Genomic DNA, 72,089 nt, shown 5'->3' with positions numbered 1-72,089 from the left:
AATTCGCGCCGTCAATCGTTCCCTGAGCATACTAGCTCCTTTGTGCCAGTGTTTGCAGAGTGGATCAAACCGTGTGTTTGATTAAATACTTAGTCGCTCTCGCCTAATCTAGTAGCGTTAAGATGGGTGCTCGTAGCGCTTATCGGATCCCCATTGTTTGCTCGTGCCGATCGGCCGTTTTGTAAGGATTTGACTTGGACAGGCAGCCCAGCAGCTATAAAGGGATTTTATCTGCGTTCGGAGTTACCTTCTGTTTGAAAACGGAACAGGTGGCGCGATGACTGTTCCTTTTTCCTTCTTTCGGGCGCGATTCCTACCAACGAATACATCTCCGGCTTTTCATACACTGTGATCTGCCTATTTTTATTCATTATCTCTCATTTAATCTCAATTGGAGACGCGCAAGATACGGCGTATATATTAGTCGATGTCAGATTTTTACCCTCGTGTACAATTAAGTCGGTGGAGAACGATTGCGCCGCTGGTGGGACACAGAGCGGGATGTAAACGCGACAATCGAGGATCATGACCTCCCGATGAACGTCCGGGGAAAAAAACCGTACGTGTGGGGCGTACAGCTGATTGCGGCAACCATAAATTCACTTAATGTCTTCATATGGCGTCGATCGGAATCGGGGAAGGGTTGGAGTCGCTGCAGGGACAAATGCCTACCATTCTCTCTTCCGCACTCTCTGTCTCTCTTTCACATTAAATCCATGAGGGTGGCATAATGCGGCTCACGATCCGCCGGCTCGATATCGAAAGAGGGATAAACAAGAGATTTTTGCAGCCATTTGGCGGTACGTACTTGATGGATTGCGAGGAAATGCAATCGTAGATAATAGATTTAAATGAAATTTAATTATTGGTTACAATAATGTTTTCTACTTTTAAACCGTTATATTTACGCTAATATTATACGAGGCATGAGCAAACGTTATTTATAAAAAAAGAACGTTATTAAAAAACTTTTTACGAGATTAGTTGTAAAAATATATTATATGATATATTCAATTGTTCGATCCTAATTTTTTAGCAACTTTTAAATTCAAATTCATAAACTTATTACATTTTTTTATAATAATACGATTAATACATATTCTGCTAAAGACCAAACTGAAGCATCGCGAAATCCACATAAGCATCCTTCAACCTCGGGATAAATCGGCAAAACGAAGGACCAGATAGCAACGGTGTAAAAACGAGGAGCGTGAAAGGGGCGCGAGGGAAGTGCAAGCGATTCGTCACAGATATTATTTGAAGGGGCTCCCTCGTGGAGCAGGGGCACAATACAAGTCAACACGGCTGTCTGCGTAATGAAGTAGTTTCTGGAGGGTCGGGTCCCACCTAACATAGCGAAGACGAGGCCAGAGGGGAGCCAGTAATTGGGGGGTAGGCCACTCTACCCGCAACCCCCAGGGGGACGACGAAAACCCCTAACATATGCTCTTCACGGTTCTTTCTTTCTCTGTCCCCCTGTGTGTGTTTCTCTTTCTCCCGCTTTCTTTCTTTCTCTTTATCTTCGGGCTCCTTTTTTATCGAAACGAGCAATTTGATCCGCGTGTAATAGATAATAAACCTATATCCTGGAGTTACGTTATCATAATTCGCAGTTACTTATTTTCAAAAGTTCAAGAAAATTATTCTTCTTTTTTTTTTTTAAATTTTAGTATTCGTATTATATCGACTGATCCAGATTTTCGAGCCGTTATCTAATCAATTCTCTGCATCGATATCTTTGATAAAAATTCTGAGACATAAATTGTCTTTGAATTACGTTAAAAAATGTATTAAATTTTGATAAATATTTGAACTACATTAAATATACATATATATAATTCACTAAATGTAAACATATATTTATTTGATACAAGAATCATTGATTTAATGTACCATTTTTTATTAAATAAATATTTAGACAAAAAGAGAGAGAATTAATAATATTCCAAAAATATTAAATTTAAGAAGTGTCAAGAGCTAATAAATACAAGCAATTAAAATATTGTGGATTTTCATATTTTTGGTAAATTCTTGATTTATTTTTGTTAGACAATTCCGTGCAGAAAACCACCTAACAATAATTCTGATACTTTTTCCTCAGACAATCGCTTCTACTTGGCGAAACCAATCGCGACGCCGGATAAATGTCGCTGTCGCACTCACCTGTCAGATTCACGTGACCGCCGGCGGCGGCTTTTCCACGGCGGGGATGAATACGTCGCCCCCACCTACATTTTTCACGTCGTATTTCCACGTGACTTCCATGTGCTCGTTAGCGTCGGCTTTGAGTGAAATCGAGAGCGTTCGACGTCACCATGGCGGAAGGAGAGAAAGAGAGAACGTGAGAAGAGGCGCGAGGAAAGAAAAGAGAGGCGTAGACGGGAGTTGAACCGCGTCGGCGAAGTTCCTCTCTAATTGGGGTGCGACGGCGACTGACGCTCGGGGATGAAATCCCTGGCTACCGTCCTCTTCAAGTACCGACCCTCTTCTTCGTGACCGATTGCATGCTTCGCTCTATAGGATTTTCGATTGAAGACACGCTCGCAAAAAAGCGGACTAACTCTTGAAGTTAAAAGAGAAAAAGAGAGAGAAAGAGAGAGAAAAGAAAAATAAATAGAAATGCTTTGGTATATTTTTTATTACACTCGAAATATTTGAAATTTCTGCTTTCTAAAATATAATTTTTATTACAAAACCCTTGTTTATGCTTGTTAAAACCTGAAAATATTAATATACACTACCGTTTATAAATTCAGGGACGCGCTTGCAATTTTTTCGTAGTTTACATAAATTTATGTGAAAATTGATGTCTTTTTCTATGTTCTTGTTTTTTTTAAGTGCTCTATCTGGATAAAACATCATTGGACAAAATTTAATAGACATTTTAAAACAGATTTTTAAGCTTTAAAATGCTGGTCTGTTAAATTTTCGATGATGTTCCATTCTAGGTAGAACGTTTCAACAAAATAATCAAAATATTCAATAAAAATATCAATTTTCGATTTAGGAGCAAAATATCATAAAGACGAAATTCGAACGCCAATTTAAAACTCTAGTTCTCCTTTAAAGTTGTATCTTTATATATATATCTATGGAACATGATTGCCCCTTTTAAAAATATGATTATTTTATATTTTGGATTTAAAAAAAATTATTTCATAGAATTTAATTTTTTCAGAAATTGTAAATTTATTGGTATAAGCTGCAGAACTTTGAACAAAATGGTCGACGAAATTCAAAATAGTTCGGCAGTTCAATATCAACTCATTTTATTCCTAGCCCTCATCCCATTTCGCGGTATTTTAAACATATACAAAAATCATTCGCCATTGCAACGGTGAATATTTAGCATAAATAGCGGAAGCGATCGCATTAGATCCACGCGTTAACCTCGGCAAAGCGTGAATGTTTCGTGCGTGTTTCTCCCCTTCCTCTCTCCCCATAATACGCATCAGGTTCAGGTTTATTGCGTTTTGTGTTATGTTAAGCTTTCGGCGTACACAAAAGGTGCGCCGACGGTTAATGCGGGGTGACGTGTGTTTATAAATACGTGACTGCCGACGTCGAAGGGTCGTTCGACAGCGTGTTTCACCACCAAGTCGTCTATATAATTGCCGCCCCATAAATCACCACGAGAATGTTATCGCAGATAGAAACAAATATTGAATATTGATAATTGGAAAGATCGCGGACTACAGATAATTAGTTAAATAAAAAATGTTATGAGAACCTTATATCGTTTGTCACACACGCGCCATTTTATATGCCCATAAAGTAAATTTATCGTTTCACTACAACGGCAACTCCGCGCATCTCTCCTTCCACCCCCGACGCATCTAAGCTTTTCCGCCATTTTCCTCCCGCAGTTTGTTATGTTGCAGAAGTCTCCTTTTATCCCGAGAAACTCGACACAGCCTGTCGAGCCCTCCGCTTTGTCAGAATAGCCTCTTTCCCCACCCCTACCCTCCCCCGATTTCCTCCCCAGCGCAACCCTCGCAACTCTCTCACTCGTCCGGTTTCTACCCCGTTTCCACCGGTTCTCGTTCTATTCCCCTCTTCCCTTCCTCTCTCTTCCCCTTTTTCCATCCTCTCCATCCGTCGAAGCTAACCTTCCTTACGAAGAGTGAAATTACCTTCGTTACGCGAAACTCGGCTCGCCCCAGCCCCTGTATCGAACTCGCCCTCTCTTTTTATTTTTAGTGCCTCTTCCCTTTTACTCTTGCCCTCGCCTTCTTTTTCTTTCTCCGAAGCGCCATATATAGAATACATATTGCTCCGAGAAAAGTAAAAGAAATAAATGTGTATACATACAAAATAAAAAATATAATTTAAAATTGAGAAGTGCTTACAATTTTTAATAAATATGTATTAAAAAAAATTGTATATATATACACACATATATATAAAATAGATATACATCTGCCTATTATAACATGTAAAACATTTTTATAGCATTTTAGATATCTATTTTATATAGATAGCAGTATATCTATAATCTACATGTTTTAAAAAAGAGATGTTTAAAATATCTAAAAAAATATGTATGCTATGTATTTATTTAAAAAGAAATTATATAAATATGTATAAGTATATATAGATATATGATACAGTTATAGGCGTTAAGAGAAGGATCTTATTGCGTGATTTTTGCTACCTCCTCCGACCAGCCCTTGGGGATGATGCTACGAAAGTAATGGTTCCTTCAGAGACCAAGCAACCCGAGTCGCTACGTGACGCTCGGGATTTATGGTCAGTCGTGACGACGACTTTTTATTATTTTCTGTCCAGTGCTGTGTGTCGAGCACACGCGTGCGCGGGCGCAGCGAGAAGGGAGGAAAGTGGAAGCGAGGCTGTCGAGCGATTGGGGAGACGATAAGCGGGAGATACCGGGAGGTTATTCCACTTCGCCGGAGAGAAGTAAATTAGACAACACTTAGATTGTGTATCGCGATATTAAGGAGGAGTATACTAAACAGAGATCACTTTGAGATTTCTATAGTTCCCAGAATCCGACATTCGAGAGTTCCACTTTCTTTCTCGAACCCTCTAATATCTATCGCCACCGAGAGACATTGCAACAAAAGGATTCTGCCTTACGGGTTCCGGTTTCGTCGCGCACCTGGGACACGAGGGGTCCCGACTCACGATGAGGATTATTATCTTCGTCAAGATAAATGGAGTTTATTGATGAACGATCAATCGTGCGCCGAGGGGAATCATCACGTCATTGTCGGACGAAAGTACCTTGTCAAATCTGTTACACAGAGATTCGCTACTCGCATTAGGGAGGAGCAGGCGGACGGCAGGCGATCTAACGATGGCCGCTTTCTATCCCATTCAAATTAGTTTGATCTTAATTTTGCTTAGGCTTCAAAGAGATATACATTTTTTAATTACTACAATTTCTCTGATATAATAAAAAATGTTTTTAAAAAATATATTTTATCAAAGAAAGTAGGTATACATAAAAACTGAGTAGATTCTTTGCGTTTATAAAACATTAAACTATGTACTCTTCTTCAAATATTTTTATAGAGTGACATCTCACTCAAACGAGTAAAAATTTGCATCAGTCGATGGAAAATACTGTCATTTGGAATACAGTGACATTGCAATTTTCATAAGATTTAATTTTTGTCTCCAACCGTGGAGTAAATGTTTTATTCGTTTAAAGTGAAATATTTTAATCAAGATGACCATAAATGAAAGATTAGGAGTTTTAACTAAAAAAATACTTAAACTTATATACATAGAGTCTTATTAACATTTATCTCCGAAAAAAGCGTTATCGACATTTCTATGTTCTCTAAATTTCTTGGAGTAAAATTTACTCTAAGAAATTTAGAGAGTATAACATCGTCGATTTAACAAAACATAATATCGAGACGATCCGTGTGACTAGCTTTCTGATCTTTTCTTGCTTGGCGTATGTACTGTTTTGTTAGATTAACGTAGAGCATATTAGTTAGATTTGTTCTTTATTATAATTAAGAGTGAAAATATTCTTTTACTGTTCGACGCAGAGGGCAAGAATTTATTCTGTATAAATGAAAAGTCATTCCAAGGTGAGTGGTCCCACAATCATTCTGTTTTTTAAGAAAAATTTTACTTCATAGAAAGTAAAAGACTTTTTATCTATTTAAAGATTTTTTAATATATATTTATTGTATAAACTATACAGCGTATATTTATATAACGGGAAAAGGAATCTTATTTATATATGAGAAGAAGATTATACGCTAAATCAATTTAATATTCTCGTCTGTATATCATTGTGAGTCACGTCAATAACCGCTATAGATTAAAAGCCTGATTCTCAAGCACATGCACCGATTCGCCGTTATTCATACCTCACACCCCGTTTCGTTCGTCTTCGAGCTCTGTCGCGATGTCGCTCGGGGGAATCGCGACGACACCGGCTGTAACAAATGATTAGTCACGGACGTCCAGACGGAAGGTCTCCTTTTCGTCCTCCGTTTACTCTCGAACGGCGTCTTTTGAAAATATCTCGGATTCCGCAGCACGCCCTGCCTTCCTTTCCTCCACGCGTCATTAGCGTCCCTAAGGACAGGAGACGTTGCAGGAAAGAGGCTGGGTGAGGCCACGAGGAGCCAACGGGGAACCAACGGGGTTCACACCCCCGCAGACGTATCACGTGTCACCCACGCAATGAGCTGGCGCCAGGATCATCACGCGGTAATCCGTTTCGGGCCCTTTGTGGCGGCCGGCAAAAATGCTCGATCAGGGCACACGTGCTACCGAGGTCACTTCCACGACGTTAACCCTCCTGTGATCGAGCAGGCGTGACACGAATGGATAACGTAGAGAGAAAAGGAGTTGAATTATTTGATACAAATTTTGGACCGATGAGAACAAATTTAATTATAACAGAAACTTTATACTCGCGCGCGCGCGATCAAAGCAGATCTTAATGCTTAAATATTTCTATGCAATATTTGTGAGCAAACCAAATCGAATTGGTCCGGGAAAATCGGAGGAGATTTAAATTCTGGTTGAGGCAATAAGATGTTTTGCAATAAAATTATTCGTAGAGATTTGATTCTGTCTAATATTTTATATTCTTATAAGGATACTTATTAACATCCAAACAATTATTACATTGCTTATCAATGTAATAAGTGATACTATTCTAGTTTGGCTTATAAATGCGATTCAAAATCGAAAAAGATTTTAACACACAGTTTACAGAATCAGATATGTATATGAATTCACACAGAAATATTTAAATACTAAGATTTACTTTGGCCGAATATAAAGATTCCTTTTATTTAAGTAGATTAAATTATCTAACATTTTTCATATTTATCATATTTATCGTCAATTTTGTTATATGATAGAATGCCAAAATTCAATGTGATTCTTCAACGAAATATCGTAATACATATAGTTGAAATCACGCTAGTTTTTCTTTCGAGTAGATAACGTTGAAGCAGAGAGAATTTCCGAGAAAAAGCCTGTCGCTGAATATCTCACGAGCACTTCAAATATCTTGTTATCATCGACAATAACAATCCGCGTCAATTTTGTCATGGAATATACCTACCAAGTTTGCGAATATTTTCCATTATATATCAAATACAATGAGCCAACCAATTCAATACGAAATAATTTATTTTTCTATGAATATTCTCGTCATGCTTCTCGACATCGCAATATTTCAGCTAACAATCAATTTGAATAAATATTCTAACTCAAGTGAGAAAAAAATTTTTAAGAAGTAAAATAGCTTTTAAAGACCGTTGATTTGACTCGTAAGTATTGTTTGAAAACGTTTTAAATAAATTTACCGAGTAGAGCGTTACAATGATATATTTGTTTTGCAACCTTGAAAGAGTGTAAAAAGTTATACATACAATTATAAAAATATAAACATAAATTATATTATTTAAATGAATAATATGATTTATGTTTATATTTTAATAATTTGTAAAATTTAAAGTATAAATATGGTAAATAGAGTAAATATAAAATTTATAAAACTTGACGTACAGTTGGCGAATTAACAATAAGTAATGCGAGTATAAAATATCACGTAAAATATTTTATTTCATAGTCTTACTTTCTCTTTTGTTATAAATCGTGCGACTGGATATCACTTTTTGCCACACGTATAGGAAAAAGTAAAATTTCCTCGCGTTTGTTTCTGCGAATAGTTGGATCACTGATTCACCGAAATTTCGCAAGTTCCCGAGCGTGGAGAAATGAGCGGAAAATTCGCAAAAGGCGCGCATCACGGCAGCGGATCTCGGTAGTGGAGTAAAAAAGGAGGAAGACACGACGGTGGCTCGTCCAGCATTTTATGAATAATGATCGCAAGAAACGCTCGCCGGCGAGCGAGGCGTACGGTGGGCGTTCCTCGCTTTTTTACGTTTTACTTTTATGAGTCCATTCGGTTTTACTCGGCGGTGGAGGCATTATACGTCCGGCGGGCATCAAGTGAACCGTCACGACGCCGATACGCGATCTAACGATTTCCTGCGACGAAATGTATCTGCATTACATCGAGCGAATGGCACGCAGACTCCACGTCGAAGAAATAAATGGACCAAATGAATATTAGTAATGAAAAAACCTTACAAGCTAGCGATATAAATATAACTTGTTTCTTTATTTATCAATTTTTTACACGTCGCATCCTGAGATCTTGAAATTCTTAGATATTTAATTCCAGCGACTCAACTTACTTTATTTTTGAATTTACAGAACTTCGTATTCCCGAATTCCAGACATTCTTATTTATACCCAAGTGTTCATATATTTTTTTCAGATCTATTTTCTTAACTCTCCGGAATTATTATAATATTAAAGTTGGTAGTACGGTGTTTATCGACGTTGGTAAAACTCTGATTTAATTTACGTTAATTGAAAAATATTAATTAAAATTTCATAAAAATGACATAACTCATACAAGAAAGAATCCTAAATAGATTTAATAAGATTAATCCAAATTTGCAGACATAAAGAAAATTGAATTATTTGACTAAGAGATTTTAATTCTTTTAAAACCAACAATCATATATCCTAACGTGATTGCGGATTTTTATAAAAGTCTTGTTACACAGCGGCTATATTTTCTATCCCGATTCCGTGGAAGCGCCAACCCGCTGCGCTCCCGTTTTCACCTCGCCGAATCCCGTCTTTCATGCTACGTCCGCTAAAATCACACCTCTCGCAAAGTGGCCCTCCCTCGAGAGAAGCACCTAGCAGGTACTCGTGTATCATATTTACGACAGCCTTGACCTCCGGCTGATCGGAAATAGGTTTTAGTAACTCCGTTGGAGCGCGAAGCGTTATCCTCGCACACGTGATCCGATGTTCGCGATACGCGCCAGTCTTCCCACCCTCCTGCCTCTCGTTCGGATCCCGGATTTATGTGTGGCCCCGTGATCGGACGAATAACGATCTGTAAAGAGGTTTGTAAAATTGGCGGGTAGCGAGAACCCCGTGGCGTGCCCCCCTCGATGAGATCGTCGATGTGGCTCACGCCTCGGTTAAAACTTTGTTGGGGTCCTGATAGATCTGTCTTGCCATTTCATCCTCTCCCAGCTGTAAAATATATGCTCTCTGTACTGTGCAATCCTATTCGATTCTTTAAATCGACGCGAGATTTTAATTTTTCACACGCTAAATTAAAAACTTTTTATACCTTATGACATTGTTAAAGAAACAGATACATTATCATTAAACCAATTATTAGAAGATACATACTTTTTTTAAAGGTCTAAATGGATCTTAAATGCTTGTATAATTCTATATGAATTTATATACATGTGTTGTAATGGAGGGCTTTTTCTGTTATTAATGTTTGCGAGTATTAGGGATGTCAACGAAATCGCGTGTGGTCCGCTATATACATACATAGATACGTGACGCAATATTTCTCTTCGGCTCGAAACTTTCAAAAGTTCTTCTTATCCTTCTGGTCCTACTTGTGTTCTTCCTTTCGTGCTTCTCGCACTCCTCATTCTTCACGACGAGATACGTTCCTCGAGATATGATCGATGATGTCGTGCTACGGACCAGACGACATGAAAGTAGCTACTAACTTCCCTCGTCGCCATTTTCGATCTGCTTATCATCTTCTTTGAAGAAATATCTTCTTTGTTATATTCGGTAAATGCAAGTAGAAGATATCTTTTCTCAACGTGTCGATATTAACTTTGTTAGAGCAATAAAGTATAATATAACATTTATTATTAGATACCTATTTAATATTAATAATTATTAACGTAATTTTTATAAATTATCAAATAAATCTGTAAGAATTAATACACGAAAGCTCTTTATTCTAGTTTACGAACCGAAGCATGATTTATACCCTTACTTTTAATTATCTCTAAAAAACTGATAAATTTTAGATTTTAATTCAAAAAGTCATATGTACATTTTGAATACAATTGAGTGTGCTACACGTTACATATATTTAAAAATCATCCCTTATCTTCGCGGAGTAAAAATGCGAAGAGAATGGCGATGCACATCGGAGCAACAAAGTAGTCAAGTTTTGCTCGGCCGGTCGAACATTTTTCGTGTCGAGCCGGTTTCTCTGCACACCTACACGGCGTCGCGTGGGCCCCGAGACAATCGCCACCTACGGGTCCATTCTTTCGTCCAACGGCGCGTGCTTGTATAAACGCTATCGGAGATTTACGGTTTTCCTGAGTTACGGCCAATTAATTAAACCGAAAAGAGGGAGGCGGAGCGCTAACGGTCCGGCTGTGAGCACTTTCGAAACTTCACCTTGCGCTCCTAGAGATTAACGTTTCGACCCGAAGCGTGATCGATGATAGCATTCGTTCCCGATGGAACCGACCCGAAAAACATATATTCGCCGCAGAATTCTATTCGCGAGGTGATTCGAGTCGATGCGGAGATTCTTCTTCGATAATTATGTCCACATTAATCGAGCGAAATTCGGCGAGAATATTCGAAACGTCGTAAATTAGTAGCATTCAATTAATTTCGAAGATCAGGATGAAACTGAAATATTTTGAGACGGGATAGTGCAGTTCCGTTTCTAGAGGGAAATATTCTTGACGCTTCCTGTAGCTGTATCTCGTACAAGTAGTCCTCGGAAAGGCGGGTGACTCCTCATTCACGCGACTAATCACACGCAACACGCGTTCTCGAGGGGGCGTGAAGGGGCACCGTGCCACTGATGATCACCTTGGGGGCGACGTGGCGCCGTGCTGGGTGGTCCGACACGAAAGCGCACTCCTCTCGGCTTCCCGAATGGAACGCACGGCGTCGTTTTCACGCGTTCTCTCCTCCTTTCCCTCTCGTTGTCGGATTTCAGAAGTAGGCGCGACGTAGGGAGCGATGTCGCGCAAGCACCGAGGAAGCGCGAAGGTCCGGTGACGACCTAATGAGGAACAACCCGGGCGCGGTCCCGTGCCATCTGGTTACCAGCTTCCTCAGGAGACCGACGACGCGTCGCGCTCCTCCTCACCCTGCTCACGGGAAATTGATGTAGCCCGAGAATTAATGATATACTCGGTCGCTTCCAGGAAGAGGAAAACACGAGGTTTCGATCGAGGCGGGTCTAAAACGACCCGTCTCTCTCGTGAACATTGAGTTTCGGTATCGACGGAGCACCGCCGCGTCTCATCTCCGTTCATGCGTGTAATTTTACATCTGAAATTTATATAGTGTTACATTTTTAGTTACAACCACTGTCTAAATATAATGTAAAATAATTTACTCAACTATATGTGCGTTAATTTTCCTCTGATTACGAATGCGAAACTTTCCTTTCCACGCACATACCTTAATAATATGTGGAAACGACATTCAGATTTCAATTATCTGGACTTCATAAATCTATGCATGACTGAATATCTGTAATTTGCATAAAAATTTACATAATCTGCATTCCACGTTATTTCACGACAGAAATAATCACGTAAACGACTCCAGTAAGTAGAACTTTTGCAGGAATTTTAATAGCGATATGTATTTGAAGATGGAAGCGATTAGATCAGTAATTAAACAAATTAATAACCGAGACGGGAAGACGGATGCAATTCGTGTTTCAACAACCGTTCGCAATAATTTTCTCCTCGAAGGACGTCGTCGCGTGAGTCGATCGACGAGCAAATCGCGTTACGAATGCGCTCGTGCGTATTGCATATATGCTCGCGTGTAACAAGTTTCATGATGATTTACGCACCACGAGCCCTCAGAACTAATCTGTATTTGTTTATTCATCGGAACAACGAGGGAAGACCACGAAACGTATACACAAGCGTACCCCCTCTCTCCTTCTCTCCTTCTCTCACTCTCTCTCTCTCTCTCTCTTTCTGGTCCTCTCGTTGGGATCGTCGTCGGTGATTTAGGGTTTCGGGTTTCGATGCACTTCGCCGATCCGCACTGTTTACCATTTGCCTGGATTTATTGCCTCCCCGAAGGAGATAGCGAGCAAATGAGCGAGAGGGCAATCGAATTTTACACTCCAATATCCCATAGAAATCTATTTCCTTCTTCCTCCCCCTCGGTTAAAAGATTCCCGAATTTTTCGACTCAAACTAATTTCTTAAGATATTCCACGTAGGTTTTAAATCCGACCAACATTGGTTTCTAACATTTGCAGTTAGACTTCTTTTACGTGTCGAATCTTTGATTCGTTGCACACAATTCCTGAATGTATAATTACAACTTTATATATATCAACGAGAGGATTTCTAATAACGAGACAAAAAGTATCCTAAACGTACTTAATGTTATCGCAACTTGCATTATAAAAATAAAAAAATTGTTAAAATTAGATTACTAATTTCTATTCTTCTCCGTTGAATTAATTAAGGTTGCCTTGATAAAAAGGCAGAAATAACAAATACGTATAAAATAAATCTTGATGTTATAACGGATGCCTGAGATGTTACAGTATTTGAAGCAAAACTGATACGTTGGATCATTTTATTCTAGATTTAAGAATTTTTCATTTAAGAATAAAATATTTTTCTTCCAACAGTAAATATGATTGTTCCTGCACTGATCTACACATTTTATAACAGATCGAAGAGTAATAGCATTGGATGCTCTGGAAATCTTTTCTATGCGTATCTCTTCATAAAATAATTCCGTTTTTTTTTTGCCTGACTTCTTTTTCTGATACCATCTCATATATGTTTCTATGAAAGAAAACTCGACAATGCACGTCTTTTATGAGATGTGTATCGTCGACTTTTCTACTGACACAAAAAATGTCGCTCATAACGTAATCGCCCTCGACTCTTCGAACTCGCCACCAACGTCGCGGTCATTGTTTATTCTTAACGAGGCAGCTTATTAGCTAATTATATCGAGATTGCGACGCGCCGTCGCGGCGCCGACATTGTCCCTTCTTCCTAAGATCGCCGCGAGATTGACGTGAGATGTTCATTAACGATGAGTAATTCATCCAGAAAATACCCGCCCTCTTCTTTACTAAAACTCGACTGTAAAGCCCACATATCAAACTGCATTCGAATCGCAGCGTTGGCCATTCTCGGCATCGTATCGATTAGGAACAAGAGATACGAAAATAGCAACATTCCTCCAACAAATCCCAACAGAAAGGGATCGCTCTCGGCGATCCCTACAGTATATAGGGAGGGAAAGGGGGTAAAAATTCAAATTAATTGACAGCCGATCCCGCGCAAGACTCATACGCCGTTAATTGGCAGCTTATGAACGAACTCATGGGCTCGTTAGCGTGCGCGAGCATCACACGTGGCCAGGCGTGTGCGCACGTGGTGTCTGTTCATGGCGTGGTGATGCGTTATTTCGGCATCAACGGAGAAAGCGACGCAGGTACCGGAGCGCGACAAAAGCGGCGGGTAACAGCGACACAGGTGCAGCAGCCACCGCACGATCGATCGCAGATGACGGCCCGCTGAACCGTGACAGCTTTAATGACATAATCCCACCTACCCCGCGTCGTCGAACGCAACCGGTTACTCAGAGATTATTAATGGTTTAATCCTCGCGGACAATCCTCCTGCTCTAAACCGAAAGTGATGAAAATTCAGGAAACTTAACAACATATATCTTTATTAATTTTCTTTGCCGACAGAACTTTAGTAAAAACTCGCAGATTATTATGGCCATAGGTTGTAATTCCTCTAACAATAGCTAAACAGAGCATTTTTCTTGCCATCTTATCCCTTTACTCTAATTTTCGAATGTAGCAAAAAGTTTAAACTATCGCTTATTGCATTATACATTGCGAAGATTTAAATTGATGCTAAACTCGAACTTGGAGTTGTAATTATACCGTCTCGCCATTTGGCAAATTCGATCAGTTTTGTCTGGTTTCGTCTCTCGATCTTAGGATGGTGTCTGCGCGTGGTAGAAGACGGTCCACGATAACCACGTGGGCGATCGCGATGACAAATACGCAGGGGAGTGCAACAACCATGCGTGTCTTTCTGCGGTCCCGCCTACCGACTTTGCTCGGCAACGATGCGTACTGTTACATATATCGCGAGCGACGAAGGTACATCGCTATCCAAAAGTCTTTTTTGCTCTTGCGTCGTCACGCGATTAGCGAGCCGACGCGGACGCGCTTATACGCGCGCCCGTTAGTCACGCGCGATATTCATCGCGCGCAATCGATCGCCTGTGTTCGGCCATCGATTTACCAAACTATTACGTAGCCGATTTGCATGTAATGATGATCGATATGCCGCTTGTTTGTCAAGATACCAATTGCGCGTGTGACTCTCATGCGCATGCCAGTCGAGATCGATATCGCGCGAGGATGCTCGTGACTGTAATATACTATACGGAATACGTTCGCGCGTATAAACTCACTCTATAATAGTCGAGACGTGGAAGACAATTCTCTGTAGACTGTGCTTTCCGTAATTAATGGCGACGCCATTAATTTCACCTTAGCGCAAACGCAGAGAATTCATCGACTCTATCGCGAGAATTATTGGCGAAGATTTGGATCCGCGGTCTCGCCGGCGGGGGAAAAAAGAGCGCCCGGACGAATTTTGTTCACGCTTGTACCAGCGTGACATCTCGCAGCTATTACGCTGACTCGTGGCGGCAGGTGCAACATTGCTCACTGTCCCCGCGCCGATATATTCAAATGCTCGCGGCCGCCGCTGCCATTCAGCTTGCCATCTTGCGACACGGAGGCCTCTCCCCCCCCCCCCCTTCCCTCACTCTGCCATCTCTCTTCGGTCTAAGTGCCCTCCTCCTCCTCCTCCTCGTCCTCACCGTTCTCCTAAGCGTGTGGACCCGTGTGGTCTGTACGTGTGACTCTCGCGCCTCGCCTTTTTTTCTTCCAGCCTTCCTCTTCCTTTTCGCCCTGCGGTCGTCTCTCTTTTCGGCGTGCTCGTGAGCCGCTAATTAGCGCGGACTTTGCGCGTCGTGCGGATCCGTGGAATTCGCGCGGTTATTTGTCACCCGGAGGAAGTTTCCCTCCCTCCCTCCCTCCCCCTCTCTCTCCAGCTCTCTCTCTCTTTTACCCTCCGTCACCCCATCTCGTATTCCTTCAGAATTCTCCACGCGCGCGGCCCTCTAAAGGCAACCCCATCCGTTTGCCGCTAGAATCGGTAGCTGCCTTCTTTTTCCTCCGCAGTTCTCAGTGACGGCTCCTTCATCTTACTTCGTCCATCGTTACTTGGCGCGACTACCGCACGCTCTTAGTGCTCTTGCTTATCTGTCATTTTAGCTAGATATATTTGTGAATTTTTCAGTCACTACGCACTCTAAAATATAGCGGTGTTTATATAATTTTCACTGTATTGGTGGTGGTATTAACACTAAATGTGAATTTAACACCATCGATTTCATATAAATATTAGAGGTTTAAAATCCTCATTACGTTGATGTTGATATAAACATCAATGCAATATATAGAGACCACATAAGTGTTAAATTTACACCGATATTTTTTAGAGAACAGCAATGTTTGTTAAAAGTCAATGGATCATATTGCGATGATATAGAAGATAAGTAGGTATGCAATGAAATGTAGAAGCGTTTTTTACAAATAAAAATTGTAACTGATAAAAATTACATGTCAATGTAAAGAAAAAGAATTAGGATAGGACAAAATAATGAGATCGCTACTCCTCTTTGACAGTTAGTAAATAATCATAAAAGGCACGTGAAGTGAAAATAAACTTATAAAAGCCTATTATGCGTATTTTCACTTCACGTGTCTTTTATGACTATTTACTATTAGAGAAAAAAGGATAAGGAAATTGCGATCCATTTTTACAAGAGTGTTTTAAAACGATTTTATATTTTATTTTATTTATTTCTTATTTTATTTTATATCTCAATTTTCTTTATTTATAAATATATATAACATGCAAGACTTCATTATGTTATTTCTCACTTGTAAAGTCACGATCCAATATGGTTGCAGCGAGTAACTAGAAGCCTTAAAGATTTAGAAACATAATATTTTAAGTTTTTTAAATTTTGATTTTTATGAAAAAATTAAATTTATCTACGAACTACTGAATGTTTTTCAAATCCTTTTCAATGCAGAAATCGCATTTTAATTCTGTCAATTTGAATTTGCTATACGCGAATTTGCTATAATCACATCGTTTCAGGTGATTAGAAAGCTCTTAAAAATAAAATAAATTCACAGAAACAGAATTTTACAGATGAAGATTAACAATATCAGCAGGATTAATAAAAAAGTTAGAGCTTTCCCTAAATTTAGTGTATTCAATATTTGTGTTTTAGCGGATTTATATCAAAGTTCTAATAATTTTAAATATTCAAATATGTATTATTGAACTTATATAGCTTTCACGATACACCCTATTCAGGTCCATCCAACGTATTTAGGGGACTACGTGCTGTGCTACAGGGTATGAATAAATAGCACCGTGTTTCCATCTTTCTCTTTCTCCCCCGATGCTTCCCCCTTCCGACTCTCTTTTGCTTCGCTGTGCTCCGCTTTGACTGACTAAGGGGCGAAGAGCGAGGGAACCAGCGGCGGGTGAGCACGTGGCTTTTGATACTCCGTCACGGCGATCTTCGCGGCCGCGCCTTGAAGTCTGAATTATTGGCTCAGAAGAGCGGCGCCCCTTGTCGAATGGTATCCGGGCGTGACGTCAACAGCACCCAGTGGGTGGCAGAGAAAAACGGAACCCGCAAATATCCCACAAACTCGTGCACACGAGTGCTCTCGTTCCCTTTCCCCGGGGACGAAAAAAAGAGAAGAAGAGGGAGATGAACCGCAGAGAGAAAAACATGTTCAAAGACGTCAGACTTTGCCAAAAAATCTAACGGTCGGGTTAACAATCACGATTTGATGAATGACCGATTATCCGTGAATCTACGCTTGTGCGATCTTGGAATAATGTCTGTTTTGTGAGATGCCAATGAATCACGGTATTTCGTTAACAGGTTGTTCATTTTGGATTTTTTAGGATAAAATTTGAGTTTCTATCACGAAAAGCGCTGTGAAAAAGTCTAACATTAGATCTCTTAAGTAATAATTCGACAAATAGAGTAGACCGAGGCGAATCTGATCAATATAAGAGGTTTGTCGATTTGAGACTGTTATGTAATTGACAGTCGATATCTTTATTAGTTTTTGTTTCAAACGTTATCGTCGATTTTATCGTCATTTTTTTTATTATTGCACGAAGAAAATTTTATTTTTTTAAAAATGAGATGCCAACTTCACAGAGGTGAAATTCAGGCGGGAAATGAAATAGACTTCCAGTTAAATCTACTAAAATTTTAGTTGAGATAATCAAAATTTAGACTTTCCTGATTAAATCTACTAGAAATCTAATAAGCTTAACCAGAATTCTGGATTGTTTATAATCCACCAGAAGTTTCAGTTAACTTAACTTCTATGTGCGACTCGCAAAGTAAGGCATTCACAATAGAAACGTAGCGGAGTTTGTATAAAAAGTTTGTATTATAAAATTAAAAAATTAACGGTTTTTAAATTATCAGTTTGTATATGATGATTTTTCAATAATTTTTATAATGCACATTAAACGTTTCTCATTTATCAAAGTTTTTAACAATAACGATTCGTTTTCTTCGCTGTTTGAAAAATCACTATTTGAGTATATTAAATGATTTAATAATTCTGTTAATATTATAAATTTCACAAATATCGTTTTTCTAATTGATTTGCAGTTACACAAATACCATTATAGCAAATCAGCGACACATAAAGGCAATATTATCAATTTCGAAACGATTTCACAGCATTGCTTTATGACATCACATTGTCGGTGCTATCAATGAATATCGAAACGCATATAGTATAGTAGAACAAATCGAAATGAATTCTGATCGAAATTATTCCCTAAAAAACATAATAGAAATCTATAATCTATAGGGAATAATTGAATAATTCTAATTAAAAGCCATTCCGAATAATTCCATAATACATACCCAGTTCTGTGTTGCGTATGATTCAGTATCTATTGACGATACAAGCGAGCAGATATAGTAAATGCACAAAGAATTTGTTCCTCATATAAAATTATTGTTTCCCAAAAATGTCATAAATTTTGTAACTTCTTAACAAAAGAGTCACGTTGAAAATACTTACGTAAATTACATTAATTTTTACAGTGCAATTTGTTAAATCAGTCTATTAAATTGGTGATCCATTTCGCCCTTTAATTTCGAGGCGCAAGCGTGAATCGGATAATTACTTGTTCTTGATTTTGTCGTTACACAATAAGAAACATTATACTTTGAAAAAAATTTCTAGTTGTAAATGGATGAATCAGAATTTTCTGGTTAAGTTTATTAGAATTCTAGTTGAGATAATTACAATTCTGATTGATTAAATATTTCTGGTAAAATCTACCAGAACTTTTATTTTTATCAGAATACTTATATATCATTCTGTGTTAATAATTATTTATCAAATTCCGCTATACCAATCCAAAGCTTGGAGTTTTAACTAATAAGAGAAAGGAAGAGGGAAGGAATAACAACCTCGTAAAAATAACCAGGATTTATTTGACCCGAATGATGGCACCCTGTGAGGGTCTCTGCCTAAAGTACAGACAAACTGCTACCTTATAGTTCGACGTTCGATCGTCAAAGGATAGAGGAAGAAAACCTTGATCAAAAATTACCTCCAGGTTGAGGGTTGAGGGGAAGGATTAGTGATCCATCATTTGTAAAAACAGTAGCTATTAAAAACCCTAAATCTAGCTTCGGAGCAATGGAGTAATAGAAGAGAATGGAATTTAAGCATCGAACAGCGACGCAAGCACTTATATTTATATATAAAATTATATATCAATCAGAACTTTAGTTATTTTAATTAGAATTCTATAGTAGTTTTAACCAAACAATTCTGATTCGTCCATATTTTGCACCAAAATTGTTATTAATCCAACCAGATCATTTTTCTCGGCGCACGTTTTGTTTGTGTACTATTTTAAGATTAAAATTTACAAGAAAATTTACTTTTTATTATTTTTTTACTATAGTAAAGAAAAATTCGCTTCGGTCTACAGCGACAGGCAATCGCGTATTTCGTTTTGGTAGTAGTAAGTCTTGATGAGAACTCGTTTTCTGCGCGCACTGCAAACTCTCCGACAAGGAGTCTGCTTCACAAGAAATCGCACAAACGCGTCGTGTCGACGTTTGGAATCTCTCTCACAATATTCAAGTGCGCGGGTACTAAAAAAGGGCTCGGCGAAAGGGTGGCCGTGCGAGATGTATCGCTCAGGAAAGGACTCGGTAACCAGACGAGTTACGAGTGCTACGGCGAGTCTGACTGAAAGTGAAGCCGAGGTGTATCCGCGCGTGGCGGAAGAGCTGCGAGATATTAAAAAATCAGGAAGCGGAGTCTAATGAGAACGACCGGCACCAGGAAATAATGTCATGTGACGGGGGGGCGTATTAACGACACTCTTTTTTACACTTTCTCGGTTGTGGAAAGAACGGTTGGCAGAATCTCTCATCGCGATAAAAGAGCTATAGCAAGCTAAAGTGAAATGAAGATGGAAGATACGAAGATAGGAAAAGTTAAACGTGACATGCAACTGCGGGTCGAGCAAAATGTATTTGAGATTACGGAACGTTCTCGAAAGTATATTAATGAGTGTAAAGTGTACAAGAAGTGTAATTAGAAGTAACAAATGATGCTTTTAAAGATTTGTCGCAGTAAGCGCCAAATTCTGCAATTGGAGCGCAAAATTAGCGATGACGCGTTATCGCCCAGTTCGTCGCTATCTACATTGCTTGCATAACTCCCATCGCTGTTCGCGGCCATTATAATTAATTGAGTCGTTGGCGTCAGCAATCGGAATTATTCACTCTGAATGAAGTCTTGATTAATTCGATTGTGCATGCGCGTTTTTTTTTTATTGTCGTCAGTTTGAGCGACTAAGATTCTTTGATGTACCGAACTCATCTGCTCGTTATTTCCCGTTTCCTTACAAGCTAAAGAGAGAGATATATAAAACTTTCGTAATTTATATCCTTCTCAAATTTGAAAATGTCAGATTAAATTTTAACGCCAATAATCCTTATCGAACATTTACAAGATATGCAGTACAATTGTTTAAAAAAAAAAACTAATGATATCAACATAAATACTAGTGAGATATAAAAATTCTAAGAAATATTAGCCATAAATGCATTCACGGATTTATGAGATTTGATGAGTTTTTTTTAAATTTAATAATTTTTTTTCGATTAAGAAATTTCCATATATTTTTATAATTATTCTTGTTTTCGTTAATTTAAATTTTTTCTACCATTTCTTTTATAATTAGCTATCAAAAGAAATCTTGTTCGCACATATTCAACTTTGACTGTACAGTCAAATATTGTAACCAATAAAACGAATATTTATTTATTTTTAATTTTGATTTGTTATATATTCATTATTCGATTTTAATTTTTATATAATGAACATATAACAATAAGATAAAGATATAAAATCAATAAGACAAGGATATAATATTGATATTATCAATCGTACCTATAATAACTTTTATGAATTTCATATTTTACTTTTATGCTTTTGAACTTGGAATGCTTTGGAATCTGAAATTGAGTATCTGTTATAACATTACGTTTAATGACTGAAGAGTAATTAGCGTATAATTGAAAGTATAAAAACTGCAAAAAATGCATAAAAATTATTTCCATATATATTTATATTTATTTATTCCATTATGCACATATCGGTTATTGTTTATTTATTAACACTGCAGATTCAGTAGATGTGAACATCTTCACAGATTTCTTCCAGAGCTTTATTGATAAATATCGATTCCGAGAAGTTCTCAACATCCATCCGATATGGATCCAAATATCAGTTTCACGGGCGCACGAGTCCGAGATTGAGACGGGCGCCGGAATCGTGAGCTATTTTCGATCTCCTATCAAAATCAATGGGGGGAACAAACTCGCGCGTGTTCCAGTCACATTCGAAGACCGTTCATTCTGAAAACCGATGAGGCGTGACGGAGGCGACCGATGGATTGCTAGATCTCCATGGCCGATGCCGAGAGGCTCGTTTACTGTCCTCTGTCCTCTGACCGGTTCCAGGATCGAGATACCGATAACACGGATGATCGATGCCGGACTACACGGACTGAAAATCGTCGATGACAGTGCGACGGTGTCGAACATCGACGTCTCATTTACTTCGTCGAATGCAACGGACGGCCCTTCGTGCCATCAGTCGTGTTCTCGTGGATTCTTCGCAGGATAAGAGACTGCCAGAAAAAACACAGTGGGGAGGAAATCTTCCTGAAGGCTGCTTTTTTCGAAACACGACAATAAAACAATGAACAAATATGTAGGAATAGTATAGATTTTCTTGGACAAAATTGCAAACGTTTCTTTAATTAAAGAGGAATTAAAGTTTAATGGAAGGAAATTAAGAGAATGAATAAATAAGAAAGAGCGAATAGTGAAAAATACGTAGACAATTTACCTGTCTCAAAATTTTTACACGAAAAGAGTAATTTTGTCGAAGTATCTAAAAATTTGGATACAAACTTGAAAATAATTTTGTTGGACTATCGAAATGATTATGTTTGGACTCTCAGCATAGTCAGCAATGTTCTAAAAAGTTTTGATATTTTACCAACTTGAGCGTCCTAAACAATTATTTTGGTGGTTTAACAAAATTATTTTTTTCAAATTGGTATCCAGCTAAATTTTTAAATAACACAACAAAATTGTTCTGCCCTGTGTCAAATATTTATCTAAAATCAACTATATAAACGAGCAGTTTTATTTTTCGAAAGTAACGCGGAGCTTATATTGGTTGCGAAGGGTGTCCGTCTCTCTCGGTCGTCGCAGATGACGCCATAGTGCCGTTCCTTTTATCTGCCGTCGTCCTTTTTTGGAATAGAAATTCAACGAATAATCGCGCGTTGAAATCGCATCGGCGCGCTCGCTATGCGTCCTGAATGCAGCACGATGCATATTGCATGGCCAAAGGAAAGCCGTTCGCCACAGCCATCGCCGCTTGCGTCGCAATCCTGTGTGAACGCGCGGAGTTCTCTTAGAAATCAGAACGCGGGGCGACGTTCGTGAAACAACATTTATATAGACCTTTTTTTACAGCTCTCGACGAGTAGACAGGAAATCGTAGTCCGAACAACAAATAAAATCTCAGCTGGAGGCAAATAAATAAATCATTTGCTTGATCGAGACCTCTTGTTCTCTCTCTCTCTTCCTCTCTCGACTACCAGGTTTAATGTATCATAAATTACAGCTATTATGTTGTAATTGATATTAAATTCATCCATTACTTCTGTCATTAGTCGCTATAAAAATCGTTGAAAGAGCGTATATTTGCTCATTGTTGTCGAAACTACCTCGGTTTTTTGCTTCTTTTATATTAAATCTGTCAACTCGTGTCGCAATTCTTTTGTAGAACAAAAAGGAGAGATATCATAATAGACCGGGCAGTAGGATGTTTATGATATCCCATAACGAACGCTATAGTTATCAGCCTCTAGTGGAAGGAAAAATACTATCATGGCAGTACAGAATTTCTCGTCTGTGCTCGACGAGGATAATTTACGCGGATTTGGTATTTACTTAGTCTTGCGTAATTTGGTTCGTCCATGCGGAATATAATTCCAGCTTTAACAGACGCATCGCATTTTCATAGCTCCGTATAATCGAGCCATTAAATCGTCGACACCACAACATGGTCCAGAAGAAATCCAACGAATGTCGCCAGTTTGAATGAAGAAAACCCATAAATAAGACGGAAAATATGAATAACGGGCGGAAACTCGTTTTCATAAAGCTATCGAGGATCGACTTGATTTTATGTTAATAATATATCTGTATTTATTCCCCGATATTCCGTGAAATTCCAAGCAGATTTACATTCTAAAATTGCAGTGAATGAGAGACAGTGTTATAGGCTCGCGATTTAAATCCTTTCCTTCGACCAATTTAAATTATATACTGTATTATGTTGAAACGACTTTATATGTTTCTTTTTTTTTTTACGCGTACAAATGGAGCGTTGGAATATTCCGCCATTATTGCCGGTCAATGAATCCATGCCTACCGGTTGACCAACTGGTAAGACAGGACGGACAATGTGGGCACCGGTTTTTGTTAGGTGAAATTCTGGTTCACCATCGTTGGTTTGCACGCCATCATGCGACTTTCCATTGCGTCTCCTTCGTGGAAAGTTTCAGACTCTGTTGTCGAGAGCTAGTTCTGTGAACTTCGCGAATAGAAGAATAATATGCAATTCCAGGTCCAGTTTTATATCCAAAGGAAAAACGACATTAAACGAGATACAGGTTTTCTGTACAAAAAAAAGTTACGCGCAGGAACTTAATGCTCTTTTAATTAATCGTCATTAATATTTCCAATATAAAATCTCGCAAAAACTCCCATTTATAATTCAGTCGATATAGCTATACATTTTTTTCAATTTAAATATCCATACCGCGGTAACTTTGAGAACACGTTAATCGCAAATGAAACCTTCAAGAAAACTGACGATAGGGAAAATGGAGAGGAAATGACGTAGGGGAAATACAAACACATACAGACACACGGCGTATATTGTCAAAATATATTCAATGAAAAAATGATGTTGCAAAAGTTGGACAATTCTTCCGCATCGTTACAAGGAGGACTAATATTGTAGTAGGAGCAATAATAACAGTAGTGTCCTGCGTATCCTCATTTACTATTACTTTTACCTCTCGCCTAGAGAAGCACGACCGCTACCGAATGCAATTAATAGGGCCCTACAACCTATAACGGTGCCTTAAAAGAAACGCGCGAGGAACGTCCTTTATTTACAGTGATAACCATGGAGTTGCTTCTTTATAGGTTTGTCGCGGTCTGATCTTGAGCAATATTGTACAATTACAATAACGCGCGTCCGCAGCTCGGTTTTCCTTTTATAAATAATTAATATTATCCTCTCGTCAAAATCCAGCGTTTCGCTCGAGCATTCGATGAGTTTCAATTAATCTCCAAAAGTGCGTTTATTCAATTTTTACAAATATCTGTTTTTTTTTTCGGGGAAAATACGACACAAATAATTATAAGATACAATCAGAAAGATGTCAATCTCGATTATTTCGATCGACCAGCATACAAAACGAATGGTTTTGCTAAAGTATTTAAAATTTTTGTTGACTACACACGCAGATCTGAAAATAATTATTCGATCATCCGAAAGCTCAAGCTGTAAAAAGTTTTGACATTCTCTAGCAATCAATATTTTACATAATTATTCTGATAGTCCAACAAAATTATTTTCAAAGCTATATCTAAGCTTTTTTGATCAGCAAAACCGTTCCTTTCCTGCAGTAGCCAATTTGATCCTAATAATCCTAATTGTTATTCGATTCGAAATTTCCTTGGTTCGTATTCGCAGGTCCAATGTACTTGATTGATATATTTTTGCTTAAATTTAAAGTAATTGAATACATTTTAGTTATTTTAAAAGTCCGAGAAATATATAATCACATGATTCAAAATTATCCCACATAGAGTTTTACAATCGGCCTAGGATTGGGCCATTATTACTGGTTGCCACAGATACTGGCGCAATACTAAGTACCGAATGATAACTTAGGCTTAGTACTACCAAATGGTAGTAGCCCAGTTATTTTAGCCAGTCATTGGCCAGTGGTGGCCCTGGCAGTACTGATTGACGGAACCTGTCCGTCAGTTGACGCAGTCGTAGCATTGGGTAAGCGTTTGTTCCGTTGTAACTGTTGACAACCCTAAGTGGGATGTAAGGTTGTGTAAAAAACATTTATTGTAAACAATTTTTTACAACGTAGTTGAAAGAAATATATCTGAGTGTAAATTCGTGAATATTATGATTAAAGAATTAAAAAAATGAGATTTTTAAACAGGAATGACAAGATACGCATACGGCGATGTTAAAAGTATAACAGATAATCAATGACTCAATAAATCGTTTCGCCGACCAATGTAATAATCAATGTCCCCCTCAAACGTAATTGAAGGACCGAGAATTTCTCTCGTTGTTAGACGACAACTGTTCGAGGACTCGCGAAACGCAGAATTTTCACAGCACTGGTAATGTTCGCGATTCTTAATTAGACTTAGGCGAATAAATAAATCTCGTTCACTAATTACATTGCCCTCAACGAACGACTTTAGTGTTTCGCGACGGAGCGCCGCAATTCGAGCTACAATAAATACAACGATTTTATCAATAAACAGATTTACGCGTTAATGCGTCAAATTTTACATATATCGTCTTGATTCGAAGCGAAGACCTCGAGAAGTTCGTTTTATAACGAACGATAACGAGAAACAAGCATTTTACCCGTTTCGTCCATCAAAAGAGGACTCGCAATTCGACAGGAGAAAGTCGGCGATCTCAAAAAGTGCACTCCTCGAGTCTTGCTCACGATCGGTCTTCGCTAATCCGCTCGCAAATTTCTGTTCGCGGAAAAGTTACACCTCTTTCCTTTTTACACGCTCACCAACTATTCACAATTCATCGTTTTCACGCACTCGCCAGTGATTCACTCACGTGAGAAACCGTCCGTAAGGGTGCACGTCCCAATACCGATGTCCCGTTGCAGGACGAGGATGTCCGACGCGCTAGCTAGAAAGCACGGACTCGGACATCAAGGATCACGCGCAATCCAGGGACGCCAAGGACGCAGGACTGTGGGGACCGCCGAGCATGAAGGGAGGACTCATTGGTGGCCCGCCACTTCCGGTGCTGTTCCCGTAGAGCTCAAGGTCGCCGAGACTACCGCCGTCCACTCCGCCATCGCACTTGTCGGACTTGCCCTCCTGCTTCAGTACCATACGCCGCCATTTTGCTCGCGCGTTCTGGAACCAGACCTGAGAACAAGACGAGCAGAGGGTTTCGGTCGTTACGTACGACAACTTTAGTTGAAGTTCGCATATGAGCTCGCAAAATTCTCAATTGAAGGAGAAGGAGAAATATAATTAATGTAAACAATTAATTACAGACTTAATGTAAACGTTTTTAGGAACAATAAAATGTGTTGCATTCATAACCCTCTCTCTCTCTAAACTATAAAAATTATAAAAACTATTTTAAACAAGAAACATGTTATAAAAAACGCAATTAGTATTTTTAATTCAAGATAGTTTCAAAGGTATTCATTATTTTTAAAATTTTTATAATAAAGAAGAAAAATATCTACTTGACTCTTTAATGAAGAAAGCTATTTTGTTACCTTCATCCTTCAATTAAGAGCAAACCAAGTAACCTTAGAAAATCGTAGCACAGAAAAATTTTATAAATAGCGTCAAGTGTGACCGGATATGAGATGAAAGATATTGATCATGACATTAATGTGACAGTAATATTTTTGAAAAAAACGAAATAAAATTCAACCAAAAATTAAGTAAAAAAGGAATTTTAGATGAAGACAGTATTTTCATAGATTAAACAAGAAAGAGGGAATGCATTTAAGACTTTGTTTAATTCCGTGAAGAAGATTGAAAAAATATGTTTATTCTAAAACGTTTTTATGTTACATAATTTGAAGTAATAGGTTAAAGGCGCGTTAATGTTCATCATCCGATGAAACGTACGTTTTTGTTTGCGACAATAAAGAAACTATAAAAACTGTACACCTAAGAGTTTTAAAATATATACTATATTTAAAGTATAAAATACTTTACTACGTTACAGTGATCGACAGAGGGAGGTTCAAAGTTTTCGATCTCAAATTTAAAATTTCATTCAGTATATCCAATCATAACGGATTGTACAATCGTCTAAAAATTTTCGCTTTGGATCCAAATGACCCGTTGCTATAGTCGAGAGATAACGTTATTTATGCCATGCAGGAAAGAATTCATGAACGCCTTATGCATCCACAAACGCGCAGCGTTAGATAAGAGTTCCTCTTCCTATTCACGTGCACTCGCACACAGACACGCGTGCGCGCCTTCGCGAAGCTTCCTCTATATTCGCGATAGATGAAAGACGATGCGATCCGACGTCGCCATTTTCAAGACAGTCTCCTCCCCCGCGGACTTCCAACGAAAGAACTCGCGGACCGACTACTCGTGCGTGTCCCCCCTCGAATGCGTGAGTTCGCGCGCGCGCACGTGTACACCGGTTATCTGTGTGCGCGCGCGCGGCGAGCAAGTATTCGTGCGTTTCGCGATCAATATCAAGCAAGATGGCGACCAAGAACCCTACGAATACAATAGCGACCACCTCCAACCCTCTCCTTCGGCTCGACGAATGGGCGCAGAATCGAGGCTATGTAACAACTGGAATGATTGTTATGCGGAAGATTGGAGGAAACATGGCGATGATTTTTGAACGTCATTTTTGCCAAATTCTGCTTTTTAAAATTGCGTTTTGCTTTATTTTAAAAGAAGTGATAGTTTCGTTACAAAGATATGCATTAAGAATTTATTATCAGATTTAAAAATTTGGAACTCAGAGAGAGAGAGAGAGAGAGAGAGAGAGAGAAAATAAGATGAAATAAATATATAATTACCCTTTATATTTCAATAATTATATTGTTTATTTTAATAATTTTTTAGAATCAATTTTTTTCTACACCACTAAAAATAATCTGAATTTATGTTCTTACAATGGTTTAGCAGTGCACGAAAGTCACTTCCTTTTATTTCTTTATGCACTGATCAACTTTTGCCATGGAAATTGAGATTTAATTTTGAAAATAAAACACAATCATCGATAATCATTTTTAAATCAAGAGTAATTACAAAATAAATAATAAAATAATAATTTTATTTTATCCCCTTTTTTATCCTCCGGTCAGAAACTTGGATTTTATTAGATACGTATTAATAAATATAATATAATTAAAATTAAATATAATTAAATTATATTAAATAAAATATAAGTGAAATTAATATAATTAAAATTTGAAAGACATTAGAATTGTTCTTCGTAAATAATGATTTAATATATATCAAGTTCTTTACGTTTTAAACTTTGTACTCCAGGTATTTGATCTCCAGTGGTTAAAAATTACAAAAGTGGAATCTCTCTGAAATCTTGCGTTATGAGACTCCGAGAGTTTAAAGAGCTTTAGGATTTCAAAGAATATTTATATTCAAACTTCTGTATTTCGGAGTTTTAATTGCGTAACTTTAAGTCTTTAAGTTCTTACAGTCTCGCATTTGATCTTTACAACTAAAATTTGACATCAGGTATTGAATGTATATTATTTATAAAGAGCCCAACCAAGAACAGAAAAGAATCTCGCCTGACCGAAGCTCCTCGTTTCCACGCCAGTGCGTTTCGCCTCGCCTCATTTACCTTTAAATCGTCAGTATCTCCCGCGCCCGATCGTTCTCCCTTTTCATCCGCGCGTCTATGGCACGCTTTACAAAGGAACGCGCGCGCGAAACTTTTGTAACAACCTAATAATTTAACGGTAGTGGGTTAACGAGAGCGAGCCGGCGCGGGTCCGACGTTACGACGCAGCTTAGCTGTCCGCCGGGGGGTTTTGACTGTCTCCGGATTGACGCCGGCTCGTAATTACGGAGAAAGGCCGCAGCCTCTCGTCGACGGAAATATCGCTTCGTTCCGCGCGGTTCTTTTAACTTCGCAGCCACGCCGTACGCGCTGCACTAATTGGGAGAAGCGCGTGTGTCTACGCGTGACTCGCGTACGTGAATATTTTTATAGGGCGCACCCTCCCGAAATGTGAGAGAGGCAAAGGGACCGAGAGCGAGAACCACCGACTATCCATCTTTCGATTTTTCTTTTGCACTCGTTATTTTTTTCATGGTAATTTATATACATAATAAGGTCTATATATAATAAGTTAACCAACCAGTGAATTTTATCCAATTCTACACAAAACTATAGTCGTACCGAATGTAATTTAAAGCACACGTACATTTACGATACAAAGTTTTAAAAATTCCATATATTTTTAGGATACATTTAAAATATTGTGCGAAAAGAGGGCTCTAAACATTCAAATGTTTGAAATTTCATCTAATTGCAAGAATTTATATAAATTTATAATTTAATTGTACGCGTACAATTAATAAGTGATTATAATTAAAAAGTACAATATGTTTTGTGTCAGAATTAAATGTGATCAAAGTCGCAATTACATCAGCGCATAAGTACTTTCGAAGCTATAAACGCGACACGGTTAAGAGCTAACGAAATCGAAATGAGGAAATTCCAGTTTCAACATCGCGTTTTAACTCGCATTGAGAGAAAACGCGGAATTGCGAATCGCACGAGCCGAACAGTCTCTATTTACCTGCAACACCCTTTTCGGCAAGCCAGTTTTCTGGGAAAGCTGCTTGAGATCCTTCGCATCGGGATTGTGATTGACTGCGAAGTAACTCTTCATCGTCCTTAACTGGTGATGCTTAAAGCTCGTTCTCATTCGCTTCGTCCTGCTGTTGGAGCCGGGCATGCCGGGGGTCCCGGGGCCTCCTCTGCCGAAGGGCATGTCTATGTAATCCGCGTTTAGATCTGCAAAATAAATTCGGAAACGGAATAAAAGATACAGTCAGATTTGAATCAGATCGAAAGTCAGAATTTTTCGTCTAACGTGTCTGTTTAACGAATTTATCGTAAACATGTACACAGAATGGCTTTGAAAGTTCCGGCTAGATTTTAAGATTTTATGGAAAATTTAATTTTAAATAGACCCGTGTTTATAGAAAACTTTTTTCGTTCGGAGAATTAAATTTCTTATAAAATCTCAAAGTCTGATCGGAACATTCTGATTTACTTTATATAGTAAAATATTAAAAACTATCTTATAGACATAGAGATTCGCTAGTTTGGAAAAGGAATCAAAGGAATTAGATATATGAATTCGTGTTTTATTCTGCAGAGTCAATTTGTTCGAACTTAATCTCGCAATGTCGACAGTATCATCGTTGTAGACATAGACCGGCGTGGCTGCGTGAATGAGGTGTCGTGCCTGTAAACTATTTGCTGCATAGAGCTGTAATTGGCCGCTGTATCCACCAGCTTTCGCATACGCTGTTTCCCTTCTCCTTTCCCTCCTCTAATCCGCCTCTTTGCACTCGAGAAACTAATGAGCTGTGATACGCATCAAACAGCGTTAGAACTCGCTTCCGTCGCGTTGCGGCTCAGCGTGATCGCTCGTACTCGAAACCGTGCCTAGTCGATAACTCTATCCGAGAATCACGGACTACACGACGCATCCGAGTAACGTGAGATGAGAAATGGCGAACGGAGGATCTTTGATAGATTTGTGAAATAATAAATTATCGTTACTAAAATAATTTTCAGAAAATTATTTCTTCAATTTTCTTCCCAATTTCGATTGTATAGTTGTCCCTTCGGACTCTCTTCTCTTTCCCAGTTAGAATATCGCGGGAACAAATTGCGCTTTTAGTGTAGCAATATAGCGACACGAAACTGCAGCTCGTTATTCAGTCGACCGTATAATACCGTGGCTTCGCTTATTAAACAATTAATACAAGCGATTTGTATGAACGATTTGTTTGTGCGCGAGACCGCACGCTGCGAACTACAACTATAACTCAGGTGTTACTAAACACACGGCCATTTATCTCGCCTCAGAAGCGTGGTTCGTCGCGGCCCTTAGCAACGGCCGTAAAAAATTGCCTGCATGATCCACGATAGATCAGAGAGCAACTTGTGCTGTACCGGGCGATCACCTGCGCGCCGCTACAATCCTTTTTCACGACGACACGGCGACATCGAGCGCGGCCTCCTCCAGAGCGAGAACGAGCGGAAAAAGGAGCACGGGGAAGAGGTGGCAAGTAGAAGTTTGGTCGAAGCCAGCTGGTACCACCAAACCTTCAGCTTGTTTTCCCACGATCGGTCTCGACAATCGGAAATTGAGTTCTCTCATAGCCTAACCGGTGTGCCGCCCACGCGTCGCGTACGCGTTTCGATTCGGGAATTTATGTCGCGCCGACAAATTTTATCAGGCTTCGGTGGCAAGCGTCGCGCGCCCACGCCCGCCCATAAATCACGTCAGGTCGGTCGCATGCGTTCCCCCAGCGTGGCGCGCGATAGAAGGTTGCCTTTCGAGAGAATAACGTATCTAGACTTCACGATCGGTAGACTACACTCTTGTACCCCATTTCAGACTCGCGAATAATCTTCCAAATTGCAGGAGTAATTTTCAAAATTTTAAAATTTCGAAAATTACGTCGAAATCATTGAACGTTACGAATCATTTCTTATCTTAAATAATGTCTTCAAATGCTAATGCGGAATCCTCCTGATTACGGATTCTAAAACGGATCTTAAGACGGTTCTAAATATAAAATTCGACTATGAATATCGCTCTTAGGCATTTTCGATCTTTGGAACTTTGACGCCGCAGAGAAATGTTATTGATTCTTTTCGCATTTCTGCTGGATTGTCACGGAATCTCGCAGTGACTTTTTGTTAAATAGTATTGTGAAAATGGTGGAGTAGTCGTGAGAACGGAGAATATTAAGTTTGAATCGGCTTCGCTATACTTTCTCCAGAATCATTAATAATAGTCTTCTTGTCACGTTATACGCGTATATCTGTAAATAGTAAGTCGTCGCTTGATTTTGTCCCGGCTGTTTTCATCGTGTGTTTTACTGTTGGAGATCCCACGCTACATCAGGTACAATTTAGAAAATTTACACTCACCAAGACTCGCGGTCATAGCCTCAAGATCCTTAGGCTTCCTCTTCCTAGGTCTACCCTTCTGCCTAGGCGGTGGGACCACGGCGGCGGCGCCATTGAAGTAGGGTACCTTCGGGGGCGAAGAAGCGTCGGGTACGGAGGGCGTGGAAGGTTGTAGTGGCACCGGACTGACGTGACTATGCGGGTGCTGGGGGTGCATCGAATGATGAGGGTGCGGTGGCGCGTGATGATGATGATGGTGATGGAGGAACTCGGGCGAGGGGAAAGGTTGACCGGGGTAATGCGGCCCGGGTGGGTAGACCGGGACCGGCGGACTCTGGGCCGGATGCAGTTCGGCGCCCATCTCGTAGTGCAACCGACAGAGCACGGCGCCGTCCCTCATGCCAAAGTGGTCACCCTTCGTCAAGAGCACGGCGCACGCCGCACACGAAAAGCAGCGCACGTGGAAAACGAGCTCGCGCGCGCGCATCACCAGCTCGGACGCGAGGATCGCCGCTTGGCAGCGCGCGCACCGCTTCATGCTGCCGAACATCCTGCGAACATACAACGGAAGAGATCAATATTATATTGTAATGCATACCGACTAGACTGCGCGAATCATATCAGACGATCATTGATATTGTAATAGGTCTAGAATAGCAGTAAATAGTTAGCAATACGAAGTCTTTCAGATCAAGATATATTGTGTCTACGCTTCACACATAAATGATAAGTAGGAATTATTAAAAGATTAAAGTAAATCCGGATTTACAATGAGGTAGTCGCGGTAGTCCCAAGTCTTATCGGTGAAGTTGGCCAACAGCCAACTTGTACGACTGACAATATGACTACCGATTTTTTCAACACTAATCAAATTCAACTTTTTTCTTTCCCACAGACGAGCCAACTGATGATTCATAATTCACTTAAGATAAACTTAAAATTTCCGACTACCGATTTATTATAGGCCTGGCGTAAGGAAAGGTTGATTCGAAGAAAGACTGAGAGTCACAAGACAGATAGAGTTAAGAGATAAGTGATACAAAGAGCGTGTATTATAGAATTATTCAGAACAGATTTCGATCGCAATTATTAAATTATTCCCTTTTCTTTGTATTTTTGAGGAAAAATGGATTGAATAATTCCATTTCGATCTGTTTCACGATAAATGCCCAGATTGGAGGGACTTAATTGGCGAATAAAAGTTAAGAGTTAAGATTGAATGAATTAATAACGAGGGACCGTCCATATAAATTAATTCAATCTTAACTCTTAACTTTCTCAAACTGTGTACAACATGTGATTCAATTCGTTGTAAAATAAATTTAAAGATCCTGATGTCATTGTTTGATATAATCACTCGTTTATCGTGACGCACGCAGCCAGAGCTTACACTTTTCACGTTTATATATTCGTTTGATTTTCATACTTGTGAATGTTGGAAAGAAATAGGCTCTCGAGGTGAGAAATATTACGACACGAAACGTTTGCCTCACGCGATCAAAGAGCGAAACAAATGTACAACAAATGTACGACGCGTACACTATTATTAAGGCTACACGCAGTGCTCCTCTCTATCTTTCAATAAATCTCCCGCGTTCAGTTAATCTAGAGAAAAGAAGGAAAGTAATCATTACGAAAATAAGCCTCATCGCGACCAGCAGTATCACGTTATTCAGTATAAACACATTCCACAATTCCGCATGTCCGACTGCTATCGTTTCGCGATATCCTCTCAGTATCAACCAATGTCCTCAATGCAGTTCCGCTAAAGAGAGGCCGCGTCGAGCGTCAAGGAAGCGAGAAAAAGACGAGAAAAAGTGAGAAAGAAAAGAAAAAACAAGAGAGAGAAAAGGAGAAGAACATACAGGTCGGCCGATATCGCGAAGGCCGGCGAAGATACGTCCGGTGGCTCCGCGCAAAGGGGGAGCGGAAGGGCGGAGAAAGAGGAATATACCGATGCACTGGGCGCCGTGACATCGCTACTGCATTAGCGGCACCCTGCAGTCTCCATTACCGGAGCCGGTCGACTATCTGGCCGACAACCACGCCGCGGCTACCTACCTACCTAACCACTTATCTCGCACCGCGCTTACCAAATATATTACCACCCCGCGCCCCTACTAAAGAACCTAGATAAAGACGTGGCCCGATCTTATAACGCCGATCCCAGAGCCGGTCCTCGCGTATACGCGTACACGCGCGCGGCCCTTTACGACGTCCCCGATATACCGGAGTAACTGGATCGGAAATGGACGGATTTTGGCGACGGGAGAAAGGACGCGATAGAAAAGCTCTTCAACCTCCGCTGTGAGTAAATCTCGTGGGCCATTAAACATTCACGTCCGAGAAATATCTGGATTTTTTTCATGCGCTAAATCTCTACCTTTTTTCCTATATACTTCATATTGCTTTTGCTGTTTCTTTTACATACACACACTTGATTCTCTGAAGCGGCAGACATCAAAATTTGTAACATAGTTATTCAAGCTGAGTCTACAAAACTCACTTAATTTATATATATTAACTAAAAGGCTAATTTCAAAGAATTAAAGTGACACCTTCTATAATCTTTTGTAAAAAATGTAGTGATCTTTCCTGCATATATTTGTCGATATGTGGGAGTTGCAGTTTTTAACACCGATTCTAAAGAGCTTATTAGTAGAGATTGTCATGGCATTGAAGATACCCTCATTGATTTACTACTATCTTCCGATCGAGGTGATGATCAATAAAATCATTTATTTGACATATATCAATTATCTGATATATGTTCTAATTGTGAATGGATTTGAATCCGGATCTTTTAGCACAAAGAGCAAACACGTAACTCAATCTCTACGATCGCCATATGAAATGACGTAACTTGTAAACAAAATTAATGTAACTTGTAAACTAATTAAGTTGTTCGTAGTAACAATAATCTAATAAAGAGATTTAATTGTATAGATCGAATAGATCTATCTCGTCATCTCAAAAGTTTAATTTAAACATCTAAATTTCACGTAATAATTTCTTCAAATTATAAATTCTGGAATTTTAAAAGTGACGTTTACGAGCTTTCGCATCTTCGACGCTAATATTTCATTTCAGGTTTTTCGGCCGTTGTTAAGCTCCTCGAACGAATTGATGGATACATTCGCGGTGTTGCAAGTGAAATTTCCACAGATCAGAGATATCGATGAAAATAAGATGAATGAAGAGAACAAAGGGAGGATGTGAATACACGAAATGCCATTCGCGATAGAATCTGCGTGATTGGAAAATAGAGAAACGTGGAACGCACACAAGGATGTGTAACACTGCTGCAACAGAATAATCTACACAAATGAAAGATTACGTAAATCAACTTAATGTAAAATACCATATGAATAAGATGAAAATTCTACGCTGAAAGTCTATTTTCGATTTCGCAACGATAATTCAGAACGAAATTAAATTACAAGGAAAAAATATATATGTAATATATGAAAAAAGATATATATATATACATATGAAAATGCGAATACACACATACGCGAATTTGGATTCCAAACTGGAGTGATTTGAAATGGCGATATTTACAAAAAGGGAATATTCTTTTTTTCGAAAGCGGAAAAAATCGTAAATTCGAAGGGCTGCTTGTGAGACCGTAACCTAATCTGGGGGAACTAACCGCAGACTAAGTATTCGCTCCTTCGAGGGTCTCTTGACTCGAGACACATTGTTATCGTTTCCGATCCTATTGACTACCCTACTCTCAATAGAACGATGGTCACGCTGGTGGAGCTGGTTTGTCTCCAACAGCGTGTAAGACCACATATTTTCATCTAATCGGATCTGTCGCGCTCTGTTCGCGCTAATCGAGCGAGATACCGTTGGTTGAAGAAAATTGAAAGTGAAAAATACGTGGCAACAGTAGACATAAAAACAACTCACTCTCAAACTACTAAAAAAATATTTTATCAAAACATATCATAGACATACATATTTTTCTAAAGGAGAAAAAAAATATTTTTCAATCTTGAGCAAAATTAGAATGGAAATAGTGTTTGTTGTGTTGACAGACAATTTATAATAATAATAATAATAATTTGAATACTAATACAGGTAAGTATGTCAAAGATAGCGCAAACAAAGTCGACTTATCATTGTGAGAGTTTTGACTAGATACATTTCCGCCACTAATCTATTGTCAACAGGTGAGATTAGCATTTTCCAGAAGAACTATAATTTACATTCTTGGGGGGCCACTACGGGCGGAAACATGAGACATGACGTGAAACAGTGCGGGACAGTCGCGATGTGACGCATAACGCGAACCAAAGCCCTCGGCAACCCAACCGTGTTACCCTCAAAATCCCATAAAACATTCTGCCCCCCTTATTTATACTTCTCTCGGTGAAACACCACACCCCGTACTTCTGCGACCCGGCCAACCAATGCAGGTAAAGCGTGTTGCCGGGGTAAAACGTTGATCGGGAACGAGGCTGAGCGAAATCCGCAGACTCTGGGCCCCCCCGTTGAACGTGACCTGGAGGCGGTTTTTCGGGACCTTTCGTCACCTCTAAGGCCCCGTCGAGCCGGATGAATGAACCGAGACCCCGGGAACGACCTCATTCGGGTCTTCATCCTCGGCTTGGGACAAGACGGAGCGGCGGGAGGGAAAAGGAAAAGAAGGAGGGAGGAACGCCCGCAGAGTTTTACAAGATGCGCCATATGCGATACATTATTATACAATGCGGGAGAGAGGCACGCTCTAAGCGCGCCACAGTCACCCTCCTCCGAGGGGGAGAAAAGAGCGGCGGAAATCCTTTATGGAACTCGCGCCGGGCGCGGCGGACCGCTCGCCGCGCGTTCGCACACTCGGACGTCACCACGTGGACTCGCCTTGCCTCTTTCTTCTTTTCCTCTTTCGCGCCTTTTCTTCTTCCGGTCCCGAAAGAGAGAGGAAGAAAGAGAGCCGCGGCCGCTCTCTTTTCTCTTGTTCTTCCGCGGGAGAGAGACAGATTTCTTCTGATGCCGCGGGATCCAAAAGTGCAAAAGTAGGTATAACGTGACGTGCGTATCGCGCCAAACGACTTCCTTGTTTTCCTTCGGCGAGAGAAACAAAGAAGCACACTTGCTACCGAGAAGCCGATTTCTCACGGCGCGGCCGAGACTCGCCATTTACTATATATAGATAACGATGTATTAGCGTTGACGCATTCGCGATGCCAGGCGAAAGGAACCGGAGTATCGATGTCATACTTAGCGTCTTTACGTCCGTGCATCTGTTTCATCCACTTTTACGTCGGCCCGTGTGTCGCCGACGCATTTCTCAAACGGCGCGCGCACATTTATTTTCGCGCGCCGCGCCGCACAATCGGGGGATCTGCCCGATTAGATCTGCGCCGCGGTTATCGTCAGATGCATTAATTACGAGTACAGCCGGGGAGAATTCCGCTCGGCAGCACTGCCACGACGGCCTTTATCGTGGAAATAATAATTTACGGCATCGGTGTCGCCAGGCAAGGCCGGGGCCGCTTAATCCCCGAACAGAAAACGGGTTGCTATGGTATAGAAATGTATCGGAGGCTGCGGCACGATACAGGGTGTCCTGAGATGCGAGATCGTTTCACAGTGCCAATTTCAGAAGCAATCTTTTCCGCGGGCAATTTTAACGTGAGATCAGCTAGGTGTCGCTCCTTGTATGTACTTATAATTTTGCTTAAACTTATAAAAAGATTGGGACGTCAATTCAGCCAAAACACATCCATCGTTACTCATAATGCATGGTGATCAAGCAGAATCACTCGATAGACCGTTGCATTATGGGTGACAGCAGGAGGCTATATGCCCGATGATGTTTACTCTGGTAATATTTATGCTTTTGTAAAAAATACTAACTATTTATCTTAATAATAATCTGACAGTTTTTATGTAAACCAGTTAGCTAAAATTTACGTCGACAATTATTTATATTATTAGTGATATTTATATCGCTTTTGTGAACATTACAAATATGATATACGAATAAATAAAATATACTTGAAATAGTAAAATTATTGGATAGCGTAATCATCGTAAAAATTCTACTGCAAAAATGTTACGCGTTTTATATCATATATATTAAATATTACATTTATCTTTTTATTAGCAAAGCTATATTTGCATTGTTTGAGCACCGCGTATATAACAACTTGCGTACGTATGGTAGATATCGCCAGACCTTCGTAGCTTTTGGACATCCAGTCGCTGACTAATACGACAGAAACACGAGACACCATAAAGTGCGTATAGAATCTGTATCAAGGTCGCTGACCAATCTCTACGCGATTGCTCGCAACGCGACATCCTCCGATTCGCGGTGTAGTTCCAAAGACTCTTTCTCTTAAAATACAGTTATTTTCAAACATATATATTTCCACATTCGCGTATTTCGCGAGAATCTGTAGGAGGGGAACATATACAAAATTTATAGGAACCTCAGGTTCCAACATTCTAAAAAATATCAATATAGATTTAATATGTACCATTTGAGAGAAAAATATCGAAGCATTGCGAAGTAAATGCTACGTACGTTTTTTTTTCGATTTATTTATTAGCTATGAAAAAATCTGATTGTGATGAAACATTTCTGTAAAATATATCTCATTAATCATAAACAATAAAATAGACCAGATAATTCTTATTTGGTAAAAATAAATAATTTGATTTTATCGTATTTAATAAAGATTTATTTCAGAGAAAAATATTATAAATATTAATAATTTCTCACAAATAAAATTATATCTTTTTCTCAATGTATACAATTCTCGCTGTTAATAATATATCATAATAACATGAACAGGAATTGGATTTAATACCGTGGTTTTAAATTCACATTATAGTAATGTTAATATGATATTAACACCAGTACGATGAAAATTATATACATAGATATCGCATGGTGTTAAATCCGCATCGAAACTTTGTAGAATTTTAGAATGAAGCGTCTCAAAAGGATTCTTTCATATCGTGAACAAGTTATTGTACGTGTACAATATATTATTTTGATATTTTTGTGTGTATTGTATCAATCCAAACCACAAAATCAAGGTTATAAGACGTCTTTCACGTAATTCATTTTTGGACGTGCGTGTTGTCTCTGAATACGTATAGCCGTTTCTATCTCCTCATTATGTTTGCGTTACTCGTAATAATCAATTTAGAAACAAACGTTCCCGTGAAGAGATCGAAGATTGTGAAAATCACTGTCAGCGAGCAACGTCGTTTAAACAGCGAACAAGACAGACGCAGTCGCATGTACAGTGTTATTAACGACACAAGCGCTCGCCCGGAAGTGCTCGGTGAAAGAACACCTGAGATGAATGATTTTCGCGTAAATCCCGAGCGACTCGTTCGACACGGCGCGGCGCTGACTCGCGCAGAGTTCGACGCGCTCGAGTTTCTTTTGCTTTCCTTCGGCCATGCTACCTCCTCGCACGTTTTATTTTATGAATAATGTAGCGACAGCCCGCGGACGTTCCAGACTAGGGCCGGGGACTGGGGACGCTTTGCGCACACCAGCGGTGGACACACGCTGCGCGTGGGACGCTCTACGTGACCGCTACCGGCAGTGCTCGCATTAATCTAGATCACGGGCGCTATATCGCTGACTGTCTTCTTATTGGCATACCACGCGAACGAGCGAGCCTTCTGCTCCCTACGGTTAATGTATTGCGAAACGTTGACGTCGTTCACGCCTATCCTCATCTTCAACGACATCTCGATTCTGTATATTATGCCAGAACTTTGAACCCTTAGAGCTGCTCGTAAGTTGGATATAGTTTCAACCGATTCTTTTAATTGGGATTATTCAGAAAACATTTCGCATTTCGTAAAAAAAGAGATGTAAATAATTTAATTAGAAAATTTATATATAAAGGTATTTTTTAATTTAATCTTTTGAAAATAACAGTTTTCTAACTAACAAAGATACAAAAAATTTCAATTTAAGTTACATACTTTTAAATTATGTACTTTAAATTACATTATATATGTTGATTAATAATTACATTAAAATTCACACATAATTTTAATAGCATTTGTGATCCAGCTTCGACCGTTATTGGCTTTGACCGTTATTGGTCTCCTTCTTCTTGTTAGTTTATTGTTTATCAATTGTACGGTCTTAAAAAGATTTTAGTATTTGTTAAAGAGTATTTAGTTAAGAGTTGGTCGAATATACATATGATAAAATATTTTGAAAAATTAAATTTTAAATACGTATCGACTTTTTTACAATCCGGTAGGATAGACCGGATACTGGATAACTGTCGGATATACGTTGCATTCCTATTCTCGAGTGCTTTGATTCTTCTATATTCATAGATCTTTTTCCATTCCGTTATTGTTTTAACTCGGCTGAGTTCTACGACTTTTAGATCTTTGCAAATATTAGCAAATTTTTTCCATTTATCATCTTATTTTTATCGCAATTTTTCAAATAATACATTGATCCTTGTTTCTTCTCGAGTTTTCGAATTCTTCGATTCTCGTAGTCTTAAATATTTACTCCATTATTGGTTTCACTCGACTGAATCTTACAGCTTGTAAATCTTTGCCTATTTCTATACCTATACTCCTCTTATGAAGAAACCAGTGTTCCATTCCTTCTTTACAGAAGAAGTCATCATAGAAATGTGTGATTCCAACTTGATCCTCTAGCTTCCAACTTAACTTACCTGCTGTATTAAATAAATAGCGATCAGCAAGAAACGATCTCGCTGCTTATATACTGCGATACTATGCCATGGCTTTACATAGAGCCAGCGGATACGTGGATTTATGCTTCCGCGATTGGAGACAATCTCGTATCATATCTCATCGGACGTTGTAATAGATGCGGGAAATTATAAAGTTGTAATTTATCCGGAATGCGCTTCTCGCGTTCGCCACTGATGGCAACTATGCATTTCAAATGTAATTTATGATTCCACCTAGTAAAAGGATAATCAAGCCTCCCTTATCCAGCGCGAACTCCACAGGACACACAAGGATAATCTTGCGAATCATTTGAAGTATTTTATCTGTAGAAACATTTCAGATTGTGTAAATACGAACCGTAGATTTTTTTCATCAGATTTTCTTCGTCGATTTGAATGAAACTCTTCGAACTTGAAGTCCGCAAAGATCCCGAGACTGAAGATGTTACATTCCAGGGATCAACAAAGCGCCAGACCCTCGCATTCCTCGCATTCGTCGTCTACTGCAGCGCCGCTTACGCAACCCGCTCGTTTACGCCATAAATCTCCGCCCCCGTTTACGGGGAACACCAAGCCGCGCGATGTAACCCGCACGTATAAGGATTACGAAGTCGCGGGCCTGTAAGTCACGCGAGCGGCAATCTCCAGCTGTCCATCTTGCGCGCGATGGCTCACAACGGTAACGCGATACTTTCGCGGGTGGAGAAGGACGGTTGGGAGGAGGGATGGTTTATGCGGTGACACTCGCGATATTCTGCTGGAGGACCCCGTCCGTCGGCTCTCGGAACTCGCAGAGGAAACGCCGCACCCCCTGCCGAGATGCGCGCCGAATCCCCCGACGAATACCGCAATGAGCGACGACCGACCGCTCGTAAAAACCACCAACGAATTCCCACCGAGACGCGAGAACGGAGTTTATGTTCGCGAGAGCCGTTCCCCCTTCCTCGGACTGAACTTTTTCGATGAATTATTCTGTGATAAGTTAAAGAACTTTTTAAAAGTATTAAAATAATAAATGAGAAAAAAGTTTTAGCGGACCACACAAGTACTTGAAAATATTGAAAAAGAAAAAAAAATGTTTTCCTACATTAATTAAATCACTTTGCGACTTGTGTTGAAGAACTTCAAATAAGAATAACAAAGTTATCAATTTTACTTTTGTGTACGGAGGGCAGCGTGTACTCCTCTGACGTAACGCCGATGGCGACATCGAGTACATGTATATTCGAGCTTGCAGTGTCACCGTTTCGCCGAATTAATATCGCAGGGGTGTCCGGTGGTGCGGACGGACAAACGGATGCTAGCGGGGCGCCATTGTACGTGAATCTGATAACACGAGCTGGTACATCAGCAACGTAAGGACCGACGTCGTTTGCTTCGGCGATGCGTAAAGCGAGACGAGGCCCCCGCGCGCGTGCAGGTGTCACCCGTACAAATACGCTCGCTATCTCTCGGGATCTACTACATCGAAGTATCGCGCCGATCACTTACGTCCTGCCATCCGTAATAAAGAGACTAGCTGTGTTCCAACTGAGCGGACATAATTCACTCGTCGAGGACTTCCAGAAGGATCCCCGCGGTGTCCTTGATGTCTTAATCAACTGACCGCCACCAAAACTGTTTTGCACCCTTTAAGAGAATTTCTACTAACATTTCTAGTATAATGCGATGCGAATTAATTGATTAACTCGATATTGGCAAGAAAATGTTTTAAGGAATTTTAAATCATCGGCGTTGGTGGATTTTGTTTAAGAAGAGAGCAAATTAGAATTGAAACTTTTGAAACCTGGAGAGAGGAGAGTAGTCGAGTGAATATGGATTATTAGACTTGTTTTGTTTTACGTTTTTATTTTTAATTAATTACTGACAAGTCATATTTAATTTATTTTAATTTTCTTTTAAAATTGCAAATTAATTCTTTAAATTTATTTTAAGTTATTAATATACTCTATAATTTTATAATATAATTAAGTTATTAATAAGTTAATTATTATTTTATAACTTTGTGATTTTATAAGGCATGTCCTTTTTTTCATAGGACTGAACTTCTTGGACTACGTTCAAAACTTCACCAGGATACACGATTCATCTTTTCCTCTCCAATGAATGTGAAAAAAAATTTAAAAAAGGTGAACAGTATAAGAAGCTCAGTCCTATGCAACGAGACATAGAAAAAGGATAGACCTATATAGTGTCACGATTAAAGAGATTTGCAATACTCGGAACTTTCAAAGCGCCAAAGTTTCGAAATGTCAAAAGGAAGGAGGCATGAAGTTTCCTCGAGTGTGGAAATTTCGCAGATACAAAACGATATTTCAATTTCTCACAGTACCAAGTTCCCGTAACTCCGCAAGGGAGTGGGGGAAGGGAAGGGTTGTCGTAAAATTTCCAAAGTATCATACTAAAGTTCCAAAGTCACGATGACGAAGAGAGGGTATAAACCCCAGCCACGGTACGATTACCGCGATCCAAGAAAAGGATCGGAGAGATACCGCGACACCGGAATGGCTACCGATGATGCATGTCCGCGCGATGCGTTACGGTGCGCGAGAGTCGCTCGACTGGTCGTTGCGCGCGTATTATATTACCCAGCTGCTCATTCCGTCGTTGTCGCGACACGTGTGTGTCGGCTGACCGAGGTCGTGACTCCGTCGTCATATTCATGGCAACGTTCCTCAACCCCTTTCGAGTTAAAGAACCTCGAAATTCTCGAGAGACTGCACGGAGATCTTAACTCCGGGGGTCTAATTCACCTAAGATTATCTTCATAAGTGCAAATCTGAAAATCTAGCCTCTGAAAGTCTACCGAGCTTTGAAATCTTCGAGAGCTGTTTGTTCGTTTTTGACAACTTTGGGACTCTTAAGTTTGAAATTAATCTTGCGTCTTTGCGAATTTATCTTGGAATATTTCAATTTTGGAAACGTCCGCGGCCCTGCGAAGTTAGTCACGATTACATTCTGAAAAGCATATTGGTTTATTTTCTATAATAATGTAGTACGTATATTCACGAATGCAGATTATGCTTATTTTAAAGAAGATATCGCGATACCGGTCCTCGGTTTTATCGGAGCAACGTGATTCTCGCGGGTATACAACGAAGGCGAGATGCTTTCAGTGAGTTGCCGGAGCATCTTAATTATAAGGGCTAAATTATGAGCGGATTCCCGGCGCTGAAATATTTGTGTGTTTACCGGCCGAGGGTTATGGCTCAATTACCACTCGTTATTTCCTTTGCGAGCCGTTGATTTAAGACGACCACTGCCTACAACGGAAACAGCATCCGGTGATCATCGCCGACGACAGAATTCGCGAGGAACTTGTTTCGCGCCCCTTTAACAAGATCCCCCGTTACTGATAACGATCAAACAGTTTCACTTTCGAAACCAAGGAGAATTCAAACACGCGTAGAATCATAAACCTCTAATAATACTGTAATAATATTGAATGATCCCGCGGTGCAACAAAACAATTATTTAGACTACTACTCATTTAAAACGTTTAAAAACAAAAAAGCGTTTGTCTAAATAAGTATTGCAAGAATACAATGGAATTATAGCAATCTGGTCAGACATCTTTGGAGATCAAAGAAATTCAGTATTAAAAATTCCAAGTGTTCCAATTTAATCTGAAGTATTCACAATTATTCAATGCATAGTAACCAACTGTCCCAAATTTCAACTCTTCGTCCCACTTTACAAAGCGTTCGAAATTTTGTTCCAAATTATGGACATGATTATGAATTATTCCTCTTTTGAATGTAAAAATAATAAGTGAAAATATAATAAGTACGAAATACAATTTTTACTAATATGTAAAAAATTTTATGGTTTTTTAATTTAAAAATCCTAGAGATATTTTATTCATAAAATACACATTCAGTAGAAAAATACAATTTTAAGAAATAAAATGTGATCTCTCGCCATTTAACGTAATTTTTTTTTGTTGTGATTTTATGTGATGTTATACATTAAGTGTTACTAATTGTTTATAAATATAATAATATATTATTTATGTATTTTGTTAACAATTATTTAAAAAATGATAATTTATTAAAAGTTAATCATGGCAATTAATATTAAATTTTTTAAATGTCCTTCTTTACCTTCTTAAGAAATTGATCACCTCAATTTAATGGCTCAAAAATAGCATAAAAGGTAACAAGACTTGAATATTCAAACATATACCGAAAAATGAAAAGAATTAAAATATAATGTTTCAAGATGAGAGAGCAACAGGGTCAAAATCATGGAAGGACCTAAAACAGCTTAAAGAATTATGACTGAAAAGATATTCCTCAATCACATTGTTCTCTCCTTTATTTCCCACTTTTTTCGTTCTTTCCGCTTCGTTCACTGACGCAACTGTATATGTACGAGGATGAGAATCGAAGCGTGTCTTTACTCTTGATCGCTGATAAATCGCGTTAATGCGTTTAATGAATGAGCAGGTACATGTTCCAGATCCGGTGGTACACACACCTGAATTCCGTGTGCCACTCGGTGCTCTTTTTTTACAGAGGGAAGTGCACCGGCCGCGTACGTTATTTACGTTAAGTGCTGCGTGAAATTAGTAACGAATAAATGCAGATAATTATAGTAGTATATATGAAGATGCAAGAATGATCGAATAACTCGCGCTGTCCACTTCGATAAAAAATTAGTACTGTGCTATAAATGACGTGCTATATGTGCCATAAAAAGAAGCCGTAGAAAAGAGAGAGAGTTTAGAAATTACACCCGCAACTTTCTGGTATCTAAGCGCACTTACTAATAAAGTATTCCTTTTAAGGCGCTTTTCTATTTACATAAGATCCAATTTTTTAACAGTTATATACGAAATGTAATGACGATAGCATTGACATGTAATCATAATATCACGATCTCACATTATTTGAAAAATCAGGGTTCTCTCGACGAATCCAGAGATGACCGCGCGGGAATGCTGATCGAGATTCACGACGACTCGCTCGGAGTTTCCTTACGACCGTCGTGTGTAAAGAAGTCGCGCGCGCGATAAATTATGCGTGTCCAGCGTCCCACGTGGTGCGAATGCGGCCGATAAATAACCAGTGGCGAAGGAAAGTACGAGGGTTGAGCGCCCTACACCGGCGATCGCTTCAACGGCTATCCATAACGAAAATAAACCTACTGCGAAATCTACATTCTAGCAAATCCAATGCGACGCATCCTTCGCTACTATGAAACGTCGACAAGTTTAACGACTCCATCCCTCTCTTGTTTTTCGCATTGCCGGCACTTGCGAATTTTCAATATATTTCCGTAAAAACCTTTACATCTTTATTGTCGTATAAAATTTTCTTATACATATTGATAAAAAACTGAGCACAGTTTTTATATGTATATATTTATGTCAATTTAATTACCTGAATCGCTGAGTTATTAAATATTTCCAGGCTCCTCTCTCTCGGAACTTTCAAAAGCTGCATCTTTACAAGTTTTGTAGAACTTTAGATTTTGTAGAGATCTCGCAAGTCTTTCAAATTTTTTCTTTTTTTGAAGCTTTACTATTCTATGTTGAAGTTGCAATAAATTAAAATTGTCAATGTATCTCATTATATATATCTCAATAATACTAGAACTCTGCACGTCCCTTTAACGTGTGGTGCATCCAAGGAAACGTATAAATTTTTGCAATTTTGTGCTCTTTCATTCACGCCTCGATTAACAGCTGCAAATGTACAACTCGCCGAGCGTCGCGGATCGAAGCACGACGAAGGCGCTCTCGAGAAAAATGTATAGTAAGACGGAAAAAAAGAAGGTAGAGCGGTGGAGGAAGGGGAGGAAGAAAGGAACTGAACAGTCCAGGAAGCTCTTACTTCCTCGGCGTGCAACGATCTCTTTACGGGCAAGCAATTTTTACGACGAAGCCACCCGGGCGGGCCGAAGTAACACGCAAGGTGACGAGATACTTTCGACATGTAAAGCGGTGATATTCGTATTCTTCCCTCAGAAAGTGACTCGTTAAGACTTTAAGAGCCGTCGACACGCAGGGCCATCCTTGGCCTTGCGATCGCCTTGAGGCGATTGAAGAAACTGTGAATTGTAATAGCCATCTGTTTGAAGACTCTGCGAAATTTTAACGTCACTTATCCTTTTAGGATTTTATGAGGTAAAGAAATAAATTTCCGAGAGTTTTACAGTAAGATAATTGCTATAATGGAGTATCGAGGTATGTATACTTACAGCAAATTACCTAATTTTCTACAAAAAATCAGCAGCGCATAAATAAGCATTAATTAAATTCTTAAAAGAAAAGATTTAAAATGTATTAAATAAAAAAAGTCTTTACTATCGTAAAATGACTCTTAGAAGAAAAGTCTAAATTTGAGATATTTTTAGGTTGTTTAGATCCTATTGATTATTTAGACAGTTTTATCTAAGAAAAAGTACCATAGGCTGTTTATTAAAGGACTAGTTACATAGACTAAAATTAGATCTCGGTGAAATAAATTAGTTTCCAAATATAATGCAGTTATAACATGATGAATAGACAAAAGTCTTAATAATATGTAAATAGTTTTCATAGAGATGAACAGTATTGTCAATTTGTAACTGTAATTGAGTCGTATGACTGTTACAACTATTAATCGATTAGTTAGGACAGTAGTTATTTGTTTATTTTGTATTTCAATGTTGACTCCTGTACACAGACTGCAATAACGTTTATCATGGAAATTAACGCGATAGCCAATAAATTTATCGTTTATAAAAATATAAAAACGAAAGAATGATTGACTACTGCGTCAACTTCCGCTATGTGTCGCTGCGTCCTGTATGCAAGAACCCATATCGTTGCTACTACTGCGTATGACAAATCTTATAAAAGAACTGGTTGGTTGTAAAATTGAGGATTTCTGGAAACTCGAAAACTTCACTTCAACGTTCTTAGAAAGTTTGTTATACGATAAATGGATTGCTTTTAAAGCTTTTAATGGATATAGCTTTCAAAATATCCGTTTATTGGTGCGTTCAAGGAAATGTCATTACCGCTATTTGAATTATTCTATTTTTGTTACTACCTGCATTTTTCCAATTTTATTATATATTAGTAGATTTGATCGATTAAATATTGAATTAATTAAAAAGTTTTGTCTAATGAGAAGTTTCGAGATAATTTTTATTATATTAGAAATATTTAATAAAAAAAAACAATTCTAAAACAAATAATGATTTTGTTATTAATTATCAATACATATTTGTTGTATTTGTACATCATTACAATTGAAAATTGTAGCGAATTTTTGTTAAAAAGTTAAAACTGCTTTAATTTCGATTAAAATAAGATATTCGTTAATTTTATAAAATTTGAAGAGTAATTAGCTATAACTACTAAATATATATATAAAATAACTATTAAAATTATTATTATAGTTATATACAAGTAATGATAACCGACATTATTAAAAAGAATTAAAAATTAATTATTTAGTTAATTTCTAATATAAAATTCACAGATTATCTTTGATATACCGTAGCTCGAAAACTACCTATTATTGAGCCTCGTATCTATGGCATCTTTTATTCATCATATTAATATAATACATTGTATGTGAAAACTGACTCACTTTATAGGAATCTAATTTTTCATACATGAGGTGTACCCCGTTATTGTAATAATTGTATGATAAAGTAGGTCCCATGAAATAAGTTAATTTTTACATATGATGTAGCTTATAATGTGGAGAAAAAAAGGTGTAACTTGTGCTCACAGTGTACCTAATACACTGCAGCTCAAAAACTATATACATACATGTGAAAACTAACTCATTTCGCCGAGATTCAATTTTCCGTATAATTAATTAGTGTGGGGTTCTTTAAACCAATTTCCTTAAATTAAGTAATATTTTATCTATGGTATAATTTTCATGTAAAAATGTATTATTTTTAAATAAATAACATGTATTATAGTTAAAAAAAAACAACGGTATCTAATCAACCTATTTCTGTGTATGTGAACTGTTTAATTTCAAAACAAATAATGTTCATATAATATATGCACTTACATTAGCAAATAATAAATTAGATTTGAATCAAACTTGATTTTTTTTAGTTAAATTGTTCAACTTCATTATTTTCATTCAATTAACGACATATTGAATTAAAGACCTATAGGAATCATTAAAAATGACACAAATTGGGGATACCACTTGACATTACAAATTTAACAGTCGGACCCTATTCTGTGAAAACGTAAATTGTTCATCAAACGGATAATCCTGCAGAATGAGCATTTAAATAGATATTGTGATAAAGTCGATTTTATTGCACGAATACGTAACGAAGTGTCAGAATGACAATATACAACAAAAAACGTTATCAAGTTTTACATAAAAAATTCAGTAGTGTGTGTGTGTGTGTGTGTGTGTATAATCAAGTAATAAAATTTTCAAAAATTAAAATATACACATTTTTTCAAATCTCTTTGAAGTATTTCGAAATTGTTCAGAATCCTATTGACAGTGAATTTGTTTTACTGGAAATACCGCTTTCAGGGTTTCTCTAAAAGTGAATAATCTATAAAACAGATATTCACTAATTCTCGCGCAGAACAAACACTCAGATGAATGTTACAAAGTCCTGCTCGTTGCATGAACGCGCGACGTTCCCGGCTAATAACAGTCGGTCTCGGCACAAACGCGGACGCGCATGCGAAGCAACGAGATAAGACTTTGGGCTAAAACCGTGTCGTGACGGGATGTCTGCGCTATTCCATTCTCGGTGCCGCCGCGCCGGTTACATATGATGCCGCTCGTCCACGAAACTCGCGTGCACGAGTGCGCGACGTGTGAATGCAATTCGACGCGTGCACGCCTCCTTCCCGGGATGTCATATTTCCCAAACAAGAAACGTACGAATTTGCGACAAGAGGCTTAGAGAAGTGCAGATCTTTGCATAACGCATAAAACATTAAGAAATCGACTAATCAGAGTTCTTTACTTCATGAAAAGAAGAGAGGCTGACTGATTTTCTTTTTGTATTGTGACAGCTAATCAGAAGCATTGATTTTTAAATTTTCTCTTTATGTTTAGTTGGAACTCTATAACAAAGTATGACTAATTGAACGATTTTGTCAAAACAAGAGTAAGAAGGAAGAATATATGTACTGTCTCCTTTTATCATATGTATGTATGTGCTATCTCATTCTAACTTATATGTATACTATCTTACTCATTCTAACTTACTAAAGCTGATAAAAAGCCATTCTTATTTTAAGACCGTCTTTAATAATGTCTTGAGATTCCAATACAACTCTTTGATTGATTTATAACATTTTGGGATTGTACCTAGGATAGTCTTAAGAATCGACTATAAATACTGGTTTATGTTTGTCGCCGTAAGTTTACGATCGATTTGCAATTAATGTAGAACTAGTTTTATGCAAACGTCTGTACTTTAGTCTTAAGTTTCAAGCGATAGATGGAGAGCGTCTCGAGTGCCGCGAAGACGCAGCTAAGACGCCGGTTGCTTGGAAAAGCAAAATAAGCCATTATGATTGCCGCACGAAATCGAAAAGAATCGAGCAGCAAAAACGTTGCACAATGTCCCCGCGGAATCTCTATGGAATCTCTACGCGCAAAGTAAATCTTATTATATATTTATTTATACTATTACGCTATTAAGATCACATCAGGTACCTAACGAACCGAATCACCATAAGTGACGAGCGCTGGCTAATTTAGTTCCCCGAACTGCGCGCATGCATGTGACTTCTCGTCCTTCTTTTTTTTTTTACCCGCGCTCGGAAGTCGGAGCACGCGTCCGACGGAACCAGCTGCTTATCCCAGGATCTCGGGTGCACCCTCTAAGATCGGCTAATGCGATTTTGGTGGCGCAGCGCGAGAAAGGGAGGACATGGAGAGGCAGTTCCCGAAATTGCGACAGAACCAACGGACGAGTTATGTTCGCCCGCGACGATTTTAAGACGATAAGACATTAAGGAGACACCGATGAAGCCACGTAATTGATGAGTTCGTGGCGTGACGACGCCGCAATGGCGGACGCGCCGAGATTAAATCCATATAACGCGGTGAGACATTTGATGTAAATAGCAAAGAATTAAAATTTTACAGTATTTGTCGAGTGGTTAATTAATATCGTGTCTCGAAAATTAACCATCCTTCAAAAATAATGTTCGCTTAATTATTTATTATATTCCTCTTTTTTCGGAGGCAATTATCACACGAAAGCCACAGCGACTTCTGAGGAAAAATGTTGTCAGAGACGTCATTTTGATGCCAAAATGACGCAGAAATGAAGTCAGCTTGCTTCCTACTACACTACGTTATAGGTATAAAAGAAACGTCATCAATGCTCGTTCCATCAAGCGATCTGAAAACTTGACGATTGATGAATTGCTGGTAATTGACGTGGCTCGAGAGGTCATTCGAAAGCGGGTGAGGCCGATGCACGTGTTGTACGTGCACGTCCGCCGTTCGCGAAATGTAGATCGGCGGTGATTTACTTATCAACAATCGGCTCTCCGCCGGAGGTAAATGGTCGAGTCGTGACCATTAGTTCGTGGATCACGGGTATACGTATGGACCGATCCCGTACCTATACGAAGCGACAACGCGCGCGAAACGACACCGTGTGAGGCCCGACTGGGATCCCGACACGACATCAGGCCCTCCGCTACGGCCCTGCATAACGACGCGTCGATATACGTTACGAGAATCATTTTACCAGAGTTTATTTATTCGATTCCTATACGACAAATTAAATATGGAAGTTATTTTCACCGTAACTTTCTTCTCACAAATGTAAGCCAAAGTTACGCTATTTAGCCAATTATCTATCTTCTTTCTTATCAGATGTCCTTTTAAGAACTGATTTTCTTAAATATTTTAAGGCGAATAATTCTAACGTGAAAATGTCTAGTAAAGTTCACGAGTCATAGAGCTGAACATTTTGCGCGCTCGAACATATGATGTTACGACAAATGGAAAAAGTGATATGACGAATCCATTTATCAATGTCGAGATTTTTATACAAATATGCAACATTTTTATGTAAACATTTTTTTCTGTTACTATCGCAGAAAATATGCAATTTATATACTGAATTTGTCGCCCGCCCGCCCTTACGTCTCTATCACACTATGCATCCATTGGAGACTGAAGATTAGAATTCAGCCAGTTGGAATGAAATGGAATAAAATTAAAATTACACCTGATCGGTCGAATTCCAATCTCTTTAATTCACAATGCTCAATCACAAGTACTAATTATATTCCTCGCAAGAACGTTTTTTATACGGAAACTTGGAAAACTCTCAGGAGATTCGAGTTTCAAGAATGTTCTGAAAGAGAGAGAAAGAGGATCGCGTATTTCTTAGAGCGAAACAACCTCGAGGAGGAACTCGCTCAAAAATTACGCTCCACATTATCCTCCGTAATGCGGCTCTGTCAGTGCAATTTGTAGGTAGTTGCGAGCATTCGTAACGACCGAAATCACAGGTGCGCGCACGCTCGCGGAGAAACGCCAGTTACGCAACAGGCGACGCGACTCTTTTTCAGAGGCGGCTCTTCAAATCGGCCCTGGAAATCGGCGGTAGAAATTACTTCGCGCTTGACTTGCTCGCGTGAGTGGAGCGGCTATTCTCGGCGACTTCGTAACAAGCCGCGCGCGGCCTCGTCCCATCGAAAATAGGACGAAATCGCTCAGCAGTCGCGGACATCAATAAGATCGTCCACGTTGGAGAAATCAAGATTCTCTCTCCTGAAGTGTCGAGCCTCTCTTACGCGAAGGTATTCAGCGATCCTTAAGTTAAGAGGTCCTCTTCGAGCTTGAAGTGCAATTGCGAGCACGTTAAATAGCGACTTCGTATCTTCTTCTAGTATTTGAATCACTGATTCAAACGCGTCTCTTTTTTGCGCGCGTTTTTATTTTATTGTCAAACATCGGTTTGCGCCAATCTCGCCTACGGCTAACGTCGGCATTATTAAAATTTTCTTCCTTTTTCGACGTCACGGATAAAAGAACTGATTACGCTAGATTGTTAATTAAAAAATCAAGCGTTCGCTCACCGATAGTAGTCCTTCTTGCAGTAGATATTGCCGTCTCTGATGAAGCAAGTGCCCTCCCCGTCGAGACCCTGGCGACAATGCGAGCACTGGAGGCACGCGGCATGCCACCTCTTATCGATGGCCTGAAGGTAGAACCTATCTGATATTTTGATACCGCATCCCGCGCAAACTACGTTTCCCGGAACATCTTCGGATTGCGAGGGCGGCGTAGGCGGCGGTTCCAGCTTCGGGATGGCGTGCAAGTGCTCCGTCGTGGTTTGCTGTTCCTGGGAATGCGTGTGCGGATGCAGATGGGGATGATGATGATGGTGATGATGGTGATGATGATGATGGTGATGCGCTGTCTGCGACGGCATGCTTAGGTCATTGGCGTTCTCGAAGTTTCCACCGCTGCCCCTGTATTCCTGTCCGCCCGCTGAGAAAAGTACACCAGAAGAATTCATCAGTAACTCATGATACGTTTCTATAATATTCATCCTTAACAATATTAACACGTACCTTATTACACTACAAAGCACTTCGGTAAACTAATTTAGATATCTCTATAAAGAGATATCGCTATTCAAAAAAGCCTCTGAAGATTAAGTTTTAAGGGATGACATATTTAAAAATAAGGATAAAATTCTATTAATCATTTCTCGCGAACCTATCCTTCTTAATGGATTCCGACATATATCTTTCGTTCGACCTTTCGATATAGATATAAGATAATCGTACCTCCGGGTGAGTCGTAATCCCTCGACTCATAAGGGGTGGTCGAACCGTCGTAACAGTTGTTATTGGTGCCACAGTGGGTCTGATGCAGGGGCGTATGATGGGACCCGTGGTGATGGGCAGCAGGAGGACTGCACGGTAGAGTGGTAGGTCGCGCAGCATCGCCCATCGACGCGGGAAGGCAGGGACTTAGATCCCTCGCCTGGTCCACCGCACCGGGCCCCCCCGTGCTACCGGGTCCCCCCTGGCGCCCCACAGCCAAGCCGCTGCCACGCTCCTGCGAGCTGGGCGGCTGCTGGAACAAATCGATATATCGACACTTTAGCTAGCGTATCAAATCAACGATGTCCATGTGTGTTTTGTCATGCAAAAGGCGAAGCCGGTAATATGAGTATGACGCAAGTACGAGACATTTCTTATACGTTATATTCGGAGAAAAATCCGCATTAACTGTGACTTGTCATTTTTCTTGAAATTGAGAATCAATAAAAAAATCCCTTTCACATGTAGTATCCGTTATTAGGAATTTGTAAATGAAAGTAGCATTATTCTTATTAAACTTTTGTGACTTTAAGCGATCGAGACGTACAATTTAGAAAATAGCTATTAAAGGAAATTGCAATTAATAGAAAATCGTGATAGATAAAAAGTTATCAACAATATAAGAAGATTAAAACAACAAATGGAAGAGAATTGGACAAACAAAAACAGAAAATGTGAAAATACAGGAATGAACGTAGAAAAGAAAAGAACTGAAGTTATAGAGAGAGAGAGAGAGAGAGAGAGGGAGAGAGGAAAAGAAAAATAACAAATAGCATGAAATGCAAGTGAGAATAAAAGAGAAGGATGTAAGAATTCAACGGAAGAATTAAGACATCATAAAAATAAGGTAATTAACAGAGTAAAAATATTAAGACAGTTAGAAAGACGAAAAGGATCGACGGATTAAAGGGACCAACAGGACCAAAGAAGAAGAGGAAGCCGAGGGAGATAAAAAGATATAAAAGACAAAGCGAGGACATGGCGAGGACAAGCAGGACCGATCGGACCGAACTCGCGAATGGAATGGAGGTGAAGTGACGACGGGTTGCAACCGCCGCTGTCACCAGAGGGAAGAAATGCGCGGAGAGAAAGAGTAGCACACCAGCGATGGTAGTCGGTCGTCTCTGATGGATGTCGCAAGACGCATAGCGCGCCCGCGCGCATGTGCGAGGCCCTATAAGGCACGAAGGCGGCCAATCCGATGGCAGCCACTGTGTGTTTCAAGTGTTCGCAACATGCCCGTCGCTGATTGCGTAGATATAAATTGTAAGCCCTCTCTCTTTCTCTCTCTCTCTCTCTCTCTCTCTCTCTCTCTCTCTCTCTCTCTCTCTCTCTTCTCTCTCTTTCTTTCTCTCCCCCTTTTTCCATTTAATGCCAATCACCCTTTTAATTTATTTATTTATGTATTTAGACTATTTATTTAATTCAATGTTTCTTATTTCAGTTCCTGTGATTGAGAGAGAAGAACTTCGAACGAAACATTCCCACGAAAAGATGCTGACTTTAAAAAAAAATATTATGTACCATACAATCCGAACATAAAGCCTATAATTTTTTGTTACATTTTTTTTGTTTTTTTGTATATTACATTGAACTTTCTCTACAACAATGAAATAGGCGCACAAATAAACGTTAGAAAAAAAATAAGAAAAATGTAAGAAAATGTGCAAAGAGTTCAACTATAAAAGACGTACCTACAATATACGTAAAGTATATTATAAAGAAAGGTATGACATATACCTGACATATTATATTTACTACCGAATTTAAAACGTGAAATTTTTTTATGAGACGTCCAACTTCCTTCATAAAAATCATAGTTTTTCAAAGATTCGAATCATAAATGTTTCAAAATTGTTAACTCTTAGAATCAGCTGCAGACAGATATACAACTTTTTATAACTTGTGAAATTCCTAATAATTTTCTTGAACACGGGCAGAGTTTCCTCAATAATCTTATTGTATACTTTTCTAGTCAAGAATGTGAATCATATGATTTTAAAAATTTTCGATAATTTTCCTTATTATTATATATGTTTTTATTTTTAGATTGAGTTGTAGGATCAGTTTTATTCTCGCAGAGATTTAATTAATAAATATCAAAGGCATATTCTGCAGTATAACGGGAAGCAAAAGTTCACATAGGGCGATTGTATCACGTTAACCACCGCGCGAGACGTGATCAGAATCGCTAATTCCGACGCGGATTTTATTTAACCGTTGACTTTATTTCAGCAAGCTTTCGCGGCGCGACGTAATCTTTACGTGCATGCTGTTGATCCTTACGTAATGCGGATCGGCTCGGCGAAGGCATTGCAGGAATGCGCGTTCCTCCAAGTGTCTCCCGCATTGTCCTATCCCATAATGAACCACCGTCGTGTGCGGTAACAGGCTCATTAAGCCGCGCCATGAATTATTCGCAAATCGATATCGTCCGTAATTTTGCGGAAATACCGATCCAGCCAGTCCCGCATAGAAACGAATTCAACTGCGGGCGTGACTCATCCCCCAATTCCCCCTCCGATGCTACCGTGTGACGGAAAACATAACAAAAATAGAAAAAGATAACGAAAATGCGTCACCTTCGCACGCGATGTTTGCAAACGTCACTCGTGAGGCACGAGGAAGTAATTCAAATAACACGAAGTTTAAAATCAGAATATATATAAGACATCTTTTAGGTATATATATATCTTCACATATGTAGTCACCTAAGGATGAAAGGTTATGAAGAGATCCCTCGATAAAATTCATTCATGAATTTTTCGGTAACCTTTAATCTTTAGATAATCGTCATTGTGAAAACATAGGACTTAGAGTGTCTTCAGAGCATCTTTTGGACATAAGATAAGATATGTCTATCTGGAATTTGGATTTTTTGTCGAAATTGTTTCCTAGAGACACAATCTTGAAAGATCTGATTGAATTGAAACGGAGTGCCGACGATTCCGCGACTCGTCCTGAAGATTTCGCATCTCCCGCAACTCAACAATAATACGGAAAAAGGCAGGGTCGATGTGATCGGCCGATAAATTTCTCACGAGAGCCGGCGGTCGAGCGCGATCGCGCGATCCTCTCAAGATCCTTATCCATCTCGAGAGCGGTTCGGCAACGCGTTCCCGCAGACTGCAAACAGACTTTCACCCGCAGCGACGAAGCTTGCACAAGAGCAAGGCGCGCGTCCACCTTTCCTCTCTTTTTGCTTTTTCCTCCCTTTTTTCTAATCCTCCCCCCTTTTTCTACTCGCCCCATTTTCGCGAAATCGCGGAGTAAATAATGCTCGCGCGCGCGGAATCCGCGGTCACGAGATGCCGGCACGGAAACGAGTAGAATGCCGTCAGAAATGTCGCTCCGGCTGCCGGCAGAAACCGCGCGTCCTACCGTTTCGTATACCTGCTGCGCGAATCTGTTTGTGTTTCCTTTCTTTTTTTTTTTTTCTTTCATCGTGTATACTCGCGAGACTCGCGCGAGTGCCACTTCGCGACGGCGATGCGATAATTGAAAGAACGTCGAGGGAGCACCTGTTTTATCGCTGCTGAGGATTCGTAGCGAAAAAAAGTGAAAAATAAAGTACTGTGTACTCGACGCGTAAACGATTATTAAACGATGCTACTTCAAAATATTTTAGAAGTTGGATATAGAAAAAAAGATTTTTATGTAAATCAATTCTTCTTGAATAAAATTACTAATCTCTTGTTACACACACACACACACACACACACACACACATTCTTTCATTTTTCATGTGAGATCTTTACCAGCTGTCTTACAATGGGAGTAATATTGTGTAGTAAATTATAACAGTAAGTCATAAACTGTAAGAAACTGACCAATCACAGTTGAATTCGAGAAAAATAATCAACTATGATTTGATGATTAATTTAGATTTAGGGGGCTTACTGTATCTATTATATTTCAGGATTTTAGGCTTAAGCAGTAAATGAATAGGCCAATCACGCAAAGCAATAAACGTAATATAAATAATAATAAATTCAAAAAACGTTGATTTGCTTACTAGGTCTTACTTTCTACATTTTTCGTATCATAACCTTTACATTTCTAATATTATTAACTTTACATATATAAAATGTATAAAATAAAGTGCAGAAACACATGTTTGTGAGATAATTATATCGTATATCGAAGGTTAAACGTTTACTTTTAACACTTTGAATTTTAAATTCGAAGCGCTGCAAATGTAAGTTGTATAATTTCGTTGTTACTCGAAAGAACATTCGGCGATCCCGAGATACCTGGTCAACGACGGTCAGCGAAGAGCGTTAACAAACGTGGCGCAGCGACGGGACTTGAAAAATGGAGCCGTCGCGCCGGTCGCAGACGGTAATTTGTTTGAAAACGCGAGACCGAGTGCGTTCCGACTACGGAAAAGCATGCACGATAACCTTACGTCACGACCTACCGAGATACAGCGTTATCGCAGTAAATTGTAACTCGGCTCTCTTTTTCAACGCTCAACGCCCGAAGAAGAAGCCCGGAACGGCTGCGGCTGAGTCAGCGAAATTTCTTTCAGCATCGACAACGACGGCGCGCGGCGGCGACGGGTAAAAAATTATCGGGATGGCTCGTCCTCGATATCAATGGCGCAGCAACGTCGCTGACGTCGTCACAGTTCTTCGACTTTAACTCGAAACCCGATTATAACGTATACCAGATAGCAAATAACTTTTTCTATCGACGCGACGATTAACAAACAACGATAGTTGCTTTTGAAAATTTTACGTTTTTGGCAATGAATGAAGACCCTTACATTTTTCCTCCCTTATACAGAAATATCCCTTTCGGAATTCTCCAACATTCTTTAACACAACTTATGTTATGCATTAATAAGTAAATAGCAATTATATTACAAATATATATTACGCAAGAAGTGAGTATTAATATTTTGAATCGTTAATATGGCTTATAATAATAACTTTTTGAATTATTTATCATGCGTCAGTTACTGTTCAATCTTAAAACGCAGTTCAACACTATAGAAAAAGAGAGAGAGAGAGAGAGAGAGAGAGAGAAAGAATCAAGATTGTTTACTCAATAAAAACTTAAACAAATAAGTTATTCTGAAAAAAAAGAATGTGATGAAAAACGAAATATCGCATCTCGATACAAAAGCTGTAATTATTATTGAAAAAGTCGAAGAATTTTAGAATTCTGTTTTTTATACAAAAATTAATTAATCTAAAAAATAGAAACGATCAATAATGATCGCTCGGTGCTTTCAGTGTTAATTTTAAAGCTAAAAATGTATAATAGGATATATTATTAGATTAATAATTAATTTAATGTTATCGATATTCAATAAGAATATCTCATAAATCAACAAAGATCATCTCATAAATCTCGAGAAATACATTTTATATATTAGGTATTTTCTTCTTTTCCCTTTTTCTCTCCAATATGGAGGGAAAAGGAAGATATAGATGAACTGCGTGCAAAAAGTTCAGCTAAAAAGAACAGGCCTATTATAAGATCGAGAAGAACAGTGTATACTACTTTTCGTGATCTATTCATGATCAAATAAACGTCCAATTGTTTCGTTACGTTCTATTATCTCCGACGGAGAGAAGATACCCGTGATGTTTTCTCTTTTGTAACGTAAAAGATCGTCTCATCATGTATAAGAAGAAAATTTTCTTTAATAGACCTCTCTGGCAAAGAGCCGGTGAGAATTCTCGAGGAAAGCGTTAAAACTGAAAGTGTGCGTTACGTTTTGTTGCTCGGTAGTCTCATTCACACGCAGATCGCGGCACGTGTGCTGGTGACACGCGTATCAGCTTCCCTTGCTCGGCCAACGATAGCGATAACAATAAATAGCCTCGTCCATCGCGCCGACCGCGGTTTTCTCTCCTCTCTTTCTCTCTCTTTTTCTCTTAAAATGCGTGGGCGACGCTTAACACCACGGAGAGCCGATAAACTGCCCGGCTATCTGCACTTCTCCGTTTTGCCGTTGCGGGCTACCAATCGGCCAGACTAAAGAGAGTTCGCGGGAATGGTCAGCAGAAATATTGGACGGCGTGCTACCGTACCCCATATACAGGGTGTCACCAAATCACCGCGTCATCTTTTTCGATCAGAGATATTAAAGATCGAAAAAAGAGATATATTATATAGTTATATATAAGAATTGACCGATCACAGCCGAATAGATTATTCGACTGTGATTGATCAACATTCTATTCGGCTGTGATTGGTCAATTTTTACAACTGCAATCATTTACAACTACGCTTAAGCAATTGTAGAATAATCTTGATATTTCAGCGTCCAGGTGACAAATTTCGCGGCGTTAGAATTTCAAATAACAGCGCTCTTATATGTATAATATGTGATAAAACTTTCGACACTTATTATTCTTCTAGCATCTTTCCAAACTGTCATATTATCCGTTGATTTACTGATGTTTCCGATATGAGTGATATGTATGAGTTTATTTGTAAACAACGACAAACAAAATAATATACTAGAATATATAGATAAAATAATCTCAACGCCATTTAATGCGCGTTGTGGAAGTCCAATTTATCTCAGATTTCGGCGAATACATCGTCTGTGTGTCGCAGGTGATACTATTTCTTTTATACTATTTCTTACGCGAATTAAGCGAGAAACGTTGTCCTTCTAGAACTGTGACGTATATATACGTCGCAAATTAGCCGGATCGTTGATTCGCACCACATCGCGCTCCACTTTGAAGCGTATTATTAGATCGCCCTGAAGAATATCAATGGTACATCGTGCAAGTGCAGTTTTATGCACTGCTAATTTCATTCGCGAAATATTCTGAACCGAGAATCAATTAACAGCCCCGGCGTATGAATAGATTGCACATTTATCAGACGGCCCATAAATTAACTTCACGTAACTTATCATTGAGAGTCCGTTTTCCTTCTATAGGTATATACAGTGCAGTAATCAGAAATCCATCGCTAAGAACTCGCGATGTACCTATTGTTACATTCATGATGTTAAATTATATCCAATTCTTCAATCATCATTTCTATAAATCGCCACTGCTCTTACAATATATTGTTAATTCGATTAAACAATTTATAACTCACGAAAATACTATACCAAATTTAAGTCGAATTAAGTTCATTATTTACTGAGTCCAAAATATCGTTTACTTTAAACGTAACTATATAGAAATGGATTAATTTACATTTTCTGACATTGACGTTAAAAACAACAAAATGTTACTTTTTTTTTAACTTAAGAGATTGCTCCTTTGATATCTGAAATATGGAGTTCCAATTATGTATGAAATACATGCATATATAATTTTATATGTGCGAATTTTCAATGTGTATGCGACAACAAATCGAAATTCTCGTGAGAATGTGCAAATATACAATTTATGCAATAATTTTCAATTATGCATCTGTTTAATCTATATTGAACTGTTGTTGCTCTTTGTTTGTTCCTCACTTACAGTCAGTAAAAATGGCTGCGAACGCCGCATACATAAATCACGAACGAGAGCGATGGATACATAAATCACGGCTGTATTTTCAAAGCTCGCAGCGGCCAAAACACGAGGTCTGAAAAATAGTCAGTTGGCCAGTCTCGCGAGGTTTAAACTCGTTCCTCTTCCTCTCTTCTCTCTCTCTCTCCCCCCTCCTCCCGATTGCCCTGATAAACGGAGTTCTGTTAACACGCTGGAGGAGCGGCGGGTGTCGCATGCCAGGGAGGCCAAGAATCGCGACCTGACCCCGGGAGATTAGCGATCCCCCTTCGAATGGGCATCATCCTGCTTCTCGCATTCCGCGAGAATCGCCCGGCAGCTAAGGATGCTTATATATCAATTTAATTCTTATATTATATATTCAACGGTACCGGACGCGCAAGCTTTTCGAATTACTTTGCTGGCATTTGAACGAAAATTAAACGGGAGTTAAACGAAATGATAGCATCTTCAGGTCTTGGTAATGTTAATGAAATCACAGAATTTGTTTGCAGCGAACACAGTGCTAAAAAAACATGAAAAATAGTACACTTTAAAAAAAATATAATTCAAAGACACTTATTTTTTTCATACAAGAAAATTTGCTCGACGAAGGATAGCTTTGCATCAAGATTGCAGAAAAATGCTTGCGGTAAACGGAGAGAAATACACGAGTTTGGAATTATTCTCTATAACTCTTAATCGGTGCTATTCTCGTTTTGTTACGTACACTGAATACTGTAAAAAATATTGCATAAATAAACATATAACGAGTTCTTTAATCAGAACGTCAGACATATATAAGGTGATTTTTTATTTTCTAATTAATTTGAGATTAAGTTTTACTTGATGTTTTATCCAATGAGCTTCATCTATAATGTGTCATGAATGAGATGCCTATTAGTTGAAATATTAGGTTAAGTTTAACAAGTTAACCAAATAATGAAAAATTTAGCCTAAGGAATACAAGTAAATGTACGTATCTTTATAAATAAAAAAAGTTATAGTACACACAAAGTAAAAGAAACTTCAAGCATTGTCACACTGAGACCCAGTTTTTCATTACCTCGTTAACTTATGACGTAGATTTAACTTTACATAACTTGATAATGTAAAAATTGTGTTTTTCTGGCTAGATCACTAAACTAATGATTTTGTAGTGGCAAATTTAAAAGTTACTACAAAACCATCAGTTAATAATTAGTAATTAATAGTAGCTTAAAAAATAAAATTCTTATATTATCATCACACAAAAAGAATTTTCTTTTAGAATTTATCCTGAAAATATGGTAGTTGTGTATAATTTAAATATTTTTATCGTGCATTTCAGTAAAATTAATCAAACTTATTTTACATTTCATTACAGATTTATCAAATAACAGAGTTACATAAAATTCTTCGAAATATAATACAATGTTATTTCACGATTATCATATTTTTAGAGTGAAGTCTAAGAACAAATTCTTTCCGTGCTGATTAAGTCTAATCACAAAATAAGAAAACAAAATTAAAAAACCAGGATTCAGAGTGGTATCTAGAATTCCTTATTGCTGCACAATGTTACATTCATACGTATATACATTTAATAAACTGTTGAGTTTAAGAGTCTTTGCTGCCAACAACAGATTTGCGTGCGGTTCATCGACGCCATTCAATGCGCGCTTGCATGCTAAATGATTTCGACACGCGAACATCGTGGCCTCGAAATTTGGCTCCTCTCTACTCGAGGTAAATTAAATGCGTGACATGACATGACAATCGACGAGGAAGAACCGCGCGATAATCATATTAAGCCTTTCAAAACCGCAAAAAGTTTTTAATCTTTGGAATAATAAAAATCTCCTGACATGACGCCGTGGCGCAAATTTCAAATTAAATTAAATCTCCTTTAAGGTGTAATTCGAGCAAACTGATTTATAAAAAAAATAAAATTGCGCGTTCCTCGAAACACCCAACCGGTCATTAATTTTTAATACCAAACAGCTTCAATATTATCACCCTTGAATTTTAAATTATTTATTAACACAAAAACATTTTTTTTAATTTATTATGCTTTCTGCGATAATAATAATCAATGCCGAATAACTTATATAAGATATTTCCTTCGTAATGCCGATGACGTCGTTCATACTATCAGCTTTTTGTTTTTTCTTGCATCGAAAATGGTTTTTATCGAAATCGCATCAGGCAGAGAAATTCTATTCCGTTGGAAAATTAAGTGAAGCGCATAAACGTCGTAGAAGTAGGATGCGCAAAATTTGGACCGATGTTATTAATAAACTGTCCGACACGGATTTTACAGTTGCACGAAAAGAGGTGATATCTTAGATCTCTCTTAGATTATTTGTCGCTGGAAAGACGAGTTTGTTAATAAAATTACTCTATCATATCACATTTTTTATTTAGATTTTGGAATTGGATTTAAAAATGATTTCTTCCGAAAATATGGTATTTCTGAATGCTTTTGAACTAAAATAGCTCAAAAATATGATGTGACAAGACAATTCTGCAAAATCTGCTTTTTTCTACAAAAAAAATCTATAAAAATTACCTAATGTGTTAGCTGCTTTAGACTGAAAGGAAAGAATCTATTATTAATTGAACATTTGACTGGAATTATTTCAAAAAATATTTAGTAGCTATTTCCAGACTTTTTTTTATTATAGGCTATATATAGTTAGAATAGATGTTCTGATGAACTTTTATTTTTACGTATCAAAACAAACAAATAAAAGCGTTTTCTATGTGACCAATACTATTAGTTTGTCATACAAACAAGTTGAAAACATAATCTGTGAGATATGAGAGAAGAAACTTTCAGTTGAGATATATTCGTCAGAAGTGAGACAGAAAATAGTCAAGAATGGTATTTTCTCTTTCCATGTCATTCATTCGAAGCATATTTCTATATTTAATATTCCTCTATTTACAAGTAAAACTTTTAATGATGAATTTTTTAAAGAAAGGAATTAATGTCATATTTATCTTGTGTAGCCGTTGCAACACAAAGCTTTTAAAATTCTGAACTTTGAGATTACAATAAAATTACATTTTTTAACACAGAATTACGTATTTATATACTAGAACCATCTATTTCTAACGAACAGTTCGGACGAGTTCGTCAAAAGTCTATATAATATAACTCTTTGAGAACGATAATGGTTTGCTTATGCACAATATGAATAATCACCTGCATCAAAATTTATCTTGAAGAACAACCGCCACTCTTTAAACTGAAAGAATATCGCGAAATTATGTAACATTGGGAATGAAAAAAACGAATCTGTCAAATGTGAAATATGCATCAATGATAACGCGAAGAATTTTCGTGACTCGTTGAGTGCGTCGTCGAGTGAACGAAACATACCTCTTTCCGACTTTACACCCCGTATATTCATTTTTGAAATAAATGATAACGTCAACAACAAGTGCAGCGATGAAGCCGACCAGGTTGCGGTTTCGAGTGCAAAGTTAAACGTCGAGCGTTTGACCGCGACGACGACTACCACGGTAGGCTCGCAGGGAGGGTAGGAGGGGTAAGACGGAAAGGGTGACGGATATAATCTCGGCGCGTATAATAAATTACACTTGTCACAAACGCGCGCGCTATCGTAGCCAGACACGTTCGCAGCAAGATGGCCTTTTATCTCATCGAAGCTACATTGATCGTCCCCTCTCACTTTCTCTCCTGCTATTGCAAACGGACGTCCTCGGAAAAATCGCGACGTTCGCGTTGTGAGACTAACCGACGCCAAATCGAACGATATCGCTGATAAGAACACGACGCGTTTTCCCGGAAGAAACGGAATTAATTTTCCCGATCTACGACGTTTTGTTAGCGTCTGTGAAATATTCAATGAACATATACCTACAAAGTACGCGTATCTCCCCTCCCCTCTCTCTCTTTCCGAAGCGCACGAAACACATTTATGATTACACAAGACACCAAAAAGATCTTAAATCTTAAATGTCAAGTTTAAAAGGAATCGTATTTCTACTTCAGTTACATATATCGAACAAAAACTATTTAAATCAAAATATAACTTATGCATAATGCAATCTCAAAACCAGTCCTTACAGCTCTTATATTCCGCTCTTGATTAATGGCTAATGAAAATGCATAAATTCATTCAAGTAATTCAAATCTAAATTCGTCGTACTTATTAATATAATTTTGTTTATACACATTTAATAGATGTAGATAAATTTATTGATTTACTTGGCTAATGAATTTATTTATACTGCAAAATTTTCTTTATTTTTTTTCGACAACTTTACATCTGAAAATTAAATTTAAATATTAAAACATAAATATACTTACATAACTTTAATTTAAGCTTTAAAATTCATTTAATTGTTATAAACTGGTATATAAAGTATATAAATTAGTAATACTTGATTTTTTTAAATAAATAATTTGTGAAGATTTTCGAGAAGAAATATAAATATTTGTACATAAACGTGTTTGTTTGAATATTAATTTTGTTCGTTGAATATTAATTACTAATGGCTCATATTGAAACTTACACGAAAAGACCGTAATTTCCTTTCGCAATGTTATTTTACGCTTCTTCCATTAGTGTACGCGTGATTAACGCGTCAGTTTAATTAATCGACGACAAGGGACAATCAATTACGTTTGTTTACAAGCAGTACTCGTTACTTACGACGGCCTCGACTGGTTGATTAAGAGCAAATTAATGTTACTCGAAGGTGGACCATGTTATCACACCTGGCCATGTAATCCTGTTACTTCAGAATAATTATCTGTCGAGTTTTCACATTAGTTCACTTAATTGGTAGCAATCACAGTTTTGTATTCAGAATGGTCAAATGTAAGATATTTTTAATAGTATGGAAAATTTTTAAAAGATTACTTGTCAGTTTGACAAAAATATATTTGATATATTTCTGAGAACACGCCTATATAAAAATATGTATAATATGTATCTAATTATTTACGGTACAGTCTTATTTCCCTATTTGCGATTTTATTCTTTAATCTCAAAAAGCTTGATAATATTAATGATAATTAGGGAGTATCTACTGGTGGTAAATTAATCATATCAAATTTTCGTCATTTTGAGTATTCGCCACAGATTATGATACGCACTACGACCTTTGAATAATCTCTTTAAATGTCAATCTCCGATATAATTATGTCTTTAAATTCTACTTCCCAATTAGAAGATATGTGCCAATAAATGATATATCACTAATAATTCAGTGTATTAAACGTAAACCAATCTTTGAAGTTCAAAAAGTTAATGATTAAAGTCGTAAAGATTTATAATCTTCTCAAAATAACAGATTCGCTTGTATCTGCTGCATTTCTTACAATGATTTCGTAAATTAAAATTTTATATTGATATAATCGACAAAAAACGAATTTTTAGACTCTAGTTTAAATCGTATTGTAGTAAAAAGATTTATATAGGTAGGTATTAATATAGAAGTATATACATATATCTCTTGACATTGATGAAATACCGTTTAAAATAATATTACAAAGTTTGTCAATTTATGTTTAGGTAATCTCGGTAGTTTATTAATTATATTATAAGGTTTAGAAATTTATAAATAAAATTCAAGACATTTTATGGTCAAGTCTGGTTTGAAGAGCGCCCGTCGCACGTCTCGGAATCGTATCTGTACGAGCTCTGTTTTATCACCTACTTTCAAATCAATTTGATTCTTCGACACTGCAGCGACGGTTACAACAAAGTTTATAAAGTTTATAGTAAACCGTAGAATAAACTGTTCACAGTGAGTACACATTTCAAATAAAATTGAATACAATTTGAAACACGTAAATCCCAGAATTAATAAAATACCCGAAGTATGAATTTAATTCTAAAGTAATTTGATAAGATAAAATAATCGCAAAAGCGTCGGCTCTTAGAAGAAAAACCTCCAAATAACAGCAACAATAAATAAACTTAAAAAAAATTCGGTCCCTCACAGTAAAGATTGAACCACAAAATGTTTACAACCATTTTATATGAAAATTGTAATCAAAGGGAAGCCAAAGTTCACAGAATGACTTTTTACTAGGAGGCCAAGGTTTAGTCTGCATCATTGATGATAATAATGATGATAAAACTCTAGTCCACGAAGACAGAGAGGTCACTTTGTATCCTAAAAATTTTGTATTGTCATCGAAATCTACGAAAGCTGAGTTCGTATAAAATCACATATTCTCATTTAGAATAAAAACTGCAGTCCGGTTTTGGCAAAATTATTTCATCGAGTAATCATATTTTTAGACAATATTCTATATTAACACAGATTTTAAATATTGACGCTATTTAAAAAAATTGTATGTAGATTTTCGATGTATATCATTCTGTAAAAGTAAACATTTGACAAGTAATTTCATGTCAGTCGCGCGTGCATTCTACTATGTGACAGAATAGAAAATGTGCATAGACTGTGTGTTATGAATATAGCTGACGGGAATTATAGAAGGAAGAGAAAATTATTAATATATAAGACAAGAAAGAAACTTATCGGTTTTACGACGGTTCGTATTATGAGTGACCATTACTTATAAGTTTCTAGGCATAAATTGGTCTACGTAGTTCAACTATTACAGAAATTATCTAAATAATCTATTTTAAGCTTCTGTGCTATGCAAAGATGTTTTGTAACTATAAATTGTGAGCTGAGTAATTTTATTTCCCGTCATTTCTTCCAATAAATTTATATCCGTTCTATATATAGAAAATATAAGTTATTAATTCAGAGAATCAGAGATGCAAACAGTTTATATAAAAATTGCAGAAAGTGTACATTTGGAGTCAAAATAAAAAATTCTTTTATTGCAATAATTTCTTTTTTAATTTTTTCCCCTTTTTTATAATTGATTGATAAGATCGGAAAAAATTCACTAAATATATATAATATATTACTTTTCAATATACATATATAATATGTATAAAAAATATATGAAAATTTTCCTTGAATGAACGCAATATCATTACTTAAAGCGTAATATATAATTTGCAAATTTAAAAATATCAGAAGGATAAAGGGATATATAGCAAAAACACAATCTTACTCCCCGATTATCCACAGAACTCTAACAAAGAATACAATTAACATTGATTTTTAGATTAAACTTCTCTCGTCACGTTAAGAATGTTAACCGATAATTTAAGTAAGTTCTTATTCTTCTGACTTTTTTACAGCGAATAAGTAATTTGATTTCATGTCTCCTACATTCTCACACAATGCATATTATCAGAAGTGACCCCGTCACGTTACACAAAACAGAACCTGATACTGGAACGTTGATTAAAATTATCAATTAAAGACCGAGCTCTTAAAAATTCGTTCGTACTCGCAAAGATGTAAGCAGTCCCAGATTCACCATCTTGAATTCGATTAGGAGAAGTATTCACGGAGATGCTATCGCAGATTCGCAATCTGCGAACGAGGAGCTTCCGCCGCCCCGGCGGGGTGTACCAGCTGTGGTGCACAGCGGCCAATGGGCAACGCGGACACAGGGATGACACTCACCCAGTGCATGCCGGTGGTAGGAGGGGCGCGCTCCTCATACACTCCCATCAGTGTGGCCGCTGTCGCGGGGTAGTTCCCGCTGAGGGTGCGCGACGCCGATGTTACTCGGGGGGGAGTCCCGAGGGGTCCGCTTGCCGATAACGCGGAGATGGCGTCCGCTGTGACTCGGGTCTTCTCTTCCTTCCACCTCTACCGCGTCCACCCTTGTCCTCTCCTCTCTTACGTTACTCCCCCCGCAACACTCCCGATATCACGACACTAATGTGGGGGGTTGAATCCCTCCGTGACACCTTCGAGAATAGTCGAGGGAGGAGCCCTCACGGGTGCATCTCGCGATTCTCTTTAACGAAGTCGACAACAGTCCACGAACAATCAAACACCCATGTCACTTCACAGATTAGCACTAAAGTCCGTAATTGTTACCTGCATCATCGATACAATCCAATTTGTATTTCGCGGTCCAAACTTCATATCGCCCCGGCGCACTGCGATGTGAAAAAACACCAAATTAATCGTTCGCGCACTCAACCAATTCCTCACTGGTCACACTGATGATGAAGGAGATCACCCATTCGTAATTGTTCCTTTATTCCGGGAGGAACGTCCAGTATAGAGTGATCTTCCGGGACCATGTGCTCCGTAAGAAGAAACGCGACGACGAACGGAGCTTGATGCGTACGAGACGAGGGACGACTCTGCTGCACCAAGGTAAGTCCGAACGGTTCCGACGAGCCGGAGCCGCGATATGGAGTGAGGGTACCGGCAAGGTCGAGTCCAATCCCAGTATTTGGCAGCGCCGCCTGGCGACGAAACTGAAATCACCGGCAACGTCGCCAAGGGGGCGGACTCTGGTTTACGTGAGGCCACTCCCACGCCACCCCACTCGTTGTACGATATGTGGGTTCCACCCCTTTTGCATCTCGCGCGCTGTGAATGCTGTGATGAAGCGTTCACTCCCGACGAACGGGTTTGCTCGACAAGGGCAGAAGGAAGACCAAGGGAGAACGAAGCCGGCGCCGCTGTACCTCGCATTGTCGTAACCTCTAGGGTAATCATAAATTGTGCGTGTTGAAATATTACGAGATTTTTTTTTCTCAACGAAAGGAAAAATATTTCTTTTCCTCTGCTTGGGGAAATTTCTGATTAATTGAAAGTTCCCTCCTGGGGAAAATTTTGTCGACATTTTATTCTAAATTTTTTTGTACGACTATATGAAAAGTGTATTATATAAGCCACATATTTTAAAAACGAAATGAGATCTCGAATATATTTTTTTACAGTAATGTTCCTTCTAAATTTTCTAAAAAGGCCTATTAACACGCTCTGAAATAGATATACTTATATATATTTGAAATTATTTAACATTACGTTAATCTGGATCCAGAAAATAATAAAATCACGTATTTGAAAGATGTCTGGATATATACGTATTCAAAAAAGTTGGTACACTATAATTGGGGATTTTATAACATCAATATAGACTAACCTACATTTGGACTAAAAATGAAAAAACCAAACTTTAAAAAGATATTCACAAAAAATAAGGTCGAATATATTTCAATAAATATTAGAAATAACAATGCCTGCAAGATCAAATAAAAGATTCTATCATTTCAACCAATATCACATGTTCAACCACATTACGGATTAGGCTAGTGTTGCATTAAAATCCTCAAATGACTTCCTCTTCCTAACTTTATAATCACCATCAGTACAAAAATATTGTAGAATAGCGCCCATCATAACTCTTATTTTACGACTCTCAAACGAGAAACTTTTCAAGCTTTGGCAAAATCATAAAAAAACCATTCTTTCTTCAATTTCAGCGTAATGTTAAAACTCTTCATCCCTTCGTCACAATTGCGTTTTGCTCAAAAACGACGCGAAGGTGGGAAAGACGAACTCCGAGCTGACCAAGAGGGACAGAAAGAGACCGTAGATATCCCGTCATAAAGAGAAACCGGTTTTGTTACAACGTAGACGGAAACCGTCGCTCTCCGATCAGAAATTCCTGATGCGATGCCCTGGTGTCCCGATGATGGAATCCGCGAAAACAGCGCTTACGTCCCGCTTGACCCGCAGCAGCCTTGTTCCATGATGTGATTAAGCAGAGTGTTTACAGAGGAAACCGACCAATGTTACGGAATGCAGAAAAACACGTCGGCAGAGAGACCTGTCGACACTGTGGGGCTCGTACATAGGATACACTCATCCTAGATAACTTCTCGAGATTCTGTCATTTCGCGACTGTATATTTAATTCTATTGCAAGACGGATCATTGATGAAAAGTAACTTCTCGAGACAGGAATGACGTTTTATCTAAACTGCGCTGTTGCAGCCAGTAGAAATGCGTAGCGATATGTTGAACAAGGAAGTACAATACAAAATAAAGGAAAGGAAATTATTGTTAAATAATTATTATTTAATAATAATCATTATGTGATAATTATTACACTATCGCTTATTATTAATAACATCCCTAGATTTGTTGAATAAACGCGTTTTGTACAAAAATAAGTCCACCTGTTGTAAATACCTCCAACGCTTGCACGCATTATATTTATACATTGTTTATATAAAAAATTTTTTACATTGTAATTTGAAGAAAAAAAACAGGACTAATAGTCGGATTATATCTGATTTCTGGAAATAAACAAAATACGCACGCAAGATCACGAAGTGTGCTGCAATAATATTAGATACGTGTCCAATACTATTTTGAAACCGATTCGTCAAAACACATAGCTCGCTCATTAATTTTAATACACCATCTAAATCGTTGATTTTTCGAAAAGTAATAAACAAAAGAAGCTCATTTGTGATGAATACGGATATTTATTTAGGCAAATAAACAAGTTTTATACTCATACACATTGTTATGTTGCAAATGTGCAAAACACACGTATTACGTTTATCCTTTTCAGAGAGATCAACGAATCTGGAGGTATAAATGAAATTAATGAACGGTATAGTGTATTTAATAATCATTATTTAATATACAAAGTTTATAGGTTCGCGTTCTAATTTTCAGAGATATTATTTAAAGCTTCTTTCTATACTGGACAATAAAATAAAAAAATGAAGTAATTGTTACAACTTATAATTTTTTATAAACTGCGTTATCATTTTTGCGCATGTTCGTCTCAAAATATTTGTCTACTTCCATTAATACCAAGATCATTCTTTTGTTATGCGTATTTGCCACCACAAAGTAGAACATTCGAAATATGTATATGCTTGGACATTTGAAACTCTATCATTTTCGGTATTATTCTCTTCCACAGACGAAAGTGGTTTGCGAGCGGTAAACCGTAAAGCAGCTTCTAAATTGAAAGTGGCGGTTAGATTCAAGAGAGCCCCTGGTGCTCCGTTTCGTGTCTGGCTAAAATCCTTGCACTTTTGGTCGAAAGAGCTTTCGCTGAGTTTGCGTCGCTCTTTCCGCTTTCGGCCTCGAGCAGTAACAGAGTAGACAGAGAAAATCAGAAACGTAAATTCACGTCGGTTAAATTATCGAAATACTCCAACCTTGAAT

The 72,089-nt window shown here is 38.3% G+C and overlaps 1 protein-coding gene across 1 annotated transcript; it reads right to left on the bottom strand.

The window, feature by feature from the left end:
- Positions 1-26,097: 26,097 nt before the first annotated feature.
- Positions 26,098-68,604, bottom strand: LOC108777523 (protein apterous). The gene is made up of 6 exons (XM_018544437.1): positions 68,557-68,604; positions 53,540-53,831; positions 52,823-53,237; positions 32,093-32,622; positions 29,715-29,932; positions 26,098-26,313 (listed from the first exon to the last, which is right to left on the bottom strand). Exons 1-6 carry the CDS (start codon positions 68,602-68,604, stop codon positions 26,098-26,100), a joined length of 1,719 nt encoding a protein of 572 aa, XP_018399939.1.
- Between the last annotated feature and the right edge of the window lie 3,485 nt (positions 68,605-72,089).

Source organism: Cyphomyrmex costatus, unplaced genomic scaffold, assembly GCF_001594065.2.
Source record: "Cyphomyrmex costatus isolate MS0001 unplaced genomic scaffold, Ccosl1.0 scaffold441, whole genome shotgun sequence".
NCBI classification, from domain to species: domain Eukaryota; kingdom Metazoa; phylum Arthropoda; class Insecta; order Hymenoptera; family Formicidae; genus Cyphomyrmex; species Cyphomyrmex costatus.
This window is presented reverse-complemented; position numbering and strand designations above follow the sequence as displayed.

What these genes read in the sequence shown, in the direction of transcription:
- LOC108777523 (XM_018544437.1), bottom strand. Translation starts at nt 68,604, where the DNA reads ATGGGAGTGTATGAGGAGCGCGCCCCTCCTACCACCGGCATGCACTGG. An exon ending in CTACCACCGGCATGCACTGG is followed by an intron (nt 53,832 to 68,556) that starts GTGAGTGTCATC and finishes GATTTGTTCCAG; the next exon opens with CAGCCGCCCAGCTCGCAGGA. An exon ending in GGCTATGACCGCGAGTCTTG is followed by an intron (nt 29,933 to 32,092) that starts GTGAGTGTAAAT and finishes TTTATTTTGCAG; the next exon opens with ATCTAAACGCGGATTACATA.